Genomic DNA, 65,587 nt, shown 5'->3' with positions numbered 1-65,587 from the left:
AGTTGGGTACCTGGGGATCTCAGGGGACATGGCCTCGAGCAGAGGCCTCAGTGGACCCACCTCAGGGATTTGGATTTTCTGTGTCAAATAGTTAAGGGTTCTCAAGACCCTTATGTCCTTAGGGTGCAACTAAGCAAACTAAAAAAGCAAAATTAAGTCGTCCTCAGAGAACATTTTGGTAAAAAACCTAGCCTTATCCACTTGCCTGGAGCATATCCATACACATTTTTAAACAGAGGATCATGTGTCAGGCTGGTGTGGCTCAGTGGTTGAGCGTCAACCCATGAACCAGGAGGTCACGGTTCGATTCCTGGTCAGGGCACATGCCCCGGGTTTCGTGCTCAATCCCCAGTGTGGGGCATGTGGGGGGCAGCTGATCTATCAATGGTTCTCTCATCATTAATGTTTCTGTCTCTCCCTCTCCTTTTCTCTCTCTGAAATCAATAAACACATTTTTTAAAAATAATAAAAAAGAGGATCATGTTACATAAACTCTACTGCAACCTGCTTTCTTTTCCCCCATCCAACACATGTTTATTTCCTAAACATGGGATCAATTTCCTTTTAAACTTTCACAACATCTTTCGGGCCTAATCTACGCTGTGGTTCTGCCGGTTCTTTTTGGGTTGTAACATACACGATTCTGTGGTGGGAGACCACCCGTTTGGGCCATTCTGGTTGGAGAATATCACAGCACGCAGTGAACAGGATCATGTGATACATCTTTGCTGCTGGAGTCTGTGTTTCAGTTGGGTAAGTTGATAATAGCTGGAACCCGTAGAGGCCAGCGTAGTTCTTTCCTTGTTAACGCCTCACCCTTCATCCAGGGTGGCTGATCTGAGGTGAGTAACCAGCCTCCTCTTAGGGGACATGGAGTCACTTCTCATCTGTGACAGTTGCATGTTTTCAAATCGTGTTTTAATCCAGTGGATCTCAATTGGGAGTGACATGGTCCCTCAGGGACATGGGCTGATGTCGGAGACATTCCTGGTGATCATGCGATTGGTATTGAGTGGACAGAAGCTAGAGATGCAGCTAAACATCCTAGAGCGCTGAAACCGGTTTGGCTCAGTGGATAGAGTGTCGGCCTGTGGACTGAAGGGTCCCGGGTTCGATTCCGGTCAAGGGCATGTACCTTGGTTGCAGGCACATCCCTGGTGGGGGGTGTGCAGGAGGCAGCTGGTTGATGTTTTTAAATCTCTATCCCTCTCCCTTCCTCTCTGTAAAAAATCAATAAAATATATTTTTTAAATAAAAAATAAACATCCTTGTGAGCACAAAGCAGCCCCAGAACAAAGAATGAGGGGGCTCCCAAAGCCCCCTATGCCAGGATGGAGACTCTCTGCACCCAGTACCATTCGACCTCTTGGGGACATGAGTCTAGAGGGTCTTTGTGGCATGCAGTGGTTTTTTTTGCTGCAAAATGTCTCTGATTAAAACATAGATTTTCAGGCTCTGCCTCCAGATTGAAGGGGTTAGAAGCTTGTTGGCAGTGCCTGGGAACCTGAATTTCATTTTGAATGCCCCACCCTCACATCAATTATCTAACTTAGATCTTTCCTTTTCTCTTACCCTCCAGGGGAACCGCATCCTTCTGTAATGTTTCCTATAGGTAGTGTTTTAAATGTTTTTATTGCTTTTTAGAGAGAGAGGAAGGGAGAGGGAGAGAAACATCGATTAGCTCACAACCTGGCCATATGCCTGACTGGGAATTGAACCAGTAACCTTTTGGTGCACAGGACGATGCCCAACCAACAAAGCCACCCGGCCAGGATATAGTGTGTGTGTGTGTGTGTGTGTGTGTGTGTGTGTAGTTATAGTGTGTGTGTGTGTGTGTGTGTGTGTGTGTATAGTATTTTAATGTAACTTTTAATTGAAAAGTGATTCATGTTGCCGAAACCGGTTTGGCTCAGTGGATAGAGCGTTGGCCTGCGGACTGAAAGGTCCCAGGTTCGATTCCGGTCAAGGGCATGTACCTTGGTTGCGGGCACATCCCCAGTAGGGAGTGTGCAAGAGGCAGCTGATCGATGTTTCTAACTCTCTATCCCTCTCTCTTCCTCTCTGTAAAAAATCAATAAAATATATATATATATATTTTTAAAAAGACTACAGTTTAAAAAAAAAAGAAAAATGATTCATGTTCATGGAAAAAACCTTCCATTGGTCCATCAGCTCCTTGTCTTAGCTTGCTATGGTTGCAGTAACAAATGTCCACAGATTTAGTGACTTAACACACATGGCCCAGCTGCAGTGGCTCAGTGTACCGAAGGGTTGCCAGTTCCATTATCTGGGTTGCGGGTTTGATCCCCAGTCAGAGAGTGTCCGGAAGTCAGCCAGTCGATGTTTCCCTCCCACGTCAATCTCTCTCTCTCCCTCCCTTCCTCTCTCTCAGCATGTCCTCAGGTGAGGATTTTAAAAACAAGTAATAAAACAACGCAATTTATTCTCACGTCTGACATCAGTTTCACTGGCTACGAAGTGTCAGCAGGCCTGGCTCCGTGGGAGGACCTGGGGGAGAACGTGTTCTTCCTTTTCCAGCTCCTGGGCGTAGGGCCCCTTTCTGCACCGCCCTCACCTCTCGCTTCCATCAGCACATCTGCTTCTTCATCTGACGTCTTTGATTCCGCTTGTAAGGACCCTGGGGATTGACTGCCTTTAGGGCCCACTCAGATAATCCAGAATAACCTCCCTGCCATCTCAAAATCCTTAATTTAATCCCCTGTGCAAAGTTCCTTTTGCCATTACAGTTACAGCCACAGCCCTGGCCGGCGTGGCTCACTGATTGGGGTGTCGGCCTTTGCACCAAAGGGTCTCGGGTTCGATTCCTGGTCCAGAGCATGTACCTCAGTTGCAGGCTCATTTATAAAAACAAGCAGTGAGCCAGATGTGGCCCAGGGGCCATTGTTTGCCAAATTCTGGTGCAGAGGAGCAGGACTGAGTCTCTCCACAATCACAGGAGACAGGAAGTCAGGGGGTCCTTGAAACCTCCAACTTCGGGCACAGTCCTCATATCTGTGATTAAGGAATAGGATCCACAACTACCTTTCTTCTTTCCTTCCTTCCTTCCTTCCTTCCTTCCTTCCTTCCTTCCTTCCTTCTTCCTTCCTTCCTTCCTTCCTTCCTTCCTTCCTTCCTTCCTTCCTTCCTTCCTTCCTTCCTTCCTTCCTTCCTTCCTTCCTCCCCCCCCTCTCTTTCTTTCATCATCAGAGGATATTTTTCCCATTGAGTTTTAGAGAGAGTGAAGGGGGGGAGAGAGAAACATTGATTGCTTGCCTCCCACACACACCCCAACCAGAGACAGGGATCGAACCTGCAACCCTTTGGTGCCTGGGCCAATGCTCTAACCACTGAGAACACCGGCCAGGCCAGTTTAAAAATGTTTTTATTGATTTTTTATTTTTAGAGAGAGAGAAACATCAGTGATGAGAATCATCGATTGGCTGCCTCCCACACGCCCCCTACTGGGGATTGAGCCCATAACTCGGGCATAGGCCTTGACCTGCGACCTGGTTCATGGGTTGATGTTCAGTCATTGAGCCACACTGGCCAGCACCCCTGCTTTTCCATGCCCACCAACATTGGCTGCTAACCGAGTGAAGAGAAGGAAAAACCAAGATAGCAGTTCCTTCTTTCATCTAAAGTCCCACTGGTAGCCCTGACTGGTTTGGCTCAGTGGATAGAACACCGGCTTGTGGACTCAAGGGTCCCAGGTTCGATTCCGGTCAAGGGCATGTACCTTGGTTGCGGGCACATCCCCAGCAGGGGGTGTGCAGAGGCAGCTGATTGATGTTTCTCTCTCATCGATGTTTCTAACTCTCTCCCTCTCCCTTCCTCTCTGTAAAAAATCAATAAAATATATATTTTAAAATAAATAAAGTCCCACGGGTGCCTCCGGCTGGTGGACCCAAACAGGTGCTCAGAAACATGGGAACCTGAGAGCATGGCAGCAGCTTTGCAGCCTCTGCAGGAACGGGGTTGGGTGGGGCGGGTGCTGCTGTCTACCCACAACTTCCTTCTCGTTAATTACCGCACAGTATGGGGATGGTAAGAACGATTGTGTAATTGTAGGATGCGTAGTCATAGAAACTCTTATATGTAAGTGCAGGATTAGGAGCAGAGTAATTATATGCGATGTAATAAATTGTGTAATGAAATGTAATTTTACGGAGATCATGAACCACATAATTGTGTTAAACCCTCCAGGAAACGGAATGTACATCTTGTGGGCATTGCCTGGGCGACCCTGCTATGTTGGCAGGTGACGTGATGAAAAGGCAAGGCATAGCCCTAGCTGGTTTGGCTCAGTGGATAGAGCATCGGCCTGCGGACTGAGGGGTCCCAGGTTCGATTCCAGTCAAGGGCATGTACCTTGGTTGCGGGCACATCCCCAGTAGCGGGTGTGCAGGAGGCAGCTGATCGATGTTTCTCTCTCATCGATGTTTCTAACTCTCTATCCTTCTCCCTTCCTCTCTGTAAAAAATCAATAAAATATATTAAAAAAAAAGAAAAGGCAAGGCATAAATGGGGGAGAGAATAGGGTAGATTAAGGGGATGAGAGTGCGAGAATAGGGTAATAAGCTGAGGCTGAGGGTCCGGGTGTGAGTGGAGGGTGGAGTGAGCATGAGGATGGTGCCAGAGTTGGCCCAAGGATGGGAAAAGCAAGGAGGGGGAGCTGAAGAAGAATTGATCCGGTCAAGGAGTTGGCAAACTATGGCCCGTGAACCAAATCTGGCCAGCCACCTATGTTTGTTGTTGTTTTTTAAATTGAAGTGAAATTCAGATAAAATTAGCCACAGGCAAGTGTACGGCCTCATGGCGTTTAGTACATTTACGTTGTTGTCCCACCATTAGCACTATCCATTTCCAGAACTGTTCATCTTCCCAAACAGAAACTCTGTCCCCGTTGAACACCAACTTCCCATTCCCCTCCCCCAGACCCTGGCACCCACCCATTCCACTTTCTCTCTCTATGAACCTTGACTCCTCTAGGGACCTTATATAAGTGGGATCACACAGTACTTGTCCTTTTGTGTTCTGTTTATTTCACTCAGCACCATGTCCTCAGTGCTCACCACGCTGTAGCATGTCAGCATGTCCTTCCTTTTTAAGGCGGATTAATATTTCATTGTATGAATGGACTGTATTTTGTTTATCCGCTCATCAGTGGACACTCGGGTTGCTTCCATCTTTTGGCTATTGTGACTAATGCTGCTATGCACATGGGTGTGCAAGTATGTTTTGAGACTCTGCTTTCATTTCTTTTCAGATACCTATATCCAGAAGTAGAATTGCTGGGTCACATGGTAATTCTTTTTTAAATTTTTTGAGGAACCTCCATACTGTTTTCCACAGCAGCTGCACCATTTTACATTCCCACTTACAGTTCACAAGGGTTCCAATTTCTCCACATCCTTGCTAACACTTTTTATTTTTTTAAATATGTTTTTTATTGATTTCAGAGCAAGGAAGGCAGAGGGAGAGATAGAAACATCAATGATGAGTGAGAATCATCCACTGGCTGTCTCCTGCACGCCCCCTACTGGGGATCCAACCTGCAACTTGGGCCTGTGCCCTGACCTCCTGGTTCACATGTCGACACTCAACCACGGAGCCACACCGGCTGGGCCTTGCTAACACTTTTTTAAAAACAGTAGCTATCCTGATGGGTCTGAAGTGGAATCCTCAATTTTTTAATCCTTAGTTCCATGCTTATTATCTTTTATTAATCACATTTGTGTATCATGGTTATATCTCTGTGGGTATATCTTGTGGGTAGAAATATGTATAGCTAGTCTTTGGGCTTTACAAATGTGGTGTCATGTTTGTTTTCTGATGCCTCCTGGGACCCACTTTTCCCCCTCAACATCACATTTCTAAGATTCACGTGTGTCATTTGTCAGAGAAAAACCTTATTCATGGAGAATGGCAGAAGTACACCTGTTCCCGGTCCATGGGTGTAACTCTGAGACTCCGAGGATCAGAGCACGATGCTTGTAGTTGCAAATAAATGTTTCCCACAGCACAGCAAGCAGCATGTTCCTTCGTCTTCAAGCCCCGTGGGTGACATGATGGACCCCACCTACTGAGGGACACAGCGCCAAAGGATGAGCACGGTTTGTAGCAAACAAGCAGCAAACAAGCCAGCTGCCCCATCAGGGAGTGAGCAGTTACCCAACGCTGCATGGCCCACCTGGTTTGCTATGGATACTGCTGAGTCTCGGGGAAGAGATAAGGTCTTCCGTCTGGCACTGTCACCGAGAACGTGTGGGGACACTCAGGGCCCCTGGCGGGCTGCCCCTTTCGACATCAGGCAGACAGCTGTGGTTCATCTATGTTTATAGCTGTACATTTTCCCGTGCGAAAAGACCACATTGAGGCTGCTTTTCGTCTTTTTGCCCACGTGCAGGTCTTGAGGGTGGAATGGCTGAGTTATGGCTAAAAGTTCCACTTTTAGCCCCCCTTTTTTAAAATCCTCACCTGAGGATATTTTCCCATTGATTTTTAGAGAGAGTGCAAGAGAGAGGGAAAGACAGGGAGAAATATTGATGTGAGAGAAACACATCGATTGGTTGCCTCCTGCATGCACCCCCACCAGGGCCTGGGCGGGGGGGAGATTGCAACTGAGGTATGTGCCCTTGACCGGAATTGTACCCAGGACCCTTCAGTCCACAGGCCGACCCTCTATCCACTGAGCCAAACCGGCTAGGGCAAGCCCTTTTTTATTTTATTTGCAACTAAAAGCATTCATGAAACCCATTCCCGATGGAGAATCCCATGGCCCGGCTCTGGCCACTCAAATACAGAAGTAGCCCAGATCTTAGGAGGGGAGTCCCTGAATTGACCGAGGGAATCTGAGCTGAATGAGACTCAGTTTCTGCTCCCTGATGAGATGAAGGCTCAAAGCAGAAATTAAGTTTAGTTGTAGCAAAAGGAAGTTTCCGTTCTTTGAGATTAAATAAATAAAACAATAAAATGAGAGTAATTAAATAAAATGAGACTCTCACCTGCTACATCAAAACAAAACAAGATCCCAAACATGGGGCTCGGGGTTGAATTGCGGGGGGGGGGGGGGGGGGGAGTGTGTCCCTGGCTTCGCATCCTGACTCCACCCCTTTTCTTGCTCCGTGAAGTGGGCAACGCCAGTTGTGGGACTTGCGTCCTGGACAGGAAGCACGTTCCACAGCATCTGCACCTGGAAAACGCTATGTGAGCGTTTCTGTGTTTGTGGGAATGCAAAGCCATCACCATGTGTCGGAGGCTGGGTGCTTTTTCTTTTTTTAATATCTGCTGTTAATAAAATATTTTTACAGAGACCAAAAAATCAGAGTAGTGCAAAACATCTCCACATCATGCATTCATGACCACTTTTCATGGGTTTTAAACATTTGTTCCAAGTCACATATTTACAGAGAAAACGGGGGCATCGGTGGCGATGCTAGACCGACAGGGTGGAGTTAAAGTGTTTTGCTTTCACATTTGCAGTTACATGCTAAGAGGAGACGTGTAGAGGAAGAACCTCCCTGGCAGGTTTCAGGGTCTGAGGGGCGGGGCCGGGGGTGGGTCTGAACTCCCTCCACCCACCTGTGTGGCCGGGATGCTCAGGGAATCCTACACCTGTGACCCAGCCTGGAAAGAGTCACTATGGCTGGGCAGGGGTGAGGGGAGGGTGGGGGTGGGGGGGTGGGGAGGTGGTCTTACTCAACACCATCAACTGGATTTCTCTCTTTTAAAAAAATAAAAGGCAAAGAGAAAAGCAACACGTGTCAGCGAAGACGACTTTGGTCCTTGACAATTTTTAGGAAAGCATGTTCAGGGGACATTCAGGGTCGAGATACAAACCAAGTCCCCAGAGAGCTCCCCTTCCTCTGCATCCAGACAGCAGAGTTTGGGGTGACTCTAGGGTATTCCTGCTGTCCCGCCCCTCAGTGCCCCCATCTGCAAGATGGACAGTGCAGGGGCTGGACGTTGGGGACGAAAAGGTCTCTGAGGTCCCAGCAGAGAGGTCCCAAGGATTTCTAGTTGGGTGTGAAGTATTTTTTGCATCTCTGATGGGGGTATGGAGAGGTGTCAGGCTCTGGTGCCTGAGTCAGAGAGTTTGGGGGACATGGCCAGGTACCTCCTCCTTTTAGGGAAACCCTTCTAGGTGAGACCGGTCCCTTCTCCTTCTAGGTCACCAGTTTTGCCTTTTCTCCTCCCCTGTCTCTGTAGCTCCCCATCTCTGAGTCTCTCTCTGTCCCCATTGGGGTGTGATCCCACTTTCCCGATTTACCTTCTCTCCCTCCTTCTCTTGGTCTGGGTCCTTACTCTGCGCCTGTCCCTCTTGGGGAGGGGATTGGTTCCGTCCAAGATGTCCCTCACTGTCCACCTCTCTGCCTCCTCAGAGGCCCACCCCACTTCATCTTCTTCCTGATCCTGCATGCGCCCCCAAAACTTGGGCCATATCTTGGCATGAAGCAAGGCCCATGCAACCCTGAGACCCCATCAGGGCTAAGAACCCTGGTCACCCCAGGTGAGGTGGCAAAAGCCTAGATATATCACCCAAGCTTGGGCACTAAGTACACTTGCTGGGTGGCCTTGGGGGAAGTCCTGCTCCTCTCTGAGCCCTGCTGCTCCTGATTTCAAACCCTTCCCACTCCCTGGATCCCTCTCCCGTCTCTTCCATATCCCCTCTTCACTCTGTCTTGTGACTCAACCACAGTCTGGCTCAAGTGCCCCCTGTGTGCCCAGATCTGTGTTGGAGGGGGAGGCTGATAATGGGGATGGTCACGGACAGACACACATGTGGATGGGTGGGCACACACAGATGTTCCCCAGGACATAATTCAACTAGGCATGCCTCGCTGTCATCCCTGTGCCCAACAGCCTGTGTGGGCTTGAGAGGCCTGACTCCAATTTGGAGAAAACAGAGCCCCTCACAAACACCCCCAGTCCCACTGCTTCTAGGGCAAAGGGTGGGGACGTCCTGAGGGGGATCAGTGATGGTTTTCTACAGGAGGAGATATTTGTGCTGAGTTCTAGTCTCTTTCTGTTCTTTCCTGTCTGGAGAATTCTGGGACAGGAAGAAACAGGCAGGGGGCTGGGTCCAGAAAAATCCCAAATCCTTACTTTTTGTTGGCAGGAGGTCAAGAGTTCCCAGGGTATCTCCCATGGGGTCCTAGCAGAAAGGGCTGAGGGCAGGGTTTTTTCTTGGCAACCAGAAGTGGGAGGGGGCAGTAGTAGGCTTGGCCCAGACCCCCATTCCTTGTAAGGGTTGGGGGAGGTCCCCTGAGGGGGGTTAGCAGCAATGGGGAGCTCTGTGGGGTCATCTCAGTCCACCCTTGGATGGGGCACACAGGCCAAAGGGAGTGGGGACAAGGCTGGCACTGGGTCCCTCAGCAACTCTTTGCGGCTTGTTGCCATCTGCCAAATGAGTGAGTTGAACTCTATGGTATGCGGACTGGGCATGTGGGGGGTAAAGAGGAGAAAAAACCCATAGGGAAATGCGGGTGCCCCAGAGCCCTTCCCTGGGCCCCCAGGGTTTGGGCGCCGGAGGGCGCATGTGCTTTTGAAATTCCATCCTCCTCTCTCTCCCCGTTTATTTTTTGCACAAACATAAAAAGGGACTGGGGTCCACCAGGGCCCTCCAACTACCATCCGAGTCCCTCCAGCCCCCAGCCCACCAGGGGGTGCTCCAGGAAGCCCTGCCCCTTGCCTCGGGCCCGCCCCTCGAGGGAGCCGAAAGTTCCATACTTGGCAATTGGTCTTGGGCCCCAGGGGTTGGGGACCCGTCTTATGGCTTTTCCTTGGGACAGGAGACAGGGGACCAGAGCCCGGGGACCAGGCCTCCTCCATAAGGGGCGGGGCTCTCCCATCCTAGCTCCATAGGCCCCGTAGGCGCTGCAGGCGTGGCCGCAAGGAGGGAACGTGGCTTTTTCCTTCCCCGCGCTCTAGGGCGTGGCCTCGCGAGGGGGCGGGGCACCGTCCATTCAGAATTCCTCCGTGGGAAGCTAAGTCAAGGGCGCAGGCGCACACTGTCCTCGGAGCGGAGCCCGCCGACCTGCCCTCAGGAAGGTCCCAGCACGCAGGCGCCGCCCCGCCCCTTTGCGCACGCGCGGTGCTGCCCGTCCGCGCGCCCCGCCTAAGAGGCAGGCGTGGCACCACCCTCCTCGGCGGAGCGCGTGTCCGACTTGAGCTTGACGAACTCCTTGGCTACCTCGTCGTTACTGCGTTGCGACAGGATGCGCAGCACCGTGAGGCCCGTGTCGTCCATGTGGATGCGGCGGCCGAGGGGTAGCCAGCAGGCGGCGCTCCCGCGCTGGGCCAGCTCACGCAACTGCAGCACGGCCAGCCCCACGGTGCGGTCCTCACGCGCGAAGCAGTAGTCTTTGACGCACACCTGCAGCTCGTAGCACTCAGGGCCCGCTTCCGCACTCAGCGTGCTGCGGAGGGCGGGGCGTCAGGGCAGGGCCCGCCCACCGGCCAGCACCACCCCATCGATGGCCCCGCCCTACGCCAGACCCCTCCCCCTCGACCACCCAGGGGGCCCCGCCCCCGTGCTAGACCTCACCACGCGCAATCCTCCCATTTTCATGACCTCCCCCTTTGGGCCACCAGTCCCTGCCCCAAGTGACTGGCCCTACAGCCTTTCGCTGGGCCATGTCCACACCTGCTGACCCCCTCTCCCCCACCACAACCACTAAGAAATGTCTGTGCCATGTCTCTCTTCTCTCCATTCTGCTCCCCACGCAACGACATCCCATCAGCCTGGCCAAATCATGTCCCTACCCCAGTGACCTTCCCCCAGAGCCCCCTGGCTAGGCCATGTTCCCACCACTCTGTGGTACCCAGCGTCCAAACCCTTAATCGGCTGAGCAGCTGACCTCACCATCCTGCTGCTTCAGATATTGCACCCAGAAGCCCCATTACCAGGCTCCCACCAGAACTCGAGTCCTCCCCTTGATGCGTGGCCTCTCCCCCATGGTCCCTAGATCCTCAATATGCCCTCCCCATCAGACCCAGTCCTGAAGTCTCAGCTTGACTCTCCCTGCCCCCAGGCTACATCTCTAGTGAAGCTGGGCTCCTGCCCCTCAGGTGACTGGCCCTGATGCTAGCAGATGATGAGCCTCTCCCTTTGGCCACACCCTCCCCCCCTCCCATCCCCCTCCCCCCCCCCCACCCCCGTTGCTCTCAGGCCGCACTCCTAGCCCTCAAGTACTCTAGCCCACCCCAGGAGGCATATGCCCCCACTAGGCCGTGTTCTTGCTCCCAAGCATTGTGTCAGGTGACCAACTACTCCCAAGTCCTCCGGCCCCTCGCTCTTCTAACACAACTGGCCCGCTGTTGTCCCTCAGGGGCCCCCAACTCTCCCCAGCTCTGATGCCCTCTGCACTTCTGTCCCTCAAGAACAGCCCCCAATGTTACCCTGCTCCAGTGAGGTTCACACCTCATCCAAAAATCCACCCACACGACTTCACCCCACCCCAGGTAACCCCTCTGTACACCCTGATCAGAGTTATTTATGTTCCCCAGGGTCTGTCCCGTCTAGACACCTGATGCCTTGACCAAGCTCACACCTGCCCACCAGGAAACCCTATCCAGAGTGACCCCCCCACCCACCTCACATGATACACATCCCCATTTCCTAAACCAAACCACAGTCCACTCCTGTCCCCACAGCAGACTCCTCCAGATAACCTGCCCCAACAGACCTGACAAGGCTCACAGCTGACTCCATGCGTCCCCATCCCCCCCACCATGACCACCTACACTACGTAACCACCAGAGTTTCCAGCCCCAGAAATGGCCCTAACAAACACACCCCTCTGCTCAGACTCCCCCTCCGCTTTACAAGCCTTCATCATGATGTTATATCACACTCGATGCCAACCCCCAAACACACAACCTGCCTGCCCCCCAAGGTGGTCAACTCCATCTCAATGTTCCCTCACTGATGTCAGTTCTGCACAAAGGTGCCTCCGTTCCCACCAACCCTACCCAGGACATGACCTCTCACATCCCTGTGCCCAAGAACCATTGGCCCATCAGACATCCCTCCTGCCTAGTGGGCTGAGGTTAACCCAGCAAATACCCCCTCCCCAGAGCACCCCAGACTCACAACTGGAAGCTCTCATTGTACTTGGGGGCCCAGCTGTTGTTCTTGGATTTGGTTGCAAACTTGCGTTTCTTGTCGCTGAGATGGGGCCCAATGATGTTGACTTCAATGAACGGCCGGAAAATGCCAGAAGTCTGCCACTTGAGGTCATTGGCAGCCACCACTATTGGAGGAAGTGGAGGAGAAGATTGGTCAGATTCCCTCAATTTGGGGCCATGGTTTTCAAAGCCTGTCTGAAAGACTACATTTCCCAGCATGCTACTGTAGCTAAGTGTAGCCATGGTTATGGCTTAAAAGGGAAAATGCCCTAAACTTCTCTTTCCTCTAGCTGAAGGCTGGGATACTGGTGAGGGCTGAGTTATTTGGGACCCTATAGAGGAGGAAAACATATCAGGGATAGAAGTACAACAAAAGGTGACAGGAGCCTGGATCCCCAACACTGTGATGCCTCAGAGTCAGCTCTGACTGTCCTTGGAGTCAACTCAGAGAAAAATGTATTCTATCTTGTTCAAGCCACTGTTATTCTAGGCCAGGGCTAAAAGAGATCTGTATTCTAATTAACAAAATAAAAGCCAACAAAAGGACAGAGGAGCTGAGAGATGGAGAAAGTGAAACTGAGTCCTGTTAACACTGTTTGCACCCCTGGATTCAGCCATGCCTGAAGGTGGTATACTTCTGGAATTTTCAGTTTTTGTTTTTAAAGATTTTTTAATTGATTTTTAGAGAGAGAGAAAGGGAGAGGGAGAGAAAGCGAGAAACATCAATGTGAGAGCAAAACATCAGTCAGCTGCCTGCCGCATGCCCCCTACAGGGGATCAAGACTGCAATCCAGGCATGTGCCCTGACCAGGAATTGAATCAACAATGGGATGATTCAGTGCATAGGATGATGCCCACCAACCGAGCCACACTGGCCAGGGCTGGAATTTTCAGTTTTATGAAAACTTTTTCTTCTTATTGAGAAAGTTTTTCTAGCTTAAGCCAATAGTTTGGTTTCTGTTTTAGAACCTAGTACATCCTGACTGGGGCACTCCCCTTCCCACCTCGGGCTGCTCACCTTTCACTGTGACCTTGTGTTCACCGGTTCCTGGGTGAGTGAAGAGCTCAACGTGGACGGAGACTTCGCCCACAGGGTCTTCCACGTTGGAGCCTGGGTGGGGCAGGGCAGAAGGCTGGTGTCAGCTCCATTCTTTCCCACCCACCAGAAGGGACCCGGACTGCCCCCTACCCACGATGTGCTGGCAGCACCAGGTCAACAGCCCTGACAGGGAGGCACGGAGGGCTGGCTGGAGTGGTAGGGAATCTTGGGGAGGCCGGGAACCCAGGCCTCTGGCCTTTCACTGCCTTGCTTTGTGATCTCAATAGATCTCTTAACTTCTCTGAGCCTAATGTGTCTGCCCCCCCTTTTTTATTTTGACTGACCACCATAAGGTCAAAACTCAGTCTTCATCTTACACACCATCTTGGCAGAATCTGGCTTCCGTGCCTCAGTTTCTCCTCTTGGCTACAACAATGCCACACTCCCCAAGTTCTCATCCTACACACTAGTCACTGCTCACCCTCTTTTATCACTTCCTCCTTTTCTGTCAATCCTCAAACTGTTGGGGCACCCTATACCTCACTCCTTGATCCCCTTTACTTCCTCCCTAAGTACTGGTACATTAGAAGAGCCTACCAGCTCTACCTTCAAAATACATCCAGAATCTCACCCACCTCCCTGACCTCCATCCTGACCCAGTCCCCATCATCCCACTCCTGGGCTCCTATAGTAGACTCCTCCCTCCCTGTCTCCTTGCATCCTCCTCTGAGCTTCTCTCAATACACCAGCCAGAGAAACCCTATTAAGTCAGATCACATCCCTCCTCTGCTCAAAACCCTCCCACCTCACTCTGAAGTAATCGAGTCCTTTTTGTGACCTGCAGTGTCCCTCCTGATATGTCTCACTGTTACTTCTGCTGCCTCACCTCCCTCCACTCTCACCCTTGCTAACTCTGCTCCAGCCACATGGACTTCCTCCTTTGTTTTCCCTGCCTCCACACCTTTCCTCTTCTAATAGACAATCCCACGTTTCTATTTAGAAGTGCCCCCACCCTCACCTCAGACCTTGTGGCTCCATCCCACACTTCAGGTGTGGCTAAATGAACCATGGCTGTCCAATTAGAGCATTCCCTGCCCGTGGCTGCAGTAATAGGCAGAGGGATGGTCATGTGACTCAGGCTGGGCCAGTAGGAGTTGGCCCTGGGACTTTGGCTGTAACTATTAGGAAAGAGTCTCTCTGTCTCTCTGGTGCTAAACTGGCAAGGCTGTCTCTGCCTAATGAGGGGAGAGGCCACCCCGAAGCGGTCTCTGCAGAGATCAGTGACCAGTGGCATTGCTGAAGACTCTGGATCCAGCCATTCCTGATGCCAACCCAACCTCTGATCTTTCAGTTCCAGAGCCAACAAATCCCCTTGTCTACTTGAGTCAAGGTGCACTTCTGTTTCTGGCCAGCACCAGCATCCTGACTGGTTGTGATGAGGATCCTTGAAGGGCAGCTTACTAGGAAAAGCTTCTGTCCCTGTGACTCTGAGAAAGGCACCCTGTGGGGCCTGGGGACCTGTGACTGCCAGCACATCGACCAGGCCCCTCCCAAGGCCCCTAGGAAGCTCTCCAGGCGTGGTGCACCCCATGCATGGGGGAGGAACAGGAGGAATGTTGGGGTGGGGGTGGGGAAGGGGAATGGGTCAGTCCAAGGTTGATCCAGGTCACTTGCGAGGGGCAGGAAGTTAGAGGCTCAAGGGCATAAAAACCTGCCCACCCCCAGCACCCCAGAATTGGGGAGTGCACCCCCATCTTCGCTGCTACCCCAGGCCGCTTTCCTTATCATCTCAGGCTCTTGCCCCCTCCCCTCCCCCAATCACATGCTCAGCCTCACCTTCCCCACCCCCACCCCAGGCTGATGCTTCATTGCAAGCTCAATCAGGGCCAGACTGAGGGTGCCAGGAGGGAACTGGACAGTGGTTGGGATGGGTGAGGGGTCAGACCAAGGCCAAAGCTAGTAAGAAGGGGGAGGGGGGCAGTGTTGGGAGCCCCCATCCCGTGGTTTGCTGGCTCCAAGAGGAAGGGTCTTTCCTGGGGGGCCTGTCTTTGCTTCTCTCACACCTCCCCCACCCCCAAGTCTCCCGCTCCCCTGCAGGGTAAGGATCCCTGGGCAAGTGGCTTCTCTTTTGAGACGCAGTATCCTCATTTACGGAATGATGAACCCCCTTTGTGTGGCGTTTGGAAGGAATCTTTGTAAGAATCCTTGAGAAGTTCTTAGTACAAGGGCTGACTCATAGTTAGAGCCTGAAAAAAGGGTAGTTTTCTACGTTCGGAAAAGTGATATCTAGCATCATAATAACAACAGCAGCAGTAACTAAAAATTGCTAGGTGCTATTAAATGCCAGAACCTGCTCTAAATTTAATTCATCGCATCCTATGAATTAAGGTCCTTGACTTGCTCCAGTTTAGCGAGGAGAAAACTGAGGCTCAGGGGGCCGACCCTGGCCCAGGTGCCCAGCCCCGGCGTGGCAGAGCTGGGGGGATCTGGCTTAAGAGCTGCACTTAGGATGCCGACTCGAATTCCTTCTCCTTCCCCACGTGGAACCAGCAAGCCATCCTTCCTCCTTGTCCACCCTGGCCCCGCGGCCGGTCCAACCCGGGGCGTGGAGGCGGAAGGACGGGCCTTTTACTAGCCGCGGCTGGGGGGGCGCAGGCACCAGGCACCGGGCACCGGGCGCGGGGGGAGGGGCGGGCGGGCGGCGGAGGCACGTACCCTTCTCAGGATAAATGTCTTCACTAAGGGTAAACCTAGTCCCTTTTCCACCATGGACTAATCGCGGGGGAGGGGGGAGGAAAGAGGGAAGCGGGGACAGAGACGAGCAATCCAGGGGCGAGGATGGAGGGCGAGTGTGCGTGGGGGGAGCAGGGGAGGCGCGGAGGGGGCGGCGAGTGACAGGGAGGAGAGACAAGAGAGAGAGAAACGTCAGCTGCAGATGGACAGACAGACAGCCTCCCACTCCGGGGGACACCGGGGACACTAAAAGCAGCAGCGTGGACTGGGCACGAAGCTGAGCGCAGAGGCCTGACGCCCGGGGAGCGCCCTGGGCTGACTGGGGTGGGGGAAGGGGCCCCCTCCGGGGGGCGCAGGGCCTGCTCCCCCGCTCCAGCCTCCCCCCCCCCCCGCCCCCACTGCCGGAATCCAGCCGGGTCAGTGACCCAACTTCTCACCCTTGTTTGTACTCTTAGAGCCAATTTTGAAAAGGGGCGGGTCCCTGGGGAGGGGGACTAGGACCCTGGAGTCCTGTCCCCCAACCCGAGCCGTGGTGTGTGAGCTCAGAGAGGGACAGGAGACTGAAGCAAGGTTAGAAAGAATTTGAGAAATGGGAACTTCCTCTCCCCACCCCCCCTCAAGGTTGGGGTCCCTCCCATCCCTGGGATTGTCAATCATTCCTTAGCCCAGACCTTGCAGACGTCCTTCCCTTCCCAGGAGCCTTCAACCTCTCCTCCAGAGGGCATTCCCCTGGAGCTGCCAACCACTCATTGGCCACATGATGGCACAAGTCCCGCCCATGCCAGAGCTGTCAATCGCTCCTTAGTCCCTCCCCCGCCCCGCCCCGCCCCCCAGTCACAGAGGTCCGCCCACCACAGCGGTCAACCACGCCTCAGGTCGCGCGCCCCTAGAATCTGTCAATCACCTGGGTCCTAGCCGTCAAAGAGGTCCCGCCCCAGAGCTTTCAATCACTTCTGGCTCTAGGACGTCCATCGATTTCCCCACAAACTGAGAATTACTCCTTGGCCCAGGACCAAGCAGTTCACAAGCGCCAGGGATCTGCTAACGCGCTCCTGACGTCACAGGAGATGAGCCAATGGCAGCTCGTGGCTGGGCTGCTGCCCCTTACCCTGGGCAGCCTGCGTCTGCACGAAGGTCTTAATGAGCAGGTCGGTGGCCTGCGTGTAGAGGGACAGGGCATAGCGCAGGGACTGCAGGTCCGGGCTCTTCTCCAAGAAGGTCTTCTTGAGGCCCACACCGCCCGCGTGGAAGTATTGCTGTGGGCACAGGGTGGGGAGGTGAGGCCAGAGGCACCCCTCCTGGCTCCTCCTAGCGGGCCCTCCCCCCCTGCCCTCCTCCACCCCTCTGCCCTCTGCAATGATGCACTGGATGAACCCGGGGCCTCCACGCAAGTCTGGTGCCCCTACTCCCCCACCTCCACTCCTGCCCCCACCCTGCCAGTGGGCTCCCCGCACCCTCAGAATAACACTCATGCCTCCAGGCCCTTCCCAGGCCCATTGGCTTCAACCCTGCAACCTCCTTGACTTCGCTCCATTGTCTTCCCTAGAACATGCCTGCCTCAGGGCCTTTGCACTTACTATGATCTCTGGTGGTGAGGTCCTCTCCACACCCTGGCCCTGCATCTTATCTGGCTCCTTGTTTTTCTTTGATTAAGGTTTCAAGAAGCCTTCCTTGACCGCACCTCTTTAATATGTTGCCAACTCCATTTTAGCAAAACATGGTTTTCAGAGTAGTTTTCATTCCATGTGGACCACAGCCTCTTTCAGGACTCCATGCTCTTGCATGGGCTGGGCCCCTGCCTAGAACGTTGTTTGCTTTGCCTTGTGAACTCCTACGCATTCCTCAAAACCCACCTCCCACATGTTTTCTTCTAGAAAGTCCTTGCTGCTCTCTCCCTAGGCCAGTGGTCGGCAAACTGTGGCTCGCCAGCCACACGCGGCTCGCGAGCCGCGGTTTGCCGCTCTGTTGACTAATGAGTTTGCCGACCACTGTCCTAGGCTACCCCAGCTCCCATTCTTCCCTCTACAGCACCCTGACCACAGGACTAAAGATGTTTGTATCCAACTGTCTGCCCCCCAACCCCCAGTCTGGGGATCCTCAGGGCCTTGCCAGAGGGTCATCAGGGAGTGTTCATAAATGGAATGAATGAAGGTGGGTTTGAATCTGTCCACACCTGCCACACCCTCCGCCTGCCCCACCAGATGGGCAGGGGTGGGGCCTCTCACCTTGATGGTGTCCAGGGCCAGCTCAACGACTGCACACTGCTTTGGGGTCAAGCTCTTGGCTTCCTCTCGTACCATGTGGTCCTGGAAGGACAGAGAGAGGGGCCAGGTGGGCGGAGCAGGCCCACATTAGGGATCCGCCTGTCTATGGTACTAATCCCTGCAAAATTCTGAGGAGCTGGATAGCGGGTCTGCTTTTTCATCACTGTGTGCCCGGCACACAGCAGGCGCTCTGTAAATATTTGTTGAGTAAATGATTTATACTCTTGACCAAGCTGTACCTTTCCAATACACCAGCGCAAAAAAAAAAATTGTGCTTAAGCCCATCTGAGCAGGGTTCCTGTCCCTTGAACCTACAAAGCGGGTCACTATTCTGGGACTCCTCCCAAGGAATCCCCCAACCCTGACCTCCTCCCCTCCCTCCTGGCCTCACCTTGAGTTTAGACAGTTGACCCAGCTCCTTGGCCGCATTGAAGATCATCTGGGTTCCCTGCAGATAACAAGAGACACAGCCAAGTCAGGGTGGGGGTCCTCCAGCCCAGTCCCCAAGCCCCTGCTGACACCCTAGCCCTGGAGTCTTCTTGGTTCTTGTCCAAAGGCTCTGGCAGGGCAATGGTTGTGTCGCAGAGACAGAGGTCTGGGACCCCCCCCCCCCCCCCCAAGAAGTGCTGAGGAGGTGGTGGTGACTTTGTCCCCAGAAATTCCAGTTTTGTGGGGATGCTATCACCTCCACCATGACCCTGGGTTTGTGGTTCAGAGAAGGAAAATGAGAGAGCAGGCTGCAAGGGGCAGTGGGTGGAGGGGTGGGGGGGCCTGGATGATGTTTGTGGGTCTGGGTGGGCCTTGCTAGCCCAAAGTCCGAGGGTCTGGAGGAAACCGTGGGATGGGCTCTAGTGAAACCCTCACTCCCTGCAGGACCATTCGCTCTGTGGGAGGAGTTCCCCAGTAATCTGCAGTGGGGGGGAGGGGGTTTAGTCTGACCTTTTAAAGGAAGAATCCTCCCAACACACATCTCAATATAACCTCCCCCCTTCTCCCCTCTCAAGCAAGATAGTGTCCTGGTTATAGTTCCAACAAGCTGAGTGGGCCTGGATTCAAATCCCAGCTCTGCTGTGTGGCTCTGGGCAAGTCACTTAACCTCTCTGAGTCTCAGTTTTGCCATCCGGATGAAGGAAATCATATCCACTTCAAGGTTTAGCTGGAACTAAGTGTCTTTGTTCAGTTTTTACTGTTACTAGCACTTGGTTTCAAGGTCACGGGCAGTGCTGGGGAAGACAGGGTCCAGGCCTGGAAGTCCCATGTCCTGGCTCCTCTGTCACCGTGCTGGGTGACTTGAGGTGTGTCCCAGACACTTTCTGGGCCTCAGTTTCCTCCCCTGGCTAATAGGGGCACCCTCTTGGGTGACAGTGTGGGGCTGAGTACCAATGAAATAAGGAGTCCTGCATTACTTGGTCCTGGGGTGGTCTGGGGGTCCCGGGTGGGGTTGGGCAGGGAGGGAGCCATTTATAGCTGGGAGATTTGGAATTGCATGGACAATCTACCAGCTGACCCATGGGAGCCGGTTATCCCGGCACTACTAGTGCTATCATCATCCTGGCTGTCCCTACGCTTCCTGTTCCTGGGCTGTGACTCCCCGAGGCTGTAACGAGGCACAGTTACTCAGGAGCCCAGCTGCTGGGGCCTCAGCTTCCCTGGATACCCCCTCCGCCCTGCCTGCGGCCCGCCCCCACCCCCACCCCCACCCCTCACAAGCAAGCCAGACAGACAGAGGAAGAAGAGACCAACAGACAGGTTCACAGAATGCCACTGGAGGGCAAGGACCACAGGGGTGGAAGGAGGCACGGGGTGGGGTGGGGGAGGGGGAGCCAGACAGACAGTGAGAGGTCAGTCTTACATCTGAGTGGCTTGGCAGTTTCACCCTGCCCTGTGAAGAGAATCAGGCGGAGGTCAGAGTTCAGGTGTCGGCTGGGAGGATAGTCAGTGGGACTTCCCTGCCCTCTCAAAGCATGGTCCCGCCCTCCAGCCCACACGTTCCCCCCAGGTCCTGGGTCTAATGCTGAGCCCCCTCCCCAGCTAGGCACTTCCCCTGTCCCCCAGTGTGGGCTGGGGCCAGGCTCCCGGACTGCCACGCCAGGAGCCTGGAATCAGCCCGTCACCTGGGACAGATGCCCCGTCCCACAGTCAGCCTGCCCCAGGTGGGGCACCTTGGGAAGGGGAAGGAAAGAGAGACAGAGCTCCAGGTCTGTTGTTCCCCAACTTCCAAGACCTTACCTCGGCAGGCCTGACTCTACAAGAAAAGCGCTAACAGGTAGCACAAGTTCACGCAACGTACAGACACACACCCAGGCACAGTCATGAGCGTGTAGAAAGCTTATGTACACACACATCCAGATTGACATACAAATACATACACATGCAGAACTCACAGGCTAACATATACAAGTCCACGCCTAAACACTTGCACGTGTGCACACAATCACACGCATAAACCCACACCCTCCCCAAGAGTGTACACACATGTGTACAGTGCCTGGCACATTGACTGTGTCCCCTAAAGGGCTGCATGAGTGAGTGGGAAAGTCCTCCCATCTGTGTTCGTAAAGTGGAGACCCCAGTTGTGTGCACACAGGTGTGAGAGCTCCGGCATGAGTGCACAGCAAGGGCAACTGTTCACGTCTTGCTACAGCTCCCATCTCTTTACAACAAACAACAATTAGAACAAAAACAGCTACATGAAAAAAAAACACAAAAACGTCTCAATCCATGGCAGTGGGTCAGTGTCTGAGCCCAGGGCGGGATAAACCCTTCGGGTGCCGCTGCGAAAGGGTGGGAACTGCATGTGCACACATTAGCTCACACGGACCCACACATTGCAAGCCACGTCCCTGGAGGAGAAGCACCTCCTTTCCGAATTCTGGTTTTGTGGGACGTGGTTAGGACCCTCACCTCCTCAACTCGTGACCCCCCGGGGACCTTCCTGCCCAGGCACAGAGACACAGACATGCACACACACGCCCAGACACCAGGGCTCAGGACCTCAGCACCAGCGAGGCCCTCATTACCTTTTCTAATCCCTTGCCATGTTTTCTCAAGAGGGTGCCCTGCAGAGACAATGCCACAGGGTGATCAACCTGGCAAGCCACAGGGGGCGGGAGCCCGGGACGATCACACATGTAGTTATGGGGGCGGGGGGAGGGCTATCTGCACTGCCCAGGGGGCTGGTGACTGGATTGCAAGGGGATGTGCTTGTGTCTTAATGACCAATTCTTCAATGTGTGAGAGAGCCAGAAAGACAGGAAAGAGCGAGGGAGAAGCAGAAATACAGAGCCAGGGAGAAAGGAGAGAGGCAGCTGCCAAAATGCAATCCATTTACGTGTATTGTGTAGATGAGGCTTTGGTTCCTGGGTTAACAGGAAAGCAAAAAGGCTTCCTATTCAGACAGACCTGAACTTGAATCCTGACTCTGGCATCTATTTACTCTGTGGCCTTGAGTAAGTGACTCCTCCTCAGCTTCTCTCATCTGCAAAATGGGAATCATAATATCCACCTTGCTCAAAAGGTTGTCATGAAGTGAGCTGACACCGCAGCTCAGAGGTCTGGCATACAGGGAATCCCCAACAAACGGAAATTCCCTTAGCTCCCCGCCCACAAGGGCATTATCCGTGGTTACGGCCAAAGACACGCTGAAGCCACCAAGAAATAAGATGAGCTCTAACCGGTTTGGCTCAGTGGATAGAGCATCGGCCTGCGGACTGAAGGGTCCCAGGTTCGATTCTGGTCAAGGGCATGTACCTTGGTTGTGGGCACATCCCCAGTAGGAGGTGTGCAGGAGGCAGCAGATGGATATTTCTAACTCTCTATCCCTCTCCCTTCTTCTCTGTAAAAAAAATTAATAAAATATATATTTTTTTAAAAAGAAATAAGATGAGCTCTTGTGAACTTCTGACAAGATTAAATACTGTAACAGCCTGGTCTTTCTCACCAAGGGTGGGAATCTGAAGTGGTTTTACTGATTTCTGCCCTGGTACGTGTCCAATACTCCCCTCACCACAAAAACAACAATATAAGGTCTAATTCAGTGAGCCCTGCCGCCACTAGACATGGAGATGAGCACTTCATTTATTTTTTAAATATGTTTTTAGTGATTTCAAAGAGAGGAAGAGGGAGAGAGGGATAGAAACATCCATGATGAGAGAGAATCATTGATGGGCTGCCTCCTGCATGCCCCCCACTGGGGATGGAGCCCCAAATCTGGGAAGGTGCGCCAACCAGGAATCAAACCGTGACCTCCTGGTTCATGGATCGATGCTCAACCACTGAGCCACACTGGCCAGGCGAGATGACCATCATCCCATTTGGTTCTGACAAAAACACTCCGACAGTTGCTACAATTAACTGGTTTTTCAGATACAGAAACGGAGGTTGGGAGGTGAAGTGACTTTCCAAGATCAGAAAGAGAGAGAGAGAGAGAGAGAGAGAGAGAGAGAGACAGAGAGAGAGAGACAGAGAGAGAGAGAGGGGGGGGGGCGAGATTTGACACTAAGTCTGTCTGACACCAAGGTCACAATGCCGTCTCCACCTGGGTGCTTGGGTGTGTGTCTGGGATTTGTGTATGTCTGTATGTGCAGCGGGAGTGGGCTGGGAAGGAGTGGTGGAGGGCCTGCGCTCAGTAGCTGAGTAGGGTCCTGAGTGGTGAGCCCAAAGGGGAGGTCGGAAGGGCTGTGTTGACTTTGAACCTCCTAGCATCTGGGAGATACTCAGATACCTTAATGGCATCTGATCATGGAATGGGGGATATCACAACTAAAGGTCTAGGGCAGACATGAAGGTTTGGGGTTTGGGAAACTTAAAGGCACTGCCTCCATATTTATAATGGGGCAAGGTGGTGGGCGTGGCCTCCCTCCCTCCAGGCCCCGCCTCCTCCCCACACCCCAACCCAGACAGACACAGGCACATCTAGGCAGGAGGTGGGACAGTGGAGGGGAGGCAGTGGGTGAGGAGGGGGCACTGGGTGGGGGGGGCTGCAGCCACGCGGTGGGCCGAGTCCAGACACAGAGCGGACGGACAGACAGACGGACAGAAGGGCCTCTACTTACGATCATCTGTCAGCCATGATGGGGGCCAGGTGGTAGGGAGGGGGGAATAAGTCACCATGAGTCTCCCCGAAGCCCAGGGAGAGGGTGGAGAGGGCACTGAGGGGTGAACCCCATGCCCCAGTCCAGCCTGAAGGAGGCGGGGCTGGCCGAGGTAGGTCTGAGCCTCCTACACCATCGTTGCCTCTTGGGGGGACCCCACCACCCTCCCCAAGCTGTCCACGCTTACCCAGGAGTGCCCTCCCACTCTGTGTTGAGCCATCGATACACATACCAAGACTATCCAGGCCCTCAATGCCTCCCCAGAAGGACCCATGCCCATCCACACCCCTCCACAGATATCATGGTACTCCCACTCCCACCCGACAGCCTGATCCCTGGGGATCACTGTCTCTGAGCTGTTCCCAAAAGGGCCCCAGAGGCACAGTCCTGCTCTCTGCTTGACATCTCTGACCTTATGCTCTTGATGACCACTGTCTAACCTCTGAGAGAGCCTTTGTTCTGTTCCTCTCTGATTTTTGAACTCCATGGTGTCTCCCTTCCTTGTCTCTTGATTGAATCCCCCAAGGGCCTCTGATAATCCCACTGACCCCTATGACTTCTGTGCCCCATGGGTGGCCTTGAGCCCCAAGGTGACCTGTTTTCTGGGTGATCTCTGACTTCTGAACGACCTCTTGATTCATGTGACCTCTAAATCCCTTAATGTCATTTGATTCTACTTGACCTCTTTGACCCTTTTATGACTTTTGACCCCTGTGTAACCTCTCTGATCTTTGGCCTCATTTGCCTCTGGTGGCTTCTACAACCCTTGGATGACATTTGTGCCCGGACAACCTCTGAACCTCAATGCTTTTGGCACCAAGCTCTCTGGGCCCCCACAGGGAAGATGGCCCAGGCATCCCTTCTGACCCTTGTGGGCCTCACCGTCTGGTCAGTGAGGGGTGGCAGGACAATGGTCTTCTCCATGGTGTTCATGACCAGCTTCCACAGCTCCTTCAGTACCCTCTTCAGCACCGTCTTCTCGCAGATTTTGGCAAAGAGAGTCAGGCTGGGGGTGAGGGGTAGATCTGAGAGAGGGCCCAGCTGGCCCTGACCTGGAGAACCAGGCCCTTCCCTTCAACATTCGGGCAAGGTGGGAAAGCATCCCTGTACAGAGCCTGTACAAGGACTTGGGTGGTCTGGTGGAGCTACAATACGTGATACGTGTGAAGGGCAAAAGGTGGCGGGACAGCTCAGCAGGGGCCAGGCAGGAAGGGGGCCTCAAAGTCTGGAAGGAAGGCCTGGGCCTTAGCATGAAGGCAGTGGGGAGCCATGGAGTATTTAAGAGAGAGAGAGAGAGAGACAAAGACATTACTGTTTGAAAAAAACAGAGTGGCGATAAACTGGATTAGAAGGCTGTATGGAGAACAGGGACTGTGAGAGGGCTGGGGCCATGCTCGATAGGAAGGGGGATTGAATGGCAGGAAGAGGATAGACTTAGGAGGGAAAACAACAAAGAATTCATGATTGGATATTTGAGGGCTGAAGGAGAGGGCAATTTACCATTATTCATCCAGCAACTGACCCCCGTCCACCCAACCATCCCTCCCCCAACTTTCTTTCGTGCTACTTCCATCTCTTTTTCCTTCCTTCCGTCCTTTCTTCTTCCCTCCCCCCGTTCTTTCCTTTCATACATCCAACTATCCATCAGCCATTCTTCCTTTTTCCCTCTCTCCCTCCTTCCTTACATCCATCCTCCCATGTACACTTCCTCCATTTATCTTTATGCTCATCAACCCATCCAGTTATTCATCCATCCAAATACTTACCCAACTATCCATCCATTCATCCATTCATTTACCCATTTGTCCATCCATCCATTCTTTCATTCATCTATCCTCCATCTAGTCTTTTAGCATTTATCTCTTAATCTACCCACCTGCCCAACCCTTATGTCTTTCCACCCAACCATCATTCATCTATCTATTCAAATATTTACTCACCATTTCTTCCAATCATGTACCCACACATCTTTCCATCCCTTCATTGCCTCCACGCACACACCTCCTGACCATTCAAACACCACCCAGCAAGCTGCCCACTTGTTCTCTCCAGGCCAGCCTCTGGGCTCAGAGGCCACCAGACATGGCTCACTTGCTGTCCAGTAGGTCCATGATGGGCTGCAGCACATTGTCAGCATCTTGGGCCACGCTGCTGCAGGCACTGGCTGGCACGTTGCCCGTGCCCTTCACCTGGCTAAGGATGTCGCCCATCTGTTTGACACACTCCTCAATGTGAGGCTGGAAGCTGGGGGCATAAAAGGGAGAAGCTCAGACCAGACTCCTGGCCTCTGGAGGAAGGACTGGATGAGGCCATCAGTAGTGATCTGTGGACCGTGACCTTTTATCATCAGCATCAGGGAGCCATGGTATATACCTGAGGGGTGGGGGGCAGCATTAATAATAGCAGGATCGGGCACCAGGCTATGACATTTACCCGTGTTGTTTATTTCATCACACAGTCCTACTCATGTACTATTGTTATCATCATCCCCCCTTTGCAGATGAATAAACTCAGGCTCAGAGAAGTTAAGTGACTCACCCAAGGCCACACAGCTAGTAAGCAGTGAAGCCATGATTGAACTCAACTTCATCTAACTCCAAGTCTGAGGTCTTCCCCACTACATCTGCTGAGTCTCTGTATGCCCCAGGCTTAGGTCTGGGGCTGCCCCCCTCCCTGCTCCCAGCCTTGGAGGTACCCCCACCTGGTAGCAAACACCCGGCTGAGCTCATCCAAGACGTTGTTGAGTTTCACCTGGAGCTCTTTCAAGATGTCGCTGGCCTCCGCATCCAGCTGAGGAAGGGGAAGGGCCATCCATCAGGTCAAGTTTACAGAGCAGCCACGTATCTGGGGCATTTTCCCACCCAACCCAGGGAAAGGGACCGCAAGGGGCTCGAGAGGAAACTGAGACACAGGCAGTGAAGCCACTTGCTTGGGTTTGAGGGACTGGCTGAGCTGGAATTCATCAGATATGAGCTTTGGGGCCCATAGGGATAGGGGGCATCACCCCACCTGGTCCCACCTCACCTCTTTCCCTCCCATGGCTTCAAACATCTTCTCTAGCTGAACTCGCAGCTGCTGAGTGTTGTTCATGAGGATGCAGGGCTGAGGATGGGAACAAAGCAGGCAGTCAGGGATCAGGACCCCTCCCCAGAGTCTCCCTCACCCACCACCAGGGATCCTGGATGGTTTCAGCGTCTGGGTCTGGAGAAACCTGGGGTCCCACAAGGTCATCTAAGAATGGAAGACAGTATTTGGGACCAGGTTCCTGGGAGTGTTGAGGAGGGTGGTCTCTGAGGACTGGCAGAGGGAAGGAGGACCTAAGCAAGTGGGATGGGCCTCTAAGAGTAGCAGGAAGGGGTGTTCTTGTCATATACCATGTTCTCCTACATGGGACCAAAGCTTTGCATGCTCACATACATACGCCCTGAAGGCTTCATTTGCAATAACACACTAAAGGCGTGTCCCCTCACCTCCAGATCCCCCCAAACACACACAGTCAGATACACACAGCTGGACACACAAGCAGACACAGGTCTCAGAACCCAGGGAAGGATGGAACTCTGGGGGTGCAGAATTGGGTTAGGAAGGAGGACAAGGGTCCCCGCAGGTCACCACTTTCTCCTTCTCCTTGGAGCAGTAGGAGGCGAAGTCCTTGATGATGATGTCCGCATACTGGAGGAGCACATTACTGATGGTCTGGATAGGACATAGAGAGTGGTTAAGAGGAGGGGCTGGGGCTGGGTGGGCCCATCAAGAGCCACCTGTGAGATGAGGGGTAACCTCAAACCCACTTTAGCACCTAAGATGGACCACTGGGCTGGGTGAATTCTCCACCCAGGATAACCATCACAATAAAGGGGGACACCACCACAAGAAGGTGATTGTTTTATGTAGACTCAGCTATTTTTCAGAGCGATAACCATCTAATTGTTAAAATACCCAGCCCCATCCACAAGCATGAACTTGATCCTAAACCTAAACCAAATCTCAGTTCCTACCTGCATTCCCCAACTTCAACCCAGCTTAAAGAAAATCCAATTGAACCTAACCCCAGACCAATGTCGTCAACCTCCAAACTCACCCTAGGTCCCACTCAAATTCTCTATAAACCCCAACATTTTAATGATACCAAAGCAATCCCAACAGTAATTTTAAACCTGACCCCAACCTCAACCCCATCCCAACCTTAATCCCAGCTCCAAACTCAACTCCAACTTTAACTACAACCCTGCCCTAAACCCTAACCTCAACTCAAACTCTGTCCCCAACACAACTCTAACCTTTATGGAAGAACTAACCCCAATATTGACCTCAACCCCAACCTCAATCCCAATGATATAACCAATACCAACTTTTACCTCAAACTCAATCCCCATCCACCTACTCATCCATCCATCCATCCATCCATCCATCAACTTCAACCTCACCCCAAATCCTAATCCCAACCTCAACTCCAATCTCAATGACATCATCAATCCAATCTCAACTCAAACCCTAACCTCAAATTCTAACAACTCCAATCTCAATAACATCACAAACTCTAACCTCAACCTCAACCCAAACCCTGTCCCCAACCACAACTCCAACCTCTATGGCATGACCTACTAGAACACAGTGGTTCGGTTGTTTTTTCCATAGACCTCAACCCCAACTTCAATCCCAATATCACCAACCCCAATTTTTTAAAATATATTTTATTGATTTTTTACAGAGAGGAAGGGAGAGGGATAGAGAGTTAGAAACATCGATGAGAGAGAAACATCCATCAGCTGCCTCCTGCACACTCCCTACTGGGGATGTGCCCGCAACCAAGGTACATGCCCTAGACCGGGAATCGAACCTGGGACCCTTCAGTCCGCAAGCCGATGCTCTATCCACTGAGCCAAACCGGCTAGAGCATCAACCCCAATTTTGACCTCAATCCCGACCTCAACCCCAACCCTGATCCTGACCCCATTCCCAACCTCAACTTCACTCCAATCTTGACCCTATCCCCCACCTGGACCCCAACCCCACCCACACTCCCGCACCTTGGCAAACCGCCTCATGTAGTGCCCCACAATCTGGGGGTCAGGGCACTCGAGCTTTTTGATGATCTCAAAGCTCTGGTTAAGCTGGGAGAAGACATCCACCACGGAGCAGGAGAACAGGGCATGCTCTGAGGTCTGCTGGAACTGCAGGGTAAGGGAGGCCAGGAAAGAGGAGAGTGGTCAGAGTCAGACAGTCCCCATAGCTCAACCCTCCTCTACTCTCCACAAGGAGACCCAGAGACCAACTGCCTTGGGGTGAGATGGATAGTATGTGAGGTTGACTTAGAGCCAGACACAGAGGCCACTGAGTGGGTGGGTGGGGTCAGGCTTGATAAACTCATATTCATCTGTTGAGTGAACAAAATAATTTAAACACCATGAACAAGACAAAGGTTGCGGGTACCCTTCAGAGACTGGCCTCATCCCAAGGGTAGTTTTTGTCCCCAAATTGTATCTCAATGGACCTGGGAGGGAGTGAATCCACGGTGGGGAGATTGGGAGCTTGGTGGTGGGTTAGCCTTCTCACCCCATCCTTCTTGTCTCGCTCCAGGGCTCCATGTAGGAAATCTCGGGACACCTCCTCATTCTCATCCAGCCACTGGATGACGAAGGGTTCAAACCACCTGGAATGGAGAGTTGGGATGGGGTCCTTCCATCTCTTGTCTCCATAACCCTCTGCTTGAACTCACCCTGTGGTCTTGGGTGGTCACTCTCTGCTCCCCTCCCCTACCCGGCCTTGGCTACTTCACCCATGAAATGAACCAAGTGACCACTGTCAGAGCAAAGCCCAGACTTGTGTGAATCCTGGTTGATAAACTGCCCAGGGGTAAGTAGATTTACTCTCTGAGATCCCAAAATAGTATATAGCAGGTCCTCGGTAAATGGTGGCTACCAGCCCACTCTCTATCACAGCTTGTGAGCCAGACATTCCAGGTTCAAATCTGGACTCCATCACTTACTGGATGTCAGCATTTAAAATCCTTCAGCATTTAACCCTCTATTTCTTCATCCACAATATAAAAACTATGATGTTCCCATCTCATAGAATTGTTGAAAGGATTAAATGAGAAAAGACATGTGGGACTGCTTAGCACAGTTCCTGGTACTTATGATTATTAAGTGTTTGGCTATAGGAGTCCATAGGCCAATGGCTAAGAATGGAGAACCCTGGATTTGAGCCCCACCTGTGCCCTTGATGCCCAGGGAACCCTGAGTAGGTGAGCCTTCCTCTTTGGGCCTCAGGGTAGTGTCAGCACTATAGTTCTGATTTGGGTTCTGGGCAGGGGGCTTACGCAGGGTACTCTGGCACTCGGTCCTTAAAAGCAGGAAGCTCTGTCACATACTCATTGTAGAGCCACTTGACCTTGAAGTGGAGGTTCATGTAGTCGGCGCTCTTGCACAAGCGATGCTTGTCATGCTCTGGAGCAGGGAATAAGGGGGGTGGCTCAGCCAGGAGTATCTGCCACCCTCTGTCTTGGCAGTGCCCACACTGGCCATCATTGATATTCGAGCTCAGGCATGAAGGTACAGGGCACTCACAGTCTTGGAGAAGACACAGCTGTCTGCTCAAGCCAGGTTGGGAGACATGGCGTGGGGGACTCACCCTCCATGGCATACTTCATGTCCTGGGCAAACAGGTTCCACATCACTTCAGCACTGATTTTACCCACATTCAGCTCCTGGGGAAACCTGATAAAAGTCATGGAAGTATGAAAACTTGACAGCTAGGAGCCAGATGGCATAGGCTACTTAGGCCTTCCTAGTCAAATAGTTGTGCCGTACAGGCAGAAGGATCTGTATTCAAGTTCCCTCACAGTCACCAACTTGCTGAGTGACTCTGCATTGAGGTCCTTCTTCTCCTGAGCCTCTACCCACATATCCCCCCATATATTAATTTACCCCTTTATCCATCCATATACCCATCCATTTACCCACTCATCTCTCTATTCATCCATCCATCCATTTCTCCCTTCATTCCCCATCCATCCATCCATCCATCCATCCATCCATCCATCCATCCCTCCCTCCATCCAATCATCCATCTATCCATCCATCTACACATACATCAATTCCTTTATCCACGCACCCATCCTTCCACCAATCTAAATCTATCTATTCATTCACCTATCCATCCATCCATCCATCCATCCATCCATCCATTTCTCCCTTCATTCCCCATCCATCCATCCATCCATCCATCCATCCATCCATCCATCCATCCTTTTTATCCACCCACCCATTCTTCCATCAACCTATTTATTCATCCATTCACCCATCTATTCATCCATCCATCCATCCATCCATCCATCCATCCATCCATCCATCCATCCATTCCTCCCTCCATCCAATCATCCATCCATCCATCCATCCATCCATCCATCCATCCATCCATCCATCCATCCATCCTTTTTATCCACCCACCCATTCTTCCATCAACCTACCTATTCATCCATTCACCCATCTATTCATCCATCCATCCATCCATCCATCCATCCATCCATCCATCCATCCAATGTCCCTGATCTTAACTCCATATCTAAGTAACCAAGAGATCAGGGCACCTCAGAGTTAGGGGCCCCTCTAGCATCCACCTCAGGGAGAAATAAAACACAATAGCTCTTTAAACTACAAGAGATGAAAATTCTACAGACATATAAATCCACAAACCAAAACTGCACACAGTCACACATAATACACAATATTGTATATTGAAGTCAATTCACATATACACCCACAGACCACAACTACACACAAAAGTTCATCCACACATGTAAGAGATAATGCAATTTAAATGTAAAAAATTCAGAAGAGTATTTTGCACACAGTAAATACTAGAACACTATCTATTGTTACTTATGAATCTACACACACACACACACACACACACACACACAAAATTATATACATATGTACACAGTTATTCACACAAATCAATACATATAAAATACATGTCTGATTACACCAGTAATTGTGTACATACACACAATTTTATGTTTATGTTTGCAAATTATGCCATATTTCATCTAGACATAACCCCACCTCCAATTTCCCCCACATGTACAACATTTTATGTATAGTTAGACAAGATTGTGCACTAGACACAAAATTGTGCACACACATACACAATAACCTTCAGATAATTAACTATATAGACACACAACTCACTGGTTGAGGCAGGGAGTGTAGGAATTCTTGTCTTCTTCGATGATGGATACTATGAGAGTGATCAGCTTGGACCAGAAGTCGAGGTTCTTGATGCTGGGGCCCTGTTCCTCTGGGGGAACTTCCCCCTTCTTGGCCTGGATGGGGCAGTGGAGATGTTGGCTCCAAGGGGTCCAGGGACTGGGGCTTCAGTCAGTTCATTATTGAGGTGCAGAAGGTTGCTGATGAATGGGCCCCATTAACATGTGTGTGGTTCAGGTGGGAGGTCAGCATGGGAAGGGACTGAACTCGTAAACTGGCTCAAGCAGAGCTTATATCTATTCAGCTTAATGAAGCTTAATTAGACCCAGCTCATAAAACAGAATGGACCTGAATTTAGCTGAACAAACTCAAGCCCACTAAACCAAATGGAACTGAAGTGAATATAAATCATACCCACTTAGCTTAGCAGATGGCAGTTCTCAGAGTTAATTCAGTGGAACTGAACTTGGGCCAATTACACTTTATAGAGTAACATTAAACTTAACTGGATGGAATTTAACTCCAATAAAGTGAATTGAATTTAGCCTAATCAATTTCTCCAAGATCAACACCAGCCTACATAAAAATAATGGACATAAACTGATCTACATTCAACCCAACCCAACCTAACCCAAGTCAACCCAATCCAACTCAACCTAACATGCTCAGGCTAACTCAATCTAACTTTAGTCAATCAATGGAAACGAATGTAACTCAACTCAACTGAAATGAGCCCAACTGAACCCAATTCAATTGAACTCAACTGTACCTAATCCAACAACCAGCTCATTCGGACTCAACCCAGTCGAGAACAACTTCAACTCAATTCAACTGAATGAAAATGAATAAACTTTTCTTCAATTAAATTAAACTCAATCCAACTCAGTGCTGCTCACTAATTAGCCAAGAGCAATTTTAACTTAAGTCAACCAGATAGAAATAAATGGAACTAAACTGATTATGGTTGAACTAAACTCAATTTAATCCACTTTACCTCAACTCAATTCAATTGAGAGCAATTTGATTTCAACTCAAGTAAAATGAATGTAAATGAACAGATGGAAATAAAATTGAACTGAATTCGGCTTATGTGGTTACTTCCTGTCAGAAACACAAGCTGAGGGAGGGGCCACCTGAGGCTAATCACCCTGGGTTTTAAATTTATAATTTATACATCTTTTCCTTCTGATAGCCTGGGACATTATATGTGTAGATAAACACATGTTGAAAGATCTCAAATAAATTAAGTTGAAATGACCAAAACTGAACTCTACTGAAAAAAAAATCAATTCAACTCGCCCTGGCTAGCGTGATTCAGTTGGTTGTCGTCTTGTGCACTGAAAGGTTGCTGGTTCAATTCCTGGGTAGGACATGTGCCTGGTTGCAAGCTCAATCCCCAGTAGGGGTCATGCAAGAGGCAACCAATCGATGTTTCGCTCTCGCATTGATGTTTCTCTCTTTCTCTCCCTCTCCCTTCCTCTCTCTCTAAAAAAAAATCAATTAAAAATCATTAAAAAAATTTAATCAACTCAACATTTATTGAGCAGTAATTCAATTCCAGGCATACTGTATTACGTCAACTCAAGTAAGTTTAACTAAAACCGCCCTAACCGATTTGGCTCAGAGCGTCGGCCTGCGGACTGAAGGGTCCCAGTTCGATTCCAGTCAAGGGCATGTACCTTGGTTGTGGGCACATCCCCAGTGCGGGGCGTGCAGGAGGCAGCTGATCAATGTTTCTCTCTCATTGATGTTTCTAACTCTCTATCCTTCTCCCTTCCTCTCTGTAAAAAAAAATCAATAAAATATATATATTTTTTAAAAGTTTAACTAAAACCAAATTTATTGAACACTTATTGTATACCGGTACTAAGCATGTAACTAAATTTTATCTAAAGCTTGTATCTCATCCTCAATCCTGAGATGTTGGTTAATGACCTAATTTTACAGAGGAAAATATTGAGGCTCAGAACAGTTAAATCACTTGGGAAGGAACAGATCTGGGACTTAGGCCAGGGTCTGGTGGGTGTCTACAATTCCTTTCTGCCTCATTTGGAGTCCTTACAGGGTCTGTCTGGTACTCCCGACTGTAGAGTTCATGACAGTTATTGAAGATGTACTCATAAGTAGAGTTGAGGCAGGCTTTCACACAATCCTTCACAACCTGGCTGGCTCGGGGCGGGCTCTGGAGCTCTTGCACCTAGAGGGATGGAGAGGGCATGGGTGGGTAAAACTGGGACAAGAGTTGCCCAGGAAGTGGCTACAAGTGATCCTGGGTTTAAGGAAACATCGTACCAACATGAAAAAAGAGCGGCACTGAGAAAGGGCACTGCTCTCCAGGAGAAATGCTGCTTGTTTAGGACCTAAGAGTCCTAGAGAGTCCTTCTTGGAGAGGTAATGGGACTGGGTTCCCTTTCCTACCTTCATCCGAAAGAAAGTGATGCTGGTGAGAAGGTCCACAGTGGATTTGAGGTCCTGGAGTCTCTCTGGGCTGCTGGCTGGGAAGTTATTCTGTTGGAAGGGAGAAGAGAGGAGAGGTTATGGAAGAAAGTTAGGAGAGGATAGGAGACAGTGTTCTAGGGGAGATACAAGAGCCCCGAAGTTTCAGGAAGTGAGTTGGGGGTCAATGAGAACACCTTGACGTAACTGGGAGGTCTTCTTGGATGCACCAAGTTGGTTGGGAAGGTGCTGCTCACATAGGTGTACACTTGTTAGAGGAACACATTCTGCATGTTGAGATGGGTCCTCCCATGTGCACGCCTGCTAGAAGCTGTCCCTCCTGGGCACACATGTGTATGGGGGTAAGCAAGTCATCGTGCATGCATCTCTCACCCGATACATGGAGAGGTCAATTCGCAGGGAATTATGCAGTTGGTCCAGGAGCTTCACAAAGCGCTCTTTCTGGGAAAGCAGAAGAGGAGGAGACTAGATGGAAGCCGGGACTTGGGCATCAAGTGTAGCAGTGAAAGGTGGCTACCATATTGGCTGAGGGCTTACAGGAAGGGCATCCCATCCACCATTGAACTGAACCCTTATAACATCTGCTTCCATTCTACAGAAGGGTAAACCGAGGCTCAGAGAGACGTGGCTGGTACACACAGCAAATCAAGTCCAAATTGGAAATCGGGGAGTTGAATAGGGTTTCACCAGCACAGGTGTGGGTTCTCCCTCATCCCCCAGGCCCTGGGACTGACCCCGAAGTTGGAGGCTGCGAAGCGGTCAGAGGCAGACACGTTGGTGGAGGCGGTGGTATGCGCATAATAGGCATTGATGTTGGCGAGCAGGGTGCTCATGACAGCAGGCACCCCAGGACACATGTACTTGGAGGAGAGGCAGGCAAAGTGGCTGGTGGAAGGGAATGGGAAGCACTGGGCCTGGTGTCCAGCCAGGACAGGCTGGGCCCCACCTAGAATGCCTCCAAGACAGCATTGTGAGTGACTCCTTCCAGCGCCCCCCACAACCATTCCCTTTCCCTCTGCCTGATTCTGTCCTTTGAGTTTCTCTGTCTCCTCTCCGAGTTGCCCTATGTCTGCCTCTAACTCCAGCTCTCATCCCTGTCACTGCAGTCCCCAGCACTGGCCCTTTCCTAACCTCCAGGGGAATTATATTACACCTACCATACCCACTTCCTCTCCACTCCTTTTCCTGTGAACGCCTTCCATCCCAGATCTGCCAGTACCCACTTGGTGACCGCCCCCTCAGTTTTCTGCACCTCACCCTGATGCCCACCCCAGCCTACAGCCTCACGTCATGGCTTGGTAGATGGACTCGACGCCATAGCGCATGGCAAATTCATCCACAATCTCCTGAGCTGTCTCATCATAGTAAACCTTCCAGGCATCGTCACCCTTGGCATCCGGGATCTTCACGACCCCGTTGTTCTGCATGTCAGTTACGAAGTGGAACAGGTTCTGCCAACACAAGAGAAGGAGTCAGAGAGTGCAAGGGGGCACAAGGGGGCAGGTGTAGGGCATTTTACATTATCTATCCATTTGTTTATTCATTAACTCATTCATCTACTCTTTCACCCATCCAGCTACCAAAAATTTCACCTGTCCCTCATCCATTCTTCCAATAATCCATCTATCCACCTATATATTCACTCACCCATCTGTCTACCTGTCCATCTACCCACTCACCCACCCACCTATCCACTTAACTATCTCCAAATTCACCCATCCACTAATTCACTCTTCTAATAATTCAACCACACATCCATCCATCCCATCCACATTTACTCACAACTTAATCAGTCCATCTAACAATTCACCCTTCTACTCAATCAACCATCAATCCACCCATCCATCTCTCATCCATCTGTTGATGCATCTATTCACCCACCCATTGTCTAACTACTCCAAAATTCTCTCATTATACCTCTATACTTTCAATAGTTAAAACATCCATCCATCCACCCACCCTTCCTTCCATTCATTCACCCATCTACCTACTCGTCCATCTACCCACCTCTCCAAATACCCCTTAAATTCATCTATTCTACCTCCTAATAATTCAACCACACACCCATCTATCCCATCTGCTACATACAACTTAATCTGTCCATCCAATAATTCATCCACCTACCCATTCAATCATCTGTCCCCCATCAATTTATACATACATCCATCATCTATCTGTCCATCCATCTAGTTACCCATTCATCTATCCAACTACCCCCAAATTCACCCATCCATTAATCTATACTTCCAATAGTTCAATCACACACACATCCACTCATCCCTCCATTTTTTTATCCATTCATCACTCATTCATCTATTTAATCATTTATTCATACAACAAATTAAATTATACCCAGGCAGCTGGAAGAGATAGACGCAGACCCAAACAGCCCAACTTTGAGGTTCAAGGATGGGACAGATGGAAGACCTGGAGCTGGGTAGTGAGAGCCTGCCGGGAGGTCAGAAAGGGCTTCCTAGAGAAGGGGACCCTGAAGCTGACCTTGATGGATGGGAAAGAGTTTTCCAGGCAGAGAATGGCATGGGGGACAGCCTCAGAAGCCCAGGGGCGTGTGGAAGGAGGAAGGAGGGAGGAGCTGGGCCGGCAGAAGTGGCGAGTGGAGGTAATGTGGAAGATCGCAGTGAGCTTTGAAGGCAGGGTGGAGCAGCGGGCCTCACCTCATGCAGACAAGTATACTGAACATGGTAGGGGGCCACCTTCTCCTCCCCTTTGATCTCCACACTGATGTGTAGCCGGATGGCACCTGACACAGCAGATTTGTCAGTCCGCTTGTCTGCAGGGCAGAAAGGGATGGTAGTGTCAGAACCTCCCAATCTAGAGAAAGTATTTATTTATTTATTTATTTATTTATTTAGTTAGTTAGTTAGTTAGTTAATCCTCACCCGAAGATATTTTTCCATTGATTTTCTGAGAGAGTGGAAGAGAGACAGAGAGAGAGAGAGAAACATCGATGTGAGAAAGACACATCGATTGGTTGCTTCCTGAATGAGCTCCGGGCTGGGGATTGAGCCTGCAACTGAGTTACATGCCCTTGACCAGAATTGAATCCATGGCTCTTTAGTCCGAAGGCTGACACTCTATCCAACTGAGCCAAACCTGGCCAGGGCTATCCCTGGGCTATTTTAATGTATGCATGACTATTGCGCTCCCAGACTCCCTGAAATTAAGGCCTGAGCGTCTCTCCTCAGATTGACTCTCTAGACTCGTGTCTCTCCCATTAGACTAGAATTCCTTAGACCCTGTCTCTCTCTTCAAGCTAGGATCCCAGACAATGCTTCTTTACTCCGATTAAATTCCTGGTCTGCATCTCCCTCTTTAAACTAGGAGCCCTAAGCACTGCTCCTCCCCCAGACTGAGCTCCCAGGGTCTGCGTTCCCAATCAGATCAAGCTTCCCAAAGTCTAGTCATCTTGTCATACAGGGTTCCTGGGTCTGTGCCTCTCTCCTCAGACTAGGATCCCCAAGTCTTGCTTCCTGACTCTCCATCAGAATAGGGTATCTAGATTTCTTCCAACCAAACTAAGTTCCTCGGCTCTGCTCACTCCTCTCTGAGTGGGTTCTTCCTACACTTCCAGACTGAGCTCACAGACCCTGCACCCCCCACCAGATTGGGCTCATAGATTCTACTCATCTTCTTAGATGGGGTTCTTGGGTCTGTAGCTCACTTCTCAGATTAGGATGCCCAAACTATACCTCCTCTCTTACATTGGATTTTTAAAGTTCCATCTTCCTTCTCAGGTTGGATTCTTTGGTCTGTGCCTCTCTCCTCAGACCAGGATCCCCAGGCCTTATTTCCTGTGTCCCCCATGAGACTGGAATACAGAGATTCTGTCCCTCCCACACCCTCAAACCAAACTAAGAACTTCCTAGGTCCATGGTCGGCAAACTGCGGCTCGCGAGCCACAGGCGGCTCTTTGGCCCCTTGAGTGTGGCTCTTCCACAAAATACCACGGCCTGGGCGAGTCTATTTTGAAGAAGTGGCATTAGAAGAAGTTTAAAAAATTTGGCTCTCAAAAGAAATTTCAATCGCTGTACTGTTGATATTTGGCTCTGTTGACTAATGAGTTTGCCGACCACTGGGCTAGGTTCTTCTGTTCACCCTCTCAACCTGGGGTGCTTCCTGTCGCCATCAGATTGGGCTCACAGAGTCTGCCTCCTTCACCAGATTGGGGCCCACAGACCCTGCCTCCTCCATCAGATTGGGCTCCTGGACTGACTCCTTCTGACACGGTGTCTCTCCCCTCCAACTGGGTTCCCCACTTTGGTTGGCTCCCTGGAGCCCCCTCCCTGCCTCCTGCAGGCCCCTCCCCTTGCTCACCCAGGTTGTACCACACGTCCATCTCGCCACTGAGCGTCCGCACCTCGATGATTGTCTGCCCCAGGAAGTCGTCAGACTCTCTCTTGAACCGTTGTTTCACGCGGGATTTGATATCATCGTCTTCGTCCCAGACTCGTACCTTGATTCGATCTGAGGAGTTGTGACATTCACTGCAGGGGGGAGGCGGGAACGAAGGTCAAGCAGCTGGCTGGGGCTGGTACTGGCGTCCCCTTGGGCTGCCCCGGTAGGGAGCTCTGCATGGGACACAGGGGGCCCAGGCAGGCACTTACAAATGGAAGTTCTCCTCCCACACAGGGTTCAGGTTCCCGTAGATGGTCTTCGTCCGTTTCTTGGTCTTCCCGACCTGGACGGTGACATAGGGGTCACTAGATCCCGTCTTGTCCTTTGCCTGCAAGCCCTGGGCACAGACCACTGGAAGACACATGGGACATGTAAAGGTGGGCTCAAGGAAGAAGGTATGTTGAAAACAGGCATTTCCAGGGGCTCCAGGCTGCTTGCTGGGGACACCTGTGATGTGGCCTAAGGGCTGAGACTGCTTACTGGGCACACTGACCTTGCGGGAGAATTAATATCCAGAGAACCCTCAGTCAGTGATGGATGGGAAGGAGCCCCAGGGCCACCCCGAGAGTGGGACATTCTCAGGTGTGTGCTCTACACTGTGCCCTTGAAGTTCCCCTGTAGGATTGAACCCCCATTGACCACAAAATCACCTACTCATTGGTGCCCCCTGCAGGGAAACTTCCCTCCCTGCTCCCAGACTTCTGTCTCCACCCACTACTAGAGCGTCCTGGGACCACCTCCTGGACACCCATCTGCCCTGGAATCATCTTGGAGTCTGTCTCCTGGGAAATCCCAATGAGTTTGGGCCTGGATAAACACCCTAGGGTAGGCCCACAGACAGTGGGAGCTCAATACTGTCTCCTAGTGGCCCCAGGTGGGAATGAGCCCCAGGTGTCCACAGCACTGCCTGCTGTTGGCACCCTGTGAAGAGCTTATTCTGGTCCAGCTTCACTTCCAAACTCCCACGGGGCTTCCGGGGACCGCCTCCCAGACAATCCATGTGCCCTCGACTACTTTTCCTGGGATCTCATTCTGGGGGCACTAATCAAGATGCACCCAGATAGGTGTCATGCTCATACGTTTGGAGACATACATGTCCACCTGTGGGCACAGATGCACACACACGTGGACCTGGGAAAGCCACGGATAGGCTCAAGCATCGCAGCAAAGGGAAGGAAGGGGCCTGGGAGGGAGCTAGAGGGCTGGGAAGAAGGGACCGGGTGGCCACCCTGGTGGCCTCACCAGTGATGCTGATCTTGGCCGACCACTTGGACGTGCCGTCCAGCACGCTCTGCTTGACCGCCTTCATCTGCTGCGTGTGCGCGGCCTTGGTCACAGCGAAGATCTCCTGGATGAGCTCGAAGATCTCGGGCTTGTTGCGCTCCCGGATCTTCATGCGGTCCTTGAGCACCATGATGATGTTCTGCGTCCGGTCCTCAGCCCCGTGCTTGGAGCTCTTCTCCGCCGCCCCTGCGGAAGCGGACAGCCGGCGCTGTCGGGGAGCACTCCCGGAGCCAGCACCCCAACTCCAGAGCTCCCTCAGCGGCTGCCGCGGGCACTTTAAGCCGTGGGGGTTCATATGAATAACCCCCAAGCTAGAGCTTCCTACTTGTTCTCTGAATACCTCCTCCCGCTAGGCTTTCTACCCTGCAGAGCCCGGCCCCTCTGAATCCCCTGCCCCCTCCAGACCCCACCCCCCTCTTCTCTCTCTCCCCTGCTGAGCTAACCCTAACCCGTTTTTCCCCAGGGGAATGGGGGTCTCTCATTTACCCATCCCAGCCATTAAGCCAGTGCCTGAGCCCCGCCCCAGCCGTCTTCGACTCTCTCATACCTCCTTTCCCCTCCTCTCACCCCCACCCTCCCCCCAGAAGGAGTCCCGCCCTAACCCTCGCCCCCAGTCCCTGTCGGCGGCCCCCACCGCTCTCCGCCCCGCCCCTCTCTTCAAACCCGTCTCGCAGTCCCGCCGGCCCGCGCCCCGCCTCCGCGGAGCCCCCCCCCCACTCAGTCCCGCCCCCACTCAGTCCCGCCCACCGCACAGCCCCGCCCCCCACGCAGTCCCGCGCCGCGCTCACGCTGCAGGCAGTCGGCGTTGAGCAGGTCCTGGCACTTCTCGTGGCACTTGACGCCGCACTCGGTGCAGCGCATGCCCTGCCGCGCGATGCCCCACAGCAGCCCTTCGCACTCGTAGCAGTAGGTGGGCGTGGTGGCCGTCCACACCTCGAAGTTGTGCGGCGTAGTGCACGAAATGGGGTAGATTAAGGCTTGCAGGGTCTTCTTGTAAACGTGGTTTTTCTGCGGGGAGGGAAGGGGTGCGGCGTGGGGCGCAGCGTCCTCACCTGGGGTCCCTGTCTGCCATGCCCTCACCCTGTGCAGAGAGAGTCTAGTCTAGTCTCAGTCCCTCCGTCGCCCCCACAGGGTCGGGATTCACCGGTTCCTGTGTACAGAGGGTGCTACCCCGATGCTGAGCTACCGAACCCAGGAGAGTGAGGAATGCCCGTCTCTGCCACGCCCTCTTCCTCTTCCTCCAGAAGCCCCCGGCTAAGCCCACCTCACACCCCCACGCACCAGCTCCTCGTTGTTCAAAGTGCTGGAGGCCAAGGCTGAGGTGATGCCCGCTTTTCTGGACTGGACCAGGGACTGGGGTGGGACGCCACCCAGGGAGCCGTGGGGTTGATTGACACCCATGGATTGTCGCGGAGAGCAGAATCCACAGCCAGTCACGGTTTGGGGCCACCAGTCACGAGGAATAGGACACAGGTCACGGCAGAAGGAGCAGAACCAGCAAAGAGTTGGAAAATGACAGAAGCTCCAGTTTAGAAGGGACCCTGGAAGGTGATCAGCCGCACACCCCTGGCTCACCCATACCCTCCCACCACGGGCCAGATTTGGCCATGCTCACCAGCCACAGGGCAAAACCACCAGCCACACCGTGAACCAAGGCGGCGAGTCGCCTGCTCTCTTCCCCACCCATGAACTAGGACCTGGCAAGGTTCCCTCCCCAGAGCCCGGGGGTGGGGCCAGTTGGAAGATGGCAGTGGAGGGGTCTGGGAAGGAGACGTAGGGGCCCAGGTCACCATCACTCACTCACCATGGCCTGAGGTATCCAAGCAGCACAAAGGGCAGAAATCAGATCATGTTAGTCCCAGAGAACGCCTGGCCGGCCCCCGGGCCCGGGTCTGCCATGGACAGTTGCACAGGTTGAGCGCCAGGGGCCGGGAGGGCGAGGGCACTTACCAGGTCACTCACGAGTGGGATGGGCTTCCTCTTGCGGATGTCAGGCATGCTGTCGATGATGATGAGACCACCTCCAGGGCTGTAAGACACACACAAGGATGTCAAAGGGCCCTGGAAGTCTCCCTTCCTCCAACAAACATCACCTGAGGCTGGGGCAGGACGTGCGATTTCACAAGTATTAAGAATTTAATTGTGTGTCCCCCCAAAAGATACATTCAAATCCTAATCCATAGGACTTCAAAATAGGACCTATTTGGAAATAGGGTTATTGCAGAGGTAATTCGTTAAGATGAGGTCATGCCAGAGTGGAGTGGGCCCCAAACCAATATGACGGGTGTCTTTCTAAGAAGAGAGACACACAAGCAGAAGGCAGTGGTGTGGCAATGGAGGCAGGAACTGGAGTAACACGTTTACAAACCAAGGAATACTAAGGATGGCTGACAGCGATCAGAAGCTGGAAAGGCAAGGAAGAAATTCTCCCCTACAGGTGTCAAGGGAGTGTGGTCCTGCCCACGCCTTGACGCTGGACTTCTGAACGGTGAGAAAATAAATTCCTGTTGTTTTAAAACCCCCGTTTGTGGTCGTTTGTCACAGCAAACCCAGGAAATGAAGCCTGGGCCTCACCTTCCTCGTCTGGGAGGTGGGGAGATGCGCCTATAGTTAGTAAAAATTTGAATTAAGGCAATCCTAAATAATATATAAAAATATCAAGGAAATCTTTCTTTTTAAATAAAAATATGGTTTTTTTTCACTGATTTTTAGAGAGAGGAAGGGAGAGGGAGAAGGGAAAGAGAGAGAAACATCGATGAGAAACATTGATCAGCTGCCTCCTGCGCACCCCGTACTGGGGATGGAGCCCGCAACCTGGGCATGTGCCCTGACCTGGAATTGAACCAGACTTCTTGGTGCATGGGTCGGTGCACCAATGTGTGTGTGTGTGTGTGTGTGTGTGTGTGTGTGTGTGTGTGTGTGTTGAAAATCTGTCCTGGAAGGAGTGATTTCCACTCCCATGGGAATGCGGGAGCTGGAAATGTGTTTGTATCCTTGTCTCTCGGCAGTTTGGCAGTAGCTGGAGGACTGAATGAGCACGGTGGCAGACGCCATAGTGGCCCGTCTGCATTCTCTTTACGGAGAGGTGTGCTCATCCCTGAGAAGGTTCAGCGGCGGCTCCTCTCCAGAAGGTTCTCACTGGCCAATGACTGGCCGATGAGAGAGATGTCTGGCAGCCGATGACTCTTGGACAAGCTCTGGGGTGCAATTCATGCTCCAGTGCCCCCTGCAAAATCAGGCAGAGCCTGGCGGCTCCCGAACTACATGTCTGCTCAAGCTGCTTCCTGGGCCTGATCCTGCCTGTCACATAGGTGTCCTGAGAGAGCTTCCCCTGTCAATCACACACCCAGGAACCCCCATCTCAGTCCCTGCTTCTGGGGCTCCCCTGCTCATCTGGGAATCACAACTCCTGTCTCTGCTTGCAAAAGACCTATGAGGGAAGCAGGTCACTCTCCTGCTGCTATTTTAAAACATGAGTGTAATTTAAAAATATCTTTTGCATCCTCTAACCTCACCATCCAAAGGCTGAAAAAAACACCCCTAAAAAGTAGTAACTTAAGAAGTTAGACCTGACAAATTGCTCCATTTAAGAACAAAGGATTAATTTTTCCTCCCACTGATTTTTTTTTTTTTTTTTAGAGAGAGTGGAAGGGAGGAAGAGAGGGGGAGAGAGAGAAAGAGAAACATCTAAGTGAGAGAAACACATCGATTGGTTACCTCCCTCCTGCACATGTCCCGATGGAATCGAACCCACAACCCTTCGGTCCACAGGCTGATAATCTAACCACTGAGGCACACCGCCAGGGCCCAAATGACTATGTTAATGAAAGTGCCAGCAGCAACAGCAATAATCTGAAACTATTAAATGCAGAACCAAAGCAAAAAATTCACTCCAGGGTGACAGATGGGCGGTGCGGGGAAAATGGGTTTCTCCTTTATCTCACATTGGGGGAAGCACTTTTGAATTATGAGTGGCTTGGGCAAGGCATGTTCCTCCCTGGACTCAGTTTTCCCATTGTAAAGCAGAGTAGTGGTCCCTACCACGGGTTTGTTGTAAGGGTTCAACATGTTACTATCTTTGGCTCCTGAATGCCTTATGACAGTGGTTCCGTTATTCCACCCCTGCCCAATCTCGGCCCTATCTAAACTAAATGGAACCTCTCCCAGCCTTTGCTGGCCTCAGGCTATGGTGCAAACCGGCCTGAAGCTGTGGGTTCAAAACTTCCTCCCACCCCCAAAAGCTCCATTACTCACCCGCCTTTGAACCACAGGGATTTGGACATCTCTCCTTCTCCCCGGGCCTATGGGACCGACAGACAAATGTGGTCAGTGTGGCTGTCCCGCCCCACGGCAAGACAGGCTCCACACCCACTTCCGTCTCCCCTTTGGGCTGGGAGTCAGGAAACCTGGGTCCCAGTCCTCACTGTGTTGTCCTTAGGGACTTCACTGGGTTTCTCGAGGCCTCAGCTTTTCCATCTGTAAAATGGGGAGAGAGGAAGGCGCTCCTCTCTGCCACCAACCTTAGCGGATGTTAGTCTCCTCGTCTGTCAAACCTGGGGATGTGTTAGCATCGTTCCAACAAGAGCTTATCCTATATAATAAAAGGCTAATATGCAAATCGCCCGAACAGCGGAATGACCAGTCACTATGATGCGCACTGATCACCAGGGGGCAGACGTTCAACGCAGGAGCTGCCCCCTGGTGGTCAGTGCGCTTCCACAGGGGGAGCGCCGCTCAGCCAGAAGCCGGCTCACAGCTGGTGAGCACAGCAGCGGTGACGGTGGTGGGAGTCGGACATCCCCGAGGGCTCCCGGACTGTGAGAGGGCGAGGCCAGGCTGAGGGACACCCTCCCCCCCAGTGCACAAATATCATGCACTGGGCTTCTAGTATTTCTATAGTCTCCTGGGATTCTCAGGGGCTGGTTCAGACACTCATAAGACTCTGTCATTCCTTAAACTCCCTGCAGCCCCATCTGCTTGTCTGCTTTAGTGCCCCAGGGCCTTTGCCCAGGCTGTGTTACCTGTTTGTATGCCCTCCCACCTTCCGAACCCGACCATTTATCATTCAGGTTTCAGTGTAGACCTAGGGTCTATACCCCCGTTTCCCATGCCACTAAAGGTGACGTGGTTGGAGCAGGGCTGGGAAACGCTCTCTTCTGAAATATTATTAAAGCATTTTGAATACGTGAAGTATTCCCTTCTCCAGGGAGTTTTTCTGATTGCCTGCGTTTGTTTTATGCCCCATCTATAAAACCCAGAGAGCCTGCCCACATTTATTTTTCTTGTCATACCACTAGTTCCATTACAAAGGTAGTAACTGCTGGTTTTTTTTTTTCCAATTAATTTGCTGATGTAATGAAAGTTATTCAATAGACTTCACTCTATATTCTTTTCTATCTTTTGAATTTGGAACCGTGTGAATATATTATTTGGTCAAAAAAAGAAAATTCTTTGTTTGAACTGACATGAAATTTGACCTGAAGTTCCTGTGGCTCTGATATTGGATGGCTGAAGACTTTGGGGATGTGATTAAGATCTCCTCTTGCCAGTCCCACCCAAATTTCGAAGGCCCCCCTGGATAGTAACCCTGCTCTGTGTCTAGCCCAGAGTGGGTTGAATGACTGAAGGAATAAGTAATGGTCTCCGTCCTGCTCCCCATCTGAACAGTCAACAAATCACCCTGACCCCGGCGCTAATGGTATCGTTCAATGAATTCCTTGTCCGATCCTGACCCGGCCTCAGACCTTCCCCCAACCCCGACCGTGACACCCAGTACAACCCGAGCACTGAGCTCTTCCCCTCATACCAATCCTAACCCTGACCTCTGGCTGCTGCCTTAATTCTGATCTCTGCCCCTAAGCTCTAGCCCTAACCATGAACTTGACCCCTGACAGGGCTGTCGCCATGACCTAGCTCCACGGTTACAGCTCACCAGTCCCCCTTCCCTGCTGAGAAAGACCAGGCGGGTGTGGGTGAGGCCAGGAATGGTGGTGCCAGGGCAAGGGCAGAAGGAGGGCAGGGCCAAGTTGGTGTGGGCAGAGCCACGGAAGGACCAGGATGTGCAGAGGCAAAGGCATGGTGGATGGAGTGGGGGAGGGGCATGGCCACGCTGCCCATGGGGCGTGGCACGGTCTGGTGTGAGTGGGGCCCGGAAAAGGACCGGGGTGGTGGGGCATTCGAGGAGCGGGGAAGGGAGCCTGGCCAGTCTGGGCATGGGCGTGGGTGGGTCATTGGGCTCCGGTGGGAGCTGGCCGGGGCTCTCACTCACCTCCTGCAGCTGCAGCCGCACTTTGTTGAAGGCTCGCAGCCAGTTGGCCTTGGCCCTGGACATGGAATCCTGACCTTCCTGGCCTTCCTCATCTTCTTTGGGCCTGAAACTGAGGCAAGGGGCATCCTGAGGCACCAGGGCTGGCTCTCCCTCCACCCTCCACCCTCCACCCTCTGAGTGATGCCCGGCCCTTCAGAGACACTATGGTGTCACGGTGGAATGAACATGAACCCGGGGAACAGGGAGGGGGAGTGGTCACAGGGCTATGTGTTTATTGAAGAAATCGAGATGGGTCCAGGTGGTCAGAGGGGGTTCAGTGGGGTTGGAGGGGGTCAAGCTGGGTCATGAAGTAGTCTTAGGGACTATGCCTCTGTACATCCTGGTCCTTCCATGGCTCTGCCCACACCAACTTGGCCCTGTGCCCCCTCTGACCTGTCTCAGTGCCCCGTCCCCTTCCTACGTGCCCATCATCTCTTACAGCTTTGGGTCCCCTGGCTCCCTCTTCCACACTCCTGGCCCTCTGACAGGGTCCTATTTGCCCACGGTCCTCCCAATGTGCTTGTGGCTTCTCCAACCCCAGCAAGCCATCTAGCCCCTCATAACCCCTAAAACTACTTCATGACCCAGCTTGACCCCCTCGGACCCCATTGAAGCCCCTCTGACCACCTGGACCCATCTCGATTTCTTCAATAAACCCATTCCCCAGGCTCATGTTCATTCCATCATGGCACCACAGACCCCTGACCATGGTGACCTTGTGACAGCCCTTAGTCCCCCTCCCATTACCTCTCCTCAGCTTTGGGGGGCTTGTCCTCGGGCACCCGCTCAGCTGCAGGCACTTCCTCAGGCACGGCTGGCTCAGGAGCCACCTTGGCCACGGCGGGGGCCTCAGCAGGAGCCTTGTCCTCCTTCTCGGGGGCAGCCGGCAGGACACTGACGCGCTTGAAGTCCTTGGGCTCCGCCACGGCTACCTCCTGGCGTTCAGTATAACCACGGATGTCATCAGGCACCTCTTCTTCCTCTTCCAGTTCCTCCTCATCCTCTGGCAGCTCCTCCTCCTCCTCTTCCTCCTCCTCCTCCAGGAAGTCCTCCAGGTCTTCATCCAGCTCCTCATCCAGTTCCTCATCCAGCTCATCCTCGTCCTGGTCCCAGCGCGGCGAGTCCTTGTGGTAGCTGACTGAGCTGTGGCAGGAGTGGTAGGAGTCCCGGTCCCGCTCATCTTCGATCTCGGATCCCTGCAGGCTCTGCTCATCCGGGTCGAAGTCCTCACTCAGCTGTGAGCTGCCCTGGCTCAGCTCCCCCGAGGAGGCGTAGCGGCTGCTGCCCGTGGGGCTGCGGGGACAGGTGGGGCTCAGGGACCAGGCACAGAGCCACTGCGCCACCAGCCCCCGTCACACAGGTCCAACACCCAGTCAGTCATTCACGCAACATCGCCTGAACACCTACTGTGCACCGGGCTCTGCTGTAGGTGCCAGAGAAACACAGCCGTGAACAAAAAAGACAAAAATCCCACTCTTGTGGCATTTATGGCCGGGGTGGACAGGCAACAAACCAGATGGATGATATCAGTGATCGTTGATCACTTTCTGCACACCACTCCGCCCATGCCTGTGGAGGTGGCCAGTCCTCCAACACCTAGAATCAGTGTCCTCATCACGGTCCCCTTGGAGACCTAGGGCTCCTGAAACGTGAACAGGGTCGCACCTGGCTCTTAATGCCTCCCACCTCAACCTGGTCCTCCCACCGCTGAGCCCCTTCACTCACCAGGGCCAGGGCCTGTCGGTCTCCACCCCGTGCCTCAGCCCCCACTCACAGCCGACCCTGCCTCAGGCCCTTGGCTCCATTTCCTGAGCATGTGTAAAATGCATTCACTTCTCTGCACCCCGGGGCCCACGCGGGTCCAGGCTCTGCCATCTGCACGAGATGCTGCCCCGACATCCACTCTCGTCCCCAACAGCCCCTGCTTCCCACGGAAGCCACAGGGAGGCTCTTTGAATCATAAACCCAATCACATACCTCCCTGTTCCAACCCGACCAGGCTCCTTAGTGTCCTTGGAATAAAGCCATGCTATGCCCCGCATCTCCCACATGGCCCAAACCCTCCCAGCTCCCCACCTCGTCTCCCTCTCTGTCCCCACCTTCGCCCCCTGCTCCAGTCACATTGGCCTTCCTGCGGGTCCACCCACACCCTAAGCTTGTGGCCACTCCAGGCCTCTGTGGGAACACCCTTTCTTCCTTGATTCTCGCCCCCCCTGTGACTAAATGTTTACCTTGAATATGTTCTTCTGTTTCCCTGGAGCTAAAAAATAGAGGCTAGTGTAGATGTTGAGTGTTTTTAAAAGTTCCTTCCAAAATATTCCATCTACAAATGATCTAAGCTTTCTACTGTATATATATGAAGTACAGAAATTTTTAAAATAAAAGTTGTTCAAATACCTGCAAAAAATTGTATTGGTCAGTGCTAAAGTTTGAGTAGGAAGTGTATGAAGCTTTCCTTTAAATTATATTTTACCCCAAATCTCTACCATTCACATTGCCCAATAGAACTTCCGGCCAGGATGGACGTGTCTTCTGTCTAAGTGCTTTACAAATATTCAACCTGTTTCATATCATGCTTGTTGCTTGTTGTTGTTCTGCTTGGAAGCCAGGACTGGGGCGATCAGGTCAACGAGGAGGGGCAGCAGTCTCGAGTTTCAGCTTCCCAGGCTCAAGGACCAGCACCCTGCACCGGGCAGGGGTATGGCCCACATGGGCCAGGGACCCACCTATTGGGCCGGTCTAGGGACAGCCTCCTTTTAAAGCAGGGGTGATGATGGCTGGACAGAATAGGGGCAGCTCCCGAGTCACTGTGCCCATGCTGCTGGCCAGGAACCCAGGGTCAGGGGGCACCAGGAAGGCTGGGACCACCAGCTAGCTGCTTGCTGGGATTTTTTCAATACCACTATCCTTCACATCCCCTCCCCCCGCCCCACTAATATCATCTCTTCCTCCACTACCCCACTCCAATCCATTTAGAGAGCACATGGAGACCAGTGGCTTTTTAAAGGAGTGCAAGAAGCCCTGGCCGGTGTGGCTCAGTTGGTTAGCACTGTCCCATGCATCAAGAGGTCGCTGGTTCGGTTCCCCAGCTGGGCACGTGCCCTGGTTGCTGGCTTAATCCCCAATAGGGGATGTGCAGGAGGCAGCCAATCAATGTTTCTCTCTCTCTAAAATAAATAAAAACATATTTTTAAATGCTTATTGTAAAAAATAAAGGAGTGCAAGGAGCCCCCATATTTCAGGGGGGACCTCTCAGGGGCCTCTGGACTTTCTTTCTTCAGCCAAAGCAGATCCACTTTTCTCAATCTTGTGGAATTTTCAGGTAAAGCAGGGGCTCTACTGCCTACAAGAGGCGTGAATGCTGCTTTCTAGACCCACTTACCTACACCCCCAGCTCCCTCCAGCCCTCTACTCTTCCCTCCACCCCAGGAGACAGGGCTGGACACAACACACACACACACACACACACACACACACACACACACACACACGCACGACCTCAGTCCCACGGTGGCTACCTGAGGGCCCGTGGCTCAGAGAGCTCCTCATAACTGTGCATGGAGTCACTGTAGGATTCCCGGGAACCCAGGGGTGGTGGGCGAACAGAATACTGGTGGACTGAAGCATTGGGCTGGGATGTAGTGTAATAAGGTGGTGGGATGCTGTTGCTTGTCTCACTGCGATAGTCACTGTCACGATCGTCCACCGCACTGTCAGGGTCATCATCTGGAACAGAGAGGAGGGAAGGGGAGAGAGTGAGGAGGGAAGGGAGGGGGAGAGAGAATGAGAGAGAAAGAGAAAGAGAGAACACAATGGGGGCCAAAGCAGTACCTCAGACTTAGGGGATCTTCACTGGTTGCTAACCCAAGAAGAGTAATCATTACCAGAATGAGTGAAAGATATTGGGTCATGTAAACAGAGGTACAGGCTTTAGAATGAGGGAGGTGAAAACCTTGTTTTGCCTTATATGGGTCAAACTGGACCTAGAGTCCGGGGTCCAGGGTAGGTGCTACAATATGAGGATAATCGCAAATTGGAGGATGTCCTTCAGCTCAAATGTAAGAATGGACTTTGCTGAAGTCCAGGCTCTCTGAAAACAAATTTTACCCCCCATCAGCAGTGAGTTTCCCATAACAGGAGTCATTCAAACACTCAAAGAAGTTAGAGGGAGATCAGGACAAGGTGGAGTACAACTGCCCTTTAACCCTCAGAGATCTCTTGATATCTGAGAATGGAGACCCCAGGTCTGAACTCACATGCACAGGAACAAAAAAGGGGATCTGACAAGGTACCATCTACCTCAAAGAGCATCAGATCCGTAGGTTGGCAAAACCACCACATGCCCAGAATCCGTCACTGAAATGGAGCAGGGTGGAGCTGCCAAACTCCAAGGGTTACATAATAATTAAACACTGTTTTATTTGGTTTGGTTTGGTTTCCTTAGTAAAAAGAACACAGGCTTTCTTTCTTAGTTAAGAGAAAACGGTGCCAAGGGATGGTAGGTTGCTGTGTGACAGGACAGACTCTATTTATTTGGAAAGCAACACTTGGGTTGAAAACGGGGTGCAAAAAAGTTTAAACCCTGATTGAACAGGCCCATGGCATCAATTCACTGCTGATTTTAAATACCAGGCCGGGGGGGCGGGGGGGGGGGAAGGCTTGCCCCTTTTTATGCTTTTCTGTACTTTTGTTCATTTCTTAGATATTTGTTTATTTTTCTTTCTTTGTTACTTTACCTTTTAAATCTTTTCCAGTGAATTGTGCCTGCTTCTATATATTCGACAAAGAGGTTCAGTTTTTAAAATGTGGTAAATTAAAAAAGTTAATTCATGCTTCCCATAGTATGCTATTCATTCCCTAAGTTGTTCTGCCTTTAGAAAAACCTTAATTCATTTTCAGCTAGCCAAGCTCGCCCTACCACGCTGGCAACTCTGGTTTCTGGTCTCTCATTTGACCTGGGCCACTATGACCTGCAAGCTTTTTATCCCGTCCCCGTCGTACAGGACGGCCCTCGGGGGCACTGCGCGCTGTCGGCACTGATATCATAGACAGAGGCAGATGCAAATTTCCATGACTGAGCTTTCTGGATTTCAGAGTGAAACTGTGATCCTGTAAAAGCCTGAAGTAGGGGATCTGAAACCTGGATGACCCCCCTTAAAACTCTCGACAATTTGTCTATTCAATTATCTGGGTCTTTGGCCAAATTTGGTGTTCTTCTTACCAAACTGTCCTTGACAAAGCCAAGATGCTTTCAACCAAATCACATGAGGGGGGCTGTGTGTGTGTGTGTGTGTGTGTGTGTGTGTGTTTACCACCCCCCCCCCCGTTTTTTTTCTGACGACTGTCTATTTTTTGAGGGGCAAATTGCTTTTGATTGTATTCTTTTTGTTTTTACCCAGATTCTGCTTTTTACCAAATTGTTGTGGTTGTTTTGTGCTGTGTTTTTTTTTTAGCAAATTGCTGCTTCCAACTTTCAGACACCTATGTCTCAACAAAAGGGTCTCTTTTGGCCCCATGGTCTTTGCTCGTCACTCAAGTATCAGCTTTAGCCAAATTGGTTTTAACTAAAAGCATCTTTGTTTTTCTTCTTTTTAATTAGTTTCTTTCTTTCTTTCTTTCTTTCTTTCTTTCTTTCTTTCTTTCTTTCTTTCTTTCTTTCTTTCTTTCTTTCTTTCTTTCTTTCTTTCTTATCCTTGCTCCTGAGGATATTTTTCCATTGACTTTTGGAAGTAATGCAGGGGGATGTGGGGGGGTGGGGGAGAGAAACATCGATGTGAGAGAAACACATCACTTGGTTGCCTCCCGCACCCGCCCTTGGGGGGTAGGGTAAGGATGAACCTGCAACCTAGGTACGTGCCTTTGACTGGGAATCGAAGCTGGGACCCTTCCATTCGCAGGCTGGCCCTCTAACCACTGAGCACACTGGCCAAGGCAAAAACACCTCTGTTTTTGATGATATTGTTTGTGCCAAACTGGTTGTTGCCAAATCTTGTCTGCCTAATGCCTATTCTGCCCAAATTAATTGCTGACGGACTTGTTTCTGACAAAGTGTTTTGGATCAAAGTAAGTGTAAACAGTTCCCCTGGTCCTGGAGGGAGAGGGGGGTGGAGCGTGTCCACTAGGGGACAGATGGGGGAGGAGCCCCCAGCTGGTGGAGGAGAGAGAAGGATGAAGATTCATATTCAGACTAAAGAACTGGATTTCTCTGGAAGAGGCAGGACATGGGGATAAGGAAGCTCTTCCTTAGGGAGAAAAATGGGCATCCAAATGGGGCGGGGGGATTGTCTCCTTCCCCTGGGGGCAAATTGGAGGAGATGCATGAGAGGGAGCTTTGGAGCTGGGGTCTCTGGAATGATATCTGCCTGGGGAACCCTGCCCTGCTGCTCTGAGACCCTCTCTCCTTCCCACCCACACCCCTGAGTGACATTTCCAGGTGGAGAAGGAAGATGGGGAGACAGAAAGAGGAAGGAGTCACAGGAGAGGAGAGGAGGTTCTACAGGGGGCATGGGGGGATGGAGGTCACAGTGCCCAGCTGGAGACAGGCAGGTCTCCTGTTTAAATGCCCATCCCTCCCAGCTGAGTCCTTCCACCCCAACGACAGTGCCCACTTCCCACCAGACAGAGCAGGACCCCCCGAGACAGATGTCAATGGTCAAGGGGCAGGAGGGCACAGAAGGGGTCTTGCCCGTGCTCTGGCCCCAATGTGCCAGCCACAGGCTCCTCGCTTCCCTGCGTGGTGGGGTGGGGGCCTCAGAGTGGCCAAGGCGCCCACCTCCCTGTGGCCTCCCAGAACATCAAGCTGAGTACTTACTCTGCTGCTCACCCCAGCCAAAATAATTCCAGTTGCCTACAAAGAGAAGGGGCAGAGATAATAAAAGGGAGCAGGTAGGGGGACACCAGGAGGGAGGCTCCCCCATCCGCCTCATTCTCCCCATCTCCTTCTCCCACCCAGGACCGAAATCACCTCTCAAACTGAGAATCTTCCCCAAGAGTCACTTTAACTGCTGACATGCGTCCCGCCTTCACCCACTCCCTTGGCAGGAAGGCTGGGTGTCTCTATCTTTCGAGGAGGCCACGGGCTCAGCCAGGAGGTGACAAAGGGGGCAGTTAGGATAAGGGCTTTTCAACTCGGAGGCCAGCACTCCCTACTCCTTCCCGCCCCTGCCTCGTGCATAAGGAAAGCAATATTGAACTGGAAATCCTAAATTTCGAAGCACGCCTGTTGGGTGATTTTTTTCCCCATCATTCTGCTCATCGCACAGGGGAAGAAATAGGGTTCAGAGAGGTGGGATGAGCAGCCTGAAGTCACACAGCCTCTGAGCTTTAGAGCGAGGAGGAGAACCACATCTCTCTCCATCACTCCCTGGCATTGTGGGAAAATGCCTTGCACCGGAATCCCGACTCCTTTGAAACATTCCCAAAAGGCCTTGGAGGTAAATGCTGGGAGGTGGGTCTCTATTCCCAAATGGAATCCACCCTTCACTTTAGCCCATCTGCCCAGGTATTCTTTGTTATCGGCTCCTGCACAATCTTCAATGATCCCATTCATGGGGGGAGGGAGGTATAACTCCTTCTGGGAAGTGATGGCTCCACCCCAGGCAGGGAAGTCAGGGGCCTTCTTGGTAAACTTCCCTCTTGGTAACATACCCACGTCAGGGCAGAACAGGGTTCCCCAAAGGCAGTCCCCTAGCACCTCCCCCCTCGAGGCTCCATCATCACCATCCTGGGCATATAGCGGGGGTGGGAAATGGGTGTGGGGGAGACTGTGAGAGAGGAGGAAAGGGGGATAAGGAAGCAGATGGAACGGGAGGAAGAGGTTGAGGTGTGGGGTGGGGACAACGTATTGTGGGTTCGGGTTCTGCCCTGAGACTATGATTGTCACTTCCTCTCCACTCGAGAGGACTCAGGAGGAACTTTTAGGAGAGAGGCATCTCCTTGGCCCATGGATACCTGGTCTGGGCACATCTGGGCATCCACGGGGCCAAGGAACATAAACGATCTTGAAAACTCCAGCCTCGACGGAGGGGCAGTAGGCAGAGGAACGTGCTTGCTATCAGCACTAATAGATGCAGTGCAGTGGAAAGAGTCCCTCAGACCTAGGTTCAAATCCTAGCTTTGCCTCCTGCCAGGTGCGTGACCTTGGGCAAGTTGCTTCTTCTCATGGGCCTCAGTTTCTCCATCTAAGAAAATGGGCGAATGAAACAGCGTTGTCCATTGTACGTGCACCTATTGTACATGTGTTGGCAGGACTGGCAGTGACTGTCTGTGGGCTGCTTGGGGGCCTGTGTTGGCTCCATGAAAGAGGTCCTCATCTAGGATTTGAGCAATGGGATTAAAGAGTCTGCAAAATGTTTTTTTTAAGCCTCTAGATGTCCCGGGACCCCTCAAAATGAAGGGCTACCAGATGCCCCATTTCAAAGAGAGTGACTCCGATGATCAGAGAGGGCCACTGGCATGCCTGTGCAGTGTCAAGGCAGAACTCAAACCCAAGCCCCAGATCTCTTCTTCTTCCCACCACACGGTGAGCAGAGGCTGCCCACGCTTAGGACCCACATCTGGAAGGGAGTTGACGGGCTACACACAACAGTCATGTGGTGGGGAAGGGATGCCAAGAAAGGAATCGACAGGTACTTACAACACTGGTTGCTGGGGACAGGGAGAGGCTTGTCTGGCTCATCTTGGAATGAATACTGAGGGGAGGGAAGGAAAGATGGCTCATCTCAGAGGGGCCAGAAGCCAGGGGACCAGGATGGTGCTCTGTTGTGTTCCATCCTGACTCCCCCGTGTCTCCCAAACCCTCTCCCTCTAGAGAAGAAGGATACAAATATCCAAAGAGACAGATTAGGATGAGACGAGAGAGAGAGAGAGAGAGAGAGAGAGAGAGAGAGAGAGAGAGAGAGAGAGAGAGAGAGGAGGGAGAGACAGAGAAATGAGGTTGGGCAAAAATTACTCACATGTGAATAATTGCCCCCTTACTCTCCACCTCTCACTAAAGAGTGTTGTAGCCTTGCCTGCTGTTTCTTCCCTGCCCTCACCTTCTAAAGACTGTCGTCTAGGCCATATTGGGTCTTTGCACTGTGGGGATGCAGAGCCAAGAAGAAGAAGGGGTGGCATGGCAGATCCGAGGCGCAGGGGCTGAGGCTGGTGGGGGAGAAGAGAGTTTAGGGAAGTCTGGAAGTGTGACTTAAGGAACTGAGGCGTGTGGGGCAGAGAGGGAGTGTGAGAACTGCTTCTGGGCCCCTGTATGCCCTTGAGGGTATTTGAAAAATGAAGAACTTGAGTCAATTGGAATCATCCTTATGTTGTCAGACTGTGTTCCTGGCTGACATCCTACTTGGAGACGGGACCCCATGAGTCACTGATTTATTCATGTTATGGAGAGTTAGAGACACAGACACAGGGAAAGGCAAGCAGAGAGAGAGACAGAGACGGACAATGGAGGACGTGAGGAGACAAAAGAGACGACACAAGAAGAAGAGAGCCCCCCTGTCGATACTCACCTCATCCTGGTCCCGCATGGCATTCAGCTGCTCCAGCTTCTTGGCCCAGTAGCGAGCCTCCTCCTCAGGAATATCTGCAAGGGGAGCCCTGGCTGTGAGCCTGGGAGCCCCTGCCCGCCACTCAGCATCCACCCAACGCATCCTGCAGGCCCACTGGGCTGGTCTCCAGTGGGTGGAGGGCCAGGATGGTGCCCCTGCCCCAGCACTGCCCCAGCTGCCTTGGAGATGGGAGGGGAAGGGAGAGAAGATGCACCCTAGCATTACAACAGGGGGAGCCATGAGTTCTCGGAAGGATGATGTGGGGGAACCCAGCTGCTTCCAGGAAAGGTGGAATGTGCCTCTCTGCCTCTGTTTTTCTGTCTCCCTGCCTCTGTCTGTCTTCTAAGCCCAGCTCTCCCCTGCGGCAGAATGTCTCCTCAAGGACCAGCCAGGACAGCTCAGACCTGAGTCCCACGGGTCCAGAGCATTGACTGCCCATTGGTGACCTGTAGGAGCTGGAACACGCTCCATGCGCAGCAGGTGCACAGCTCAGCTGACTGGCTGAAACCCAGAAAACTCTCCTCTGGGGAGAGGAAACCTTGTCCTCAGAATGAGGGTTGTATGGACTCAGCCAGGCCTGGCCATTCTCCTGGGACTGGGCCAAGGTTCTGTGTCCCCCCCCCCCCCCCATACTCACCTAAGGGCAGCTCGAAGCGTGTGTCAAGGAGGATGCGGTGGAAGGTGGGGTCCTTGGTGCCACAGATTTCACTGTCTGCCATGATGACCTGGGAGTCCAGGGTCAGCCACTCTCCAGGGCCGTCCTGGATATAGGGGGAGGGGATGACAGGGGTCAGGACCCTGGGTGAGGCGAGGTGGATCAGGTATCTGCTCACATGAGATGTCTCCCTCACTCCATCCCACCTCTGCCCCAAGAGCAAGGGCCACACCCCCCACTTTACAGACGAGGAAACTGAGACTCAGTGCAAGGCAACATTGTGGGTCCAGGGAACGCAGAGTCAAGGACCCAGAGAGAGGGCCCTTTGGGGTCAGCAGGAGCAGTTTTAGAGTTACCTTCATGGGAGTTATGCAGCCCTGGCTTCATACACAAGCCCTGATGCTTCCACAATCCAGTAAGGAAACCCACTCCCCCGGTGAATGAACCAGCCCCCCTGGGTTCAGGGAACATAAATCCTTCAGCAGGTGGGGTCTACTCTGAACCTCAGTTTCTTCATCTCAAATGGGAATGATGTGTGGAATTTGCTTTCTGCAACCCCAGGGAGAGGCTGGCAGGGGTGGAAGTAGTAGTCCAGGATCCTCTGCATGGGCCATTGCTGCCACCGGTGACCGGGCCTTCCTCACACTTGGGGGGGAGGGGCGGTCACTGAGGAAATTTTGGGTCATCCTCAAGGCTTCCTTTTGGACTCACTTGCCTGGACTATTGTACCCATTTTTTCCCTCTCCATTCATCCATTAAAAAATAAACCCTTCCTGGTGCCTCCTCTATGCCTATCCCACGCTGGGCAAGTTCAGGATCCCCAACAAGTCCACAGTCACAGGAGACAGAATGTGATATAGACACCTCCTGCCCTTTGAGGTCAGGATAAGATCAGAGGGAGGGAGGGGGGCTGAGGGGTCCAGGGAGGAGTTAGGAAGGGATTGCTGGAGGACAGGGCATGGGAGCTAAGCTTAGGGGTAATGGAAGAGACATTGGAAGTCCAGGTAACACGCCTTCTCTGGGATTCTGTAAGCAGTGGAAGTTGGGGTGTGGAGGGAGATGAAGCTGGCAATGTGTGCAGGTGCCATCCAGAAGGCCTTCTAAGGGAGATGGGGAGGGAGGGCAGGAAAGAGTCCTGGGGTAATAAGATGCTGCTGGGCTCAGCATGGGGGGAGGGGAGAGTGGAGGGGGGAAAACTTAAGGCCAGGAGACCAAGGTTATTGTCTAGTACCGTCAGGTGTAGCCTTCCTCCTACACAAAGTGCTAATTACCCACAACATCCTTTCCCCTCTCTTCCATAAGAATACATGCAGCTTAAGACTACATTTCCCAGACTTCCCTTGCAGCTAGGTGGGGGCCCATGACTAATTTCTGGCCAATGGGAAGCGAGTGAAGTGCCAAGAGCAACCTCCAGGTTTGGCCCTTAATTTGGAAGGCAAACTCCCTCTTGCCACCTTTCCTTCCCCTGAGGGTAACGCAAATGTATTGGTGATTCTCCAGCAGCTCTCCTGGGCCATGAGGTGAACACGTAAGGAAAGAAAGAGCAAACAAGATGGAAAGAGTTGAGACCCTGGTCACTTTGGAGCTGCCGCTGCAGCCCCAGACGTCTACATGAACATTATCAAGGGAAGGAGGTGAATGTCCACCGAGTTTAAGCCACTGGCCTCTGGCTCCTCCCAGGGACTCCTCCCCAACCCTCAGCCCCAAACTCACTTCATTGGACTGGCGGATGGTCTGCAGGGGGATCCACACGGTGCCCACCATCGTGTCCCAGATGAGGCCCTTGTTCCACACCTCCACTGTTAGCCCTAAATCGAGGCGGTTAATCTCACTGTAGAGAGAGAGGAGGGGGCAGGAAGGGGCAGGAGTGAGGGCAGGGAGACTCAGAAAAGTCAGCTCACTCACCTCAGGACATACGGCCCATGGAATTTAAACCCAGGCCTGGGTGAGTCTTAGCCAGGAAGGTAACACAGTGACTTGTTTCACAGATGGGAATCTGAGGTCAGGGGGCTAGGTTACATGCTCAGGGTCTCACAGCAGAACCAGGGCTCCAAGCGGGGATGGAAGGGTTGGGGCAGATATCACACACCTTCTGCACCCCAACTTGCCTGGTCCTACCTCAAGCCCTCAGACCCTAAGGATGCTAGCTAAGTGAGGACGATGCCCAAATACCCTTGTGGCTCCCTATTACCCCATATTCCCAGTGTCACCTCTTTCCAATGGCATGGGGACATCCCCGAGCATATCAATGACCCTATCCATGAGCACTTTCCCTGCAGGCCCGACTCTAGACATAGGCAGATTCGGGGGGAAAACCTTGGTGAATGTCCAATTCACTGAATTCACCCATTTGCCAAAGATTTATCTCAAGGAATGTTCTCCTTGAATATATCTATTGACTGTGACCTGATCATTCAGCAATTGGCTTTTTCAAATGAGGAGGGTCACCCTGTCCCTCCCCATTTACTGGCCCAAGAATTGTAGGGCCAGTTCCTCCCTCCCTTCCCCAGATGCTCCTCTGCTCCAGGATCCTAACTGGGTTCTCTCGTGGCCTCCACACTGACAGGCCCCAGCTAGGGGTGGAGGACTGCCTAGGTCCAAATCCCAGCTCTGCCACGTACAGGCTGTGTGACACTGAGCAAGTGGCTTAGCCTCTCTGGTCCTCTGTTTCCTCATCTACAAAATGAGGATTATAGTGGCATCCTCTTTCCCAGTGTTGTGGGCAAATTTATTTTATCAAAGCCTTAGCAGAGAGCACGGCACATGTTCCCATCATCAGAGTAGGCAGGCCCTGGATGGCTCTAGGTCAGAGGAGGGTCCAGGTCATGAATTCATTCAGTGATTAGGCAAATATTTATTGAGTGCCAGGCCCTGTGCTTGGCCTGGGAGTCAGACTAGGCCCTACCCTCCCGGAGCTCACAGTTTAGGGCCAGGGGCCATAAATATGTCCAAAATTCACACAAATGGCTGAAATAACAACTGGTAGCAGGCTTGGAATTACTCTTCAATTGCAGCTTGGGGTAATGGTCAGGGAGGGCTTCCCTAAGGGGATCACATAGTTGAGACAGGAAGTATAAGGAGCCAGCTGGGAGGGGCAGGGAGGAGGAGAGAAGAGCAAGTGCAAAGATCCTGGGGCAGGAACAAGCTGGCCGTGTTGGAGGAACCTTGCAGAGGGGCTGTGGACAGGTGAGCCACGAAAGATGGAGGGAGATACTGGTGGGAGGTCACAGGGGCCAGGCCTCCTCGGGGGCGGAGGGGAGGAGTGTGGGTTTTGTTCTGAGGTTGATGAGCCACAGGCAAGTCTGGAGAGTGACAGGATGTGATTTTCAGTTTTAAAAATATCCTTGTGGCTGCCTGGAGAAGAACAGATTGCAGGAGGCAGATTGCAGCGGGAGGCCAGAGCGGAGGCTGGTGGCACCAGATAAAGGGAGGTAGCTGGATTTGGGAAGTGCTTTGGAGACAAAGCTGATGGGTGGACATGGGGCAGAGGGAGGAGGGAGGGGAGCCCCAGATGACACCAAGGTACGTATCGGTGGGACCAGCAAGGTGCCAGGGGGCGAGGCTGTGCAGGACCAATCACTCACAACATGAAATCCTGTTCCCAGCTGGGCTGGCTCCCCCGCACAGCGATGGTCGTGCTCTTGACATTCTGCACCTTCAGGGTCACATATGTGTTGAATTTCTCTGTGGCGGTGAGAGCAGGAGTTAGTGTCGGGGCTCGGACACGCCTGGTGCCCCGTCCTAAGCTCTAGACAACCTGCTGTGATCCCCCAGGTGCCATGTGTGCTTGGGGCCACCTTAGGTTCAACATACCACTCTGCTTCTGTGCATTCCTCCCACCCCCAGGCCAGCCCCCCAATGTTTCCCCTATTCTCAGTCCCTCAGAGCACAAGGGAGGGACCTTGGTGCAGGGAGACACGGAGTTTGGGAATGCCTAATCCTGCTGCTTAAAAATAACTATGTCCAACAGCCTTGGTTTTTAGCTGAAAAGACTGAGGACCCAGATGAGAACAAAAGTGACTATTAGGAACACCTTCATCTCTCTGAGCCTCACTTTTCCCATCTGGAGCCTGATCTAAGAGTCCCACATGATCTCTTAGGTTCCTGGAAAGGGCCATTGGCTCAGGGTGAGCCCCACCCACCCTGGGGTTTGCAGGGGATGGCTGGGACCGCAGGCCATGTCTGACACTTTCTATGATGCTTAGCAGACACAGCCCAAGTCCCCCACCCATGGCTCAGACCCCCTTCCCCGTCTCTCCAAGAGATGGATAGACAAATAGACAGACAACACAGGACAGGACAGGTATAGAGGCCACTTACCTTGGGCACCATCAAACTTGGCTTTTTTGACTGTGGAGAGAGACAGATCGGGAAGGGAGATGGGGAGAGAGGCAGGGAGGAGAGAGACAGAGGCACAGAGAAAGACACCAAAATAGAGACATAATGAGAGAGACAGAGAAGAGAGAGACACAGAAAGAAACAGAGAGAAGACAGAGGCAAGGATAGAAAGCAAAAGAGACAGATGCAGAGACCAAACAGGAAAAAAAAAACACCCAAAAACAAGATAAAGGTGAAATTAGAGACAGAGACAAAGATACAAGGAGAGGAGGAAAAATAAGGAGAGGAGGGAGGCAGGGATGAGAGGGAGAGAGAGAAGCCATCAGATAGATGAGCAGAGGCAGATCTAGGGCTGGAAGGAATCTAAACCCTGGGAGCAATCCCTGCCCCTCCTCCCTCCCTATTAAACTCCCCTGAAGCCTCTCCCCTCCAGCGTTGGTTTTATCTTCCATTGAACAAGATTCTAAAGAAGGAGCTGGGCAGGTGGCAGGAAAGACCTCCCACAGGAAGCTCTCCAGGATTGCCACAGAGTGAGGAACACCGTTGGGGAGGAGGTGGCGGGGGGAAGGAGAGACAATTTCCAATGACCCCATCCCCCTGTCAAGCTAGCAAGACTTCTTCTCCAATTGTCTAGCTCAGTCTGTCCTACCAAACACTCCCAAGGTTTGGGGTTCAATATTCAAAGGAGACTGGAGGAGGTGGAACAGGACATCCCAGTCCTGGCCGGGAGGTTGGGAGAGCTTGTCCAGTCCCACTCGCCTGTGAAAGGTGCAACCGAATACATGTCAGGGTCCCATGTTGTCCAGTCTCTTCAGATTTCACATAACCCACAGCCCTAAGGGATTCAAAGCAATTTCACTCTTCACTGGCTTTTCTCACAGGAGAGGAAACTTGCAATTTCAGCATCTCTTGCACTCTGCAGCTGCCCCCAACATCTTTCTCCACCACTCACGCTCCACCTCCACCTAAAACTTGTTACCAAACTGAGCCCTCCTCCTTTCCACATTTCTCGTCCCTTCTTTTCTTTTCAAATGAATGTTTCTGTTTGAGTAGGCAATATACGCAGGTTACAAAATCAGACTAATCAAAAAATTACACAGTAAGAAGTTTCTACCTACCCCAGCCCCGACTCTCCCTCCCAGGTGCAATCAACATGAGCAGGCACTGGAGACAGTCTGGCGTCAGCAATCAGAGCATTACTTTATTTCCTACGCAAATAGTAGCCTCGACCCCCTCCATAGAACCTTTGTGTTTTTCAGTATGTTTTGAAGAGTTTGTGCAAGCAAGTTGGAGCCTCAATCTGTGGTTCTACTCTTTCTTCTTCTTTTCTTTTTTTTAAAAAATATTTTTATTGATTTCAGAGAAGAAGGGAGAGGGAGAGAGAGATAGAAACATCAATGATGAGAGAGAATCATTGATTGGCTGCCTCCTGCATGCCCCCAACTGGGGATCGAGCCCGCAACCTGGGCATGTGCCCCTGACCGGAATCAAACTCGGGACACTTCAATCCGCAGGCCGACATCCTATCCACTGAGCCAAACCAGCTAGGGCTCTTTCTTCTTTTTTGAAAGTCAAGTTTGGCTTTTTTCTGGGCAAATGCCACAGCCTCCCATCTTGTTCATGTCTCTATCCCCATCACTTGAATGTCTATCATGCAAAAGCAGCTGAATGGAACCAGTGTGGCGGGGGGGATAAAGTGGAGTGGTTCTAAACATTTATTAATAAACTAGAGGCCCGGTGCACGAATTCATGCACCAGTAGGGTCACTTGGCCTGGCCTGCAGGATTGGGCTGAAACAGGCTCTCCGACATCCGCCGATGGGTCCCAGATTGCAAGAGGGCTCAGGCCAGGCCAAGGGACCCCACCAGTGCACAATCGGGGCCGGGGAAAGACACGGGAGGTTGGCCTGCTGGGGAGGGACAGTGGGAGGTCTCCAGGGCATGTCTGGCCCATCTCACTCAGTCCTGATTGGCCGGACTCCAGCAGCAAGCTAACCTACTGGTTGGAGCGTCTGCCCCTTGGTGGTCAGTTCACATCATAGCGAGCGGTTGAGTGGCCTTAGCATATCATTAGCATAGTATGCTTTGATTGGTTGAATGGCGGACCGGTCGACCAGACACTTAGCATATTAGGCTTTTATTATATAGGATACTGTTTGCTCCTGTCATGGGGTAGGGGTGTGGAGGTGGGATGGACTCACAGAAGTACTGAGTGAGCTCCTCAGAGCTGCAGAGCAAGAGAAGAAATGAGTGCCTTCCTATGCCTCCAAAAGACCCAGACTTTAAATGTAAGTGGTTGGGCATCATACCCCCACCCCCACTTGGGTTTGGGTTTGTGAAGTAGAGTGACCATGGAGCCCTTGGCTGGGCATTGGGAGAGGTGAGCACCAGTTCAATGTGGAGTCAGGTTCAGTTTACCTGTCGTGTGACCCTAGGGAAGTGAACCCCCCTCTGTCTCACTCTGACTTATTCTCTCTCTGGTTTTCTAGATCTGGCTGTGTGTGTGTGTGTGTGTGTGTGTGTGTGTGTGTGTCCTTCTGTATCCCCCTGTATTTTCTGTCTCTGTCTGTCTCTTTCCCCCACACCCCAAATCAGTCACCATTTCCTATCTTCCTCACTTTTCCACTCGTGGCTTGTGCAAAGGCCCCTCTCTTGGATGCATGCTCAACCCCCATCCCACTGGCCCCTTATATCCAGCTCACAAGGAGCTAATGCACCCAGCCCCTCAACCCTGGGGCTGAGAGAAGCTCAGGGGCGCTTAGAACTGTGTGCACCAGGAGCTCCAAGCATCCCTCCTTGGGAGAGCTCCTGCTTGCAAACCTGATGACTCTGCGAAGGGAGGGGGTGCAGGGACAGAGCGGAGAGGGAGAAGGGTGGAAGAGACACAGACAGGGAGGGGCTGAGAAAAACGCACACACGCAGAGACCAACACGGGGAGAGAAAGGAAAAGGAGGAAGAAGGGAGTGGAGATAACAAGTCATGCAAGTCAGACACAAAGAGACAGAAAGAGAGACGCGAAGATTTCCACAAGGAAGGGCAGGTGGGGAGAGAACTGGCAAAGTTGGGAAAGAAGAGTTGGACAGAGGAAGCTGAGGGGGGCAGGTGCCAGGCCCTGGGAAGATCCAGGGGCTGACTGGGGTCTAGTCTGACCTGGCCTGGGCTCCACCCCGCAGCTCCCACTGTACCCCCTTTTACAGATCTGGGACAGGGCTCAGAGAGGCCAATGGTCCAAAGACTGTTCCATCCTGTCCTGGTGGGGAGTTGGGGGTTGCGGTTTCTATCCCTGCCTCCCTCCCCCCATCTGTTTCTCTCCATCCCTGTCATTGCCTTTCTGTCTCCTCCCCTTCTCCCTCTGTCTCTGTCTCTCTTGTCCCCCCTCCTTTCCTCTACCCACTTTCCTACTGCCTGAGCCTCTGAGGGCAGAGAAGGCCATGGGCTCAGTTGGGGTCCACCAGCAGTGGGAGACTGCTGGGGGGGGGGGGGTCCGGCTCTGAGGGCAGAGGCCAGGCTCAGGTCCCCAGGGAGTCTAGGATAAAGATCTCTATATATGTTCCTCATGGGGACTCGGCAGAAGGAGGGGGGCTCAGGGTGGAGGAGGGGGCTCAGAAAGGAATGGAGGGTCAGGGGAGAGGGCTTAGAGTGTGTGTGGGGGGGAGGATTCATAGGGTAGGGAGCTCATGGCAAGGTGTGGGATAGAGATAGGAGGGGAGGAGGCTCTGTCGGGGGAGGGGACTCCGGAGGTGGGAGGAGCACGGAAGAGTGGGTAGTATCTGCAAAGCAGCTAGGGGAGAAGAGGGCCTGGAGGAAGGAGAAAGAACCAAGTCTCTTTCTATTCCTCCCTCCCCAACCCATCGCCGCCGCCTTCTCATCAGTAAACGCTCCCAAGTCGCCGTCGCTTTCACCGCCAGCATTCACCACCGTCATCAGCACAGCTGTGCCCGCCCCTTCCCCGCCCTCGCCGGGCGTTGGGGTCACTGGGGCGGAAGCGCCACCCCTCCCCCGCAAGCTCCTGGTCACACGCATGAGGCTATTTATAACCTGGGCGCAGAGGGCGTGGGCGTCGCGACTGCTGGGAATGGCGGGTGGGGGCGGTGCCCACTGCTGGCCCCTCTGACCGCCGGACACCTCATCAGGCCCGGTCACCGCCTGCCCCGCGGCCTCCGCGGCCCCTGGGGACCCCATCCACGCTGACTGATGAATGTGGGTGCACAGGAGGACAGTGGCTGGGGCAGAATCGGTGGAATCGGGAGCAGGGGCTCGGGACTCCCATAGGCGCTGCCGGGCGAGGTAGAGCTAGCTGGTCTCCCTTCTTCCTCCTCTCCTCTTCCCTTCCCTTCCTCCCTCTTCCCTTTCTTCTTCATCACTAATAGGATCAGCATTATTATACTATCATTACTACTATTATTTTTTTAAACTGATTTTTTTAAAGGGAGAGGGAGCCCGGCACGTGTGACTCAGTGGTTGAGCTTCGAGCTATGAACCAGGAGGTCATGGTTCGATTCGGGTTGTGGGCTCCATCCCCAGTGTGGGGTGTGCAGGAGGCAGCCGATCAATGATTTTCTCTCATCATTGATGCTGTTATCTCCCTCTCCCTCTCCCTTCCTCATTAAAATAAAATTTAAAAATTTATTTATTTATTTATTTATTTCCAAGAAAGAAAGAGGGAAACATCGATGTGAGAGAGAAACGTCACTTGTTTGCTTCCCGCACTGGGGATCTGGAATCGAACCTGCCACCTTTTGGTGGACAGGACGATACTCCAACCAAGAGCCACACAGGCCAGGGCTACTATTATTGGTAATAGTATCATTACTACTGTTATTGGGTTGGGGTTTTTAATGTGCCCCTGGCCTGGACAGTCCTGGATTCTAATTGACTCCAGTCTATGCTGGGCCTGGGGGTGTGGGTGGGGAGTAGAGGATTCCAACCCTCAAGAGAAATGTATGAATGCCACCCCCGCCTCCATGGGGCATGCTTACCAGGTGTCAGAAGATACTACAAGGTGGGGGTGAAGCCTAGAGAATTCAGGAAGATATTTTGGGATGTTTGGTGGTTTCACATGTGGTATTGATGGTGGGCATGCGTCTGTGATAAAGATGCGGGCCCTGATGGCTCTGCTCC

General features: G+C 52.3%; 1 protein-coding gene across 1 annotated transcript; it reads right to left on the bottom strand.

Annotated features, from left to right (window-relative positions):
• Window positions 1–10,117: 10,117 nt before the first annotated feature.
• On the bottom strand, window positions 10,118–64,648 carry UNC13A (unc-13 homolog A; the record flags this gene model as incomplete). The annotated part of the gene is made up of 42 exons (XM_079772741.1): window positions 10,118–10,418; window positions 12,095–12,254; window positions 13,148–13,240; window positions 17,010–17,157; window positions 18,127–18,207; window positions 18,557–18,613; window positions 20,018–20,047; window positions 21,186–21,224; window positions 24,141–24,264; window positions 25,350–25,502; window positions 25,960–26,048; window positions 26,283–26,360; window positions 26,871–26,954; window positions 28,289–28,432; window positions 28,815–28,911; window positions 29,581–29,707; window positions 29,892–29,977; window positions 31,454–31,587; window positions 33,534–33,668; window positions 33,890–33,979; window positions 34,301–34,369; window positions 34,663–34,813; window positions 35,216–35,379; window positions 36,604–36,719; window positions 38,264–38,433; window positions 38,554–38,695; window positions 39,587–39,814; window positions 40,417–40,636; window positions 40,910–40,981; window positions 41,579–41,657; window positions 43,883–43,929; window positions 45,897–46,005; window positions 46,683–47,228; window positions 49,454–49,661; window positions 52,747–52,782; window positions 54,571–54,625; window positions 55,436–55,509; window positions 56,112–56,235; window positions 57,843–57,960; window positions 59,714–59,813; window positions 60,450–60,479; window positions 64,315–64,648. 42 exons carry the CDS (start codon window positions 64,646–64,648, stop codon window positions 10,118–10,120), a joined length of 5,442 nt encoding a protein of 1,813 aa, XP_079628867.1.
• Between the last annotated feature and the right edge of the window lie 939 nt (window positions 64,649–65,587).

Source organism: Cnephaeus nilssonii (genome assembly GCF_951640355.1).
Source record: "Cnephaeus nilssonii genome assembly, chromosome: 5".
NCBI lineage: Eukaryota > Metazoa > Chordata > Mammalia > Chiroptera > Vespertilionidae > Cnephaeus > Cnephaeus nilssonii.
This window is presented reverse-complemented; position numbering and strand designations above follow the sequence as displayed.